This window comes from Salvelinus fontinalis, chromosome 16 (genome assembly GCF_029448725.1).
Source record: "Salvelinus fontinalis isolate EN_2023a chromosome 16, ASM2944872v1, whole genome shotgun sequence".
Classification (NCBI taxonomy): domain Eukaryota; kingdom Metazoa; phylum Chordata; class Actinopteri; order Salmoniformes; family Salmonidae; genus Salvelinus; species Salvelinus fontinalis.
The window spans coordinates 53,071,509-53,139,008 of NC_074680.1; the positions used below are offsets into that span (position 1 = coordinate 53,071,509).

A 67,500-nucleotide genomic window follows, 5' to 3' on the forward strand; every position below is an offset into this window, starting at 1 on the left:
TAGAACCATATGACTAGAATAGAATGACATAACAGAGACAGCTGGTATTCCTTTCAGTGGTAGATCCAAGCAGAGACATGTCAACGTACAACTATCTGTTTAGACCACGATAGTAACTGTGCTAGTAAAACACAGGACGGCTACATAGAAGAGCTGTTAGTTTCCACTACATGTCCCACTATAGAACAAACACCATGTCTGATACAGCTGAGAGAAGAGAAGAGCTGCTAGTTTCCACTACATGTCCCACTATAGAACAAACACCATGTCTGATACAGCAGAGAGAAGAGAAGAGCTGTTAGTTTCCACTACATGTCCCACTATAGAACAAACACCATGTCTGATACAGCTGAGAGAAGAGAAGAGCTGTTAGTTTCCACTACATGTCCCACTATAGAACAAACACCATGTCTGATACAGCAGAGAGGATGGTGTGTTCAGTCTGTGGTGATGGTAACCTTCTCTCTCTACTCCTCCTTTTCTGACTGGTTTGGACTGCCTGGGATAATTGAAAGTGTATATTTTCTCTCTCTCTCTGCAACTGAGATATATATATATATATATACACACACACACACACACACACACACACACACACACACACACACACACACACACACACACCAGAGTGGGTTCCATTTGTGATATACCCCAGAACACCCATTGTCCTCAGTAATGAAAACATTGAGGGTTAAATATAACTGCTTTTTGCAGGTAGCTACTAACTACGGCTTTAAATATGTCTACATGGGATTACTGGAACGGCTTTAAATGTGTCTACATGGGATTACTGGAACGGCTTTAATATGTCTACATGGGATTACTGGAACGGCTTTAAATATGTCTACATGGGATTACTGGAACGGCTTTAAATGTGTCTACATGGGATTACTGGAACGGCTTTAAATATGTCTACATGGGATTACTGGAACGGCTTTAAATATGTCTACATGGGATTACTGGAAAACTAGTTCTGTGTTAAACATGCAGTTACTAAAATAACTGACTTGTGCCCTATTTTCTCTCTGTATCCCTTCTCCCCCCAGATAACATGTGTACGGTGGTCTACTTTGACGGCTGCGTATCCATCCGCCAGTGTAAACTATACTGTGAGTCGATGGGAGGGTCGAAGTACCGCTGGTTTCACAACGCCTGTTGTCAGTGCATCGGCCCGGAGTGTCTGGACTACGGCAGCAAGGCTGTTAAGTGCATGAACTGTTTGTTCTGAAGACTGACGGCTCCATGGTGGTGGAGACTGGCACCAGATATACGGACCAAACCCATGGGCGGCTCGAGAGAGGGGCTAGATGATGCGGAAGCCTCCTCAACAATAGCCTAGCACACCCCATTAGTAACCCCAATAAATATTTTATTAATATATGAACGAATTTACACCATACAGTGCCTTCGGAAAGTATTCAGACCCCTTCACTTTTTCCACATTTTGTTACGTTACAGCCTTATTCTAAAATTAATTAAATCATTTTTTCCTCCCATCATTCTACACACAATACCCCATAATGACATCACAATACCCCATAATGACAAAGCGAAAAACAGGTTGTTATACATTTTTGCAAAATAATTAAATAAAAATACTTTATTGACATAAGTATTCAGAACCTTTGCTATGAGACTCAAAATTGAGCTCAGGTGATTCCTGTTTCCATTGATCAACCTTGAAATGTTTTTACAACTTGACTGGAGTCCACCTGTGGTAAATTCAATTGATTGGACATGATTTGGAAAGGCACACACCTGTCTATATAAGGTCCCACAGTTGACAGTGCATGTCAGAGCAAAAACCAAGCCATGAGGTCGAAGGAATTGTCCGTAGAGCTCCGAGACAGGATTGTGTTGAGGCACAGATCTGGGGAAGGGTACCAAAACATTTCTGTAGTATTGAAGGTCCCCAAGAACACAGTGGCCTCCACCATACTTAATGGAAGAAGTTAGGAACCACCAAGACTCTTCCTAGAGCTGGCCGACCGGTCAAACTGAGCAATTAGGGGAGAAGGGCCTTGGTCAGGGAGGCGACCAAGAACCTGATGGTCAATCTGACAGAGCTCCAGAGTTCCTCTGTGGAGAAGGGAGAACTTTCCAGAAGGACAACCATCTCTGCAGCACTCCACCAATCAGGCCTTTATGGTAGAGTGGCCAGACGGAAGCCACTCCTCAGTAAAAGGCACATGACAGCCTGCTTGGAGTTTACCAAAAGGCACCTAAAGGACTCTCAGACCATGAGAAACAAGATTCTATGGTCTGATGAAACCAAGATTAAACTCTTCTGGAGGAAACCTGGCACCATCCCTACGGTGGAGCATGGTGGTGGCAGCATCATGCTTTGGGGATGTTTTTCAGCGGCAGGGACTGGGAGACTAGTCAGGATAGAGGCAAAGATGAACAGAGCAAAGTACAGAGAGATCCTTGATGAAAACCTGCTCCAGAGCGCTCAGGACCTCAGACTGGGGCGAAGGTTCACCTTCCAACAGAACAATGACCCTAAGCACACAGCCAAGACAACGCAGGAGTGGCTTCAGGACAAGTCTCTGAAAGTCCTTGAGTGGCCCAGCCAGAGCCCGGACTTGAACCCGATCAAACATCTCTGGAGAGACCTCAAATAGCTGTGCAGCGACGCTCCCCACCCAACCTGACAGAGCTTGGGAGGATCTGCAGAGAAGAATGGAGAGAAACTCCCCAAATACTGGTGTTCCTAGTTTGTAGCGTCATACCCAAGAAAACTCAAGGCTGTAATCGCTGCCAAAGGTTCATCAACAAAGTACTGAGTAAAGGGTCTGAATACTTATGTAAATGTGATATTGAAGTTTGCAAAAATGTCGAAACAAACTGTCATTATGGGGTATTGTGATGTCATTATGGGGTATTGTGATGTCATTATGGGGTATTGTGATGTCATTATGGGGTATTGTGATGTCATTATGGGGTATTGTGATGTCATTATGGTGTATTGTGTGTAGATTGATGGGGGAAAAAACTATGTAATACATTTTAGAATAAGGCTGTAAGGTAACAAAATGTAGAAAAAGTCAAGGGGGTCTGAATACTTTCCGAATACTCTGTATATTACAAGCAGCACTACACAACAACCTACCCCTTAGCCACCTCAGTGAAAAGTTTCTGGTGTCATCACTGACCAAACCTGACTGACTAGTTGGTCCAATATGTTAATGATTGTGCCTAGCTGACTGAGAGGAATCTATCTGACTATCACTGATATGGGTCTCTTTCATGTGTCTCTGAATGTAAAATATTTTCTTCCCACGGATTATTTTGTATTATTATTATTATATTGTGTAGCTACTGTATGTTTCATATTTACATATGTACTTTATATTGATAATGTATTTTTTTTTTTTACAATAATGGTCCACTTCCCATCAAAATGTGTTGTCTTGTGGGTAAGTGAACCCTTTCTATTCTGACGACAATATGAATCATTTATGAGGTATGAGAGGTAACCAAAATGGAGTTGTTTGGAATTGTCAGAACAACGCTTTTGTACACAGTCCACTTTCAACATTTTAAGTGTCACTTCTACTTCTCACTAAATGACACGACACCTATAATTAGGGATGTAGTTCTGCCGGAGCCCGGAGGAGCGACACTCCCTCCCTTTTTAATTTTTTTAAATTTGAGAATACATAGAGCTGATAAAAAAAAAAAACGATTTCTGAAAAATTCATTCTGATAACTTCTAAGTAAATTGTATTTAATTACTACTAAACCAAATCAATATGTATAGCAGCAGCCTATAGATACATGGTGGTTTCTTCCCTGTCTTCTCTCTGGTGGGGGGACAGAACGATAAACAACTATAAGCTACGTGAGGTAAAATTCACCCTGTGTCTGCCTTGATGTTCATAAAATTCCACAGAACACCTCGTTCAAAGTGGAACCCAGAACGACATGTGACCCACTTGGTACGGCGACAGTTCTGCCGAGGACACCCAAATCAGAGTGGCCACCACAAAGCCCAGGAAGCCTGACACTCTCTGGATGTTGCTGTAGCCCTGCTTGGGATATTTAGCCTACATTGGCTATTGGTTGAGGCGCAGTGCCCGTTCTAGCTTGCTATGTCGGGGTGGGAAACTGGAAATGTGAATTGGACCAAGTTGAAGGTAATAATGCATATAAGTTAAAATTAATATTGACATGCATGAATATACATCACCAAAAGCTTGATTTTTTTTTTATGGCTGTTTTAAAACGAATTACCTGCAATTTTATGTTGTCATGATTTATGTCCACGACTTGCATCAACTGATTTGATAGCATGTTTTGATCTATGCAAATAAATTATATGAATTCGATGAATAGTTCACCTCTCTTTTCTTTTCTTTTGTTATTCGGGTATATTGTAACCACGTGTTTAAGCTAATCAACTCAAAAGTGTATTTATGTGTAAACTACACAATGCAATGAAATACCTTCTCACAATAAAGCTCTCCTCGCAAACAGGGCCATGGGTAAGCTACAGTATATGTATTAGTATATAAGAGTGAGTATGAGTATAGTATACATTATTACACTATAGCCTACAACATATCTATATCACATAGTCTTAGGTATATTAGATTATAGGCCGACTGCAAATTATTGTTGTTTGTTCCTGAACTGGCCGAATGGCAGAACTATCCTTCAGCCATCCTTCAGCCATCCTTCAGCGATCCTTCAGCACCACAAGTTGGTTCAACTTCTGTAACATCATTGCGCCATCCTGGCGCTGTCCTATCAGCATCACGAAGGGATGTAGCTCCAATCACTTAAAATCTCATCAAGACCTCCTGCCTACGTCTAATAGTCCTCCTCTGTTTCCCACGTCTAATAATCCTCCTCTGTTTCCTACGTCTAATAATCCTCCTCTGTTTCCTACGTCTAATAGTCATCCCCTGTTTCCTACGTCTAATAGTCCTCCTCTGTTTCCTACGTCTAATAGTCCTCCTCTGTTGCCTACGTCTACTAGTCCTCCTCTGTTTCCTACGTCTAATAGTCCTTCTCTGTTTCCTACGTCTAATAGTCCTCCTCTGTTTCCCACGTCTACTAGTCCTCCTCTGTTTCCTACTTCTAATAGTCCTCCTCTGTTTCCCACGTCTAATAGTCCTCCTCTGTTTCCTACGTCTAATAGTCCTCCTCTGTTTCCTACGTCTAATAGTCCTCCTCTGTTTCCTACGTCTAATAATCCTCCTCTGTTTCCTACGTCTAATAGTCCTCCTCTGTTTCCTATTTCCTACGTCTAATAGTCCTCCTCTGTTTCCTACATCTAGTAGTCCTCCTCTGTTTCCTACGTCTAATAGTCCTCCTCTGTTTCCTACGTCTAATAGTCCTCCTCTGTTTCCTACGTCTAATAGTCCTCATCTGTTTCCTACGTCTACTAGTCCTCCTCTGTTTCCTACGTCTAATAGTCCTCCTCTGTTTCCTGTGTCAAATAGTCCCCCTCTGTTTCCTACGTCTAATAGTCCTCCTCTGTTTCCTACGTCTAATAGTTCTCTGTTTCCCACGTCTACTAGTCCTCCTCTGTTTCCTACTTCTAATAGTCCTCCTCTGTTTCCCACGTCTAATAGTCCTCCTCTGTTTCCTACGTCTAATAGTCCTCCTCTGTTTCCTACGTCTAATAGTCCTCCTCTGTTTCCTACGTCTAATAGTCCTCCTCTGTTTCCTACGTCTAATAGTCCTCCTCTGTTTCCTACGTCTAATAATCCTCCTCTGTTTCCTACGTCTAATAGTCCTCCTCTGTTTCCTATTTCCTACGTCTAATAGTCCTCCTCTGTTTCCTACATCTAGTAGTCCTCCTCTGTTTCCTACGTCTAATAGTCCTCCTCTGTTTCCTACGTCTAATAGTCCTCCTCTGTTTCCTACGTCTAATAGTCCTCATCTGTTTCCTACGTCTACTAGTCCTCCTCTGTTTCCTACGTCTAATAGTCCTCCTCTGTTTCCTGTGTCAAATAGTCCCCCTCTGTTTCCTACGTCTAATAGTCCTCCTCTGTTTCCTGTGTCAAATAGTCCTCCTCTGTTTCCTACGTCTAATAGTCCTCCTCTGTTTCCTACGTCTAATAGTCCTCCTCTGTTTCCTACGTCTAATAATCCTCCTCTGTTTCCTACGTCTAATAATCCTCCTCTGTTTCCCACGTCTAATAATCCTCCTCTGTTTCCTACGTATAATAGTCCTTCTCTGTTTCCTACGTCTAATAATCCTCCTCTGTTTCCTACGTCTAATAGTCCTCCTCTGTTTCCTACGTATAATAGTCCTCCTCTGTTTCCTACGTCTAATAATCCTCCTCTGTTTCCTGCGTCTAGTTGTCCTCCTCTGTTTCCTACGTCTAATAGTCCTACTCTGTTTCCTACATCTAATAGTCCTCCTCTGTTTCCTACGTCTAATAGTCCTCCTCTGTGTCCTACGTCTAATAGTCCTCCTCTGTGTCCTACGTCTAATAATCCTCCTCTGTTTCCTACATCTACTAGTCCTCCCCTGTTTCCTACGTCTAATAGTCCTCCTCTGTTTCCCAAGTCTAATAGTCCTCCTCTGTTTCCTACGTCTAATAGTCCTCCTCTGTTTCCTACGTCTAATAGTCCTCCTCTGTTTCCTACGTCTAATAGTCCTCCTCTGTTTCCTACGTCTAATAGTCCTCCTCTGTGTCCTACGTCTAATAGTCCTCCTCTGTGTCCTACGTCTAATAATCCTCCTCTGTTTCCTACATCTACTAGTCCTCCTCTGTTTCCTACGTCTAATAGTCCTCCTCTGTTTCCTACGTCTAATAGTCCTCCTCTGTTTCCTACGTATAATAGTCCTCCTCTGTTTCCCACGTCTAATAATCCTCCTCTGTTTCCTACGTCTAATAGTCCTCCTCTGTTTCCTACGTCTAATAATCCTCCTCTGTTTCCTACGTCTAATAGTCCTCCTCTGTTTCCTACGTCTAATAATCCTCCTCTGTTTCCTACGTCTAATAGTCCTCCTCTGTTTCCTACGTCTAATAGTCCTTCTGTTTCCTACGTTTAATAGTCCTCCTCTGTTTCCTACATCTACTAGTCCTCCTCTGTTTCCTACGTCTAATAGTCCTCCTCTGTTTCCTACGTCTAATAGTCCTCCTCTGTTTCCTACGTCTAATAGTCCTCCTCTGTTTCCTACGTCTAGTAGTCCTCCTCTGTTTCCTACATCTAATAATCCTCCTCTGTTTCCTACGTCTAATAGTCCTCCTCTGTTTCCTACATCTAATAATCCTCCTCTGTTTCCTACGTCTAATAGTCCTCCTCTGTTTCCTACGTCTAATAGTCCTCCTCTGTTTCCTACGTCTAGTAGTCCTCCTCTGTTTCCTACATCTAATAATCCTCCTCTGTTTCCTACGTCTAATAGTCCTCCTCTGTTTCCTACGTCTAATAATCCTCCTCTGTTTCCTACGTCTAATAGTCCTCCTCTGTTTCCTACGTCTAATAGCTGTTTCCTACGTCTAATAGTCCTCCTCTGTTTCCTACGTCTACTAGTCCTCCTCTGTTTCCTACGTCTAATAGTCCTCCTCTGTTTCCTACGTCTAATAGTCCTCCTCTGTTTCCTGCGTCTACTAGTCCTCCTCTGTTTCCTGCGTCTACTAGTCCTCCTCTGTTTCCTACGTCTAGTAGTCCTCCTCTGTTTCCTACGTCTAATAATCCTCCTCTGTTTCCTACGTCTAACTGTCCTCCTCTGTTTCCCACGTCTAATAGTCCTCATCTGTTTCCTACGTCTAATAGTCCTCCTCTGTTTCCTACGTCTAATAGTCCTCCTCTGTTTCCTACGTATAATAATCCTCCTCTGTTTCCTACGTCTAATAATCCTCCTCTGTTTCCTACGTCTAATAATCCTCCTCTGTTTCCTGCGTCTAATAATCCTCCTCTGTTTCCTGCGTCTAATAATCCTCCTCTGTTTCCTACGTCTAGTAGTCCTCCTCTGTTTCCTACGTCTAATAATCCTCCTCTGTTTCCTGCGTCTAATAATCCTCCTCTGTTTCCTACGTCTAATAGTCCTCCTCTGTTTCCTACGTCTACTAGTCCTCCTCTGTTTCCCACGTCTAATAATCCTCTGTTTCCCACGTCTAATAGTCCTCCTCTGTTTCCTACGTCTAATAATCCTCCTCTGTTTCCTACGTCTAATAGTCCTCCTCTGTTTCCTGCGTCTAATAATCCTCCTCTGTTTCCTACGTCTAATAGTCCTCCTCTGTTTCCTACGTCTAATAGTCCTCCTCTGTTTCCTACGTCTACTAGTCCTCCTCTGTTTCCCACGTCTAATAATCCTCTGTTTCCCACGTCTAATAGTCCTCCTCTGTTTCCTACGTCTAATAATCCTCCTCTGTTTCCTACGTCTAATAGTCCTCCTCTGTTTCCCGCGTCTACTAGTCCTCCTCTGTTTCCTACGTATAATAGTCCTCCTCTGTTTCCTACGTCTAATAGTCCTCCTCTGTTTCCTACGTCTAATAGTCCTCCTCTGTTTCCTACGTCTACTAGTCCTCCTCTGTTTCCCACGTCTAATAATCCTCTGTTTCCTACGTCTACTAGTCCTCCTCTGTTTCCCACGTCTAATAATCCTCTGTTTCCCACGTCTAATAGTCCTCCTCTGTTTCCTACTTCTAATAGTCCTCCTCTGTTTCCTACGTCTAATAGTCCTCCTCTGTTTCCTACGTCTAATAATCCTTCTCTGTTTCCTACGTCTAATAGTCCTCCTCTGTTTCCTACGTCTAATAGTCCTCCTCTGTTTCCTACGTCTAATAATCCTCCTCTGTTTCCTACGTCTAATAGTCCTCCTCTGTTTCCTACGTCTAATAGTCCTCCTCTGTTTCCTACGTCTAATAGTCCTCCTCTGTTTCCTACATCTAATAGTCCTCCTCTGTTTCCTACGTCTAATAGTCCTCCTCTGTTTCCTACGTCTAATAATCCTCCTCTGTTTCCTACATCTAGTTGTCCTAAAATATGTGTAGCATGACTGGGAAAGGCTGGGGACTGACTGGCTATCGTAGTAGACTATAGTGTCCCTGCTTGGACATCCAGTCTCCCACTCTAATATAATATAATCTTAGTTTTACTGTGACAGGAATCCATTCTGTTAATCTAATCTGAGTTTTACTGTGACAGGAATCCATTCTGCTAATCTAATCTGAGTTTTACTGTAACAGGAAGCACATCAGTTCCTAGAGAAACACAGTTGTTGTTACAGCATTCTGATACACAGGTGTTCAGTAAGTGGACCAGGGTGTACAGAGAGTCCTTCTCAGGAAGAGGGGTAAAGGGGGGGGGGGGGGGGGGGGGGGGGTTTAACTGACTGATGCTAATGTTTTTACTGCTGCACTAGCGTTTGTTTGACTATTGTTGTAGGGACCAAACAATGGATTCACCTTTAATATCCTATTTTCCCTAAACCCTCAACCTAACCTTAAACCTTAATCCTAACCTTGAACCTTAATCTTAACCCTAAACCTAACCCTTAATCCTAACCCTTAAACCTAACCCTAAACCTTAAACCTAAACCTTAACCCTAACCCTTAAACCTAACCCTAACCCTTAAACCTAACCCTAAACCTTAACCCTAACCCCTACATTTAAAATAGCCCCTTTCCTTGTGGGGACTGGCGAAATGTTCCCACTTTTTAGAATTGCCTTTGTTTTTACTATCCTTGTGAGGACTTCTTGTCCCTAAGGATAGTAAAACCAAACACACACACACACACACCCTCTCTCTGTCTTTCTCTCTTTCTCCTCCTCTCTCCCCCTTTTCCATCTTCTATTTTTAGCGGCAGTGATGTTTGCAGATGGCTGGGTGTCCTGCCTGCCTGCCACTGATGCTGTGCCCAATTGGCGAGGAACAAACAGTAGTCTGTGAATCTGCAAACCACACAATGACGATTTGTTAATCTTTATTGTTATTGAGTCACTCGCGACCCTGTTACAGCTGGTAGAGGCTGTTAGATCTGTGGAAGTAGTTGCCAAATAGACAACAGAAAACACAATGAAGACAACCTTTGTGTAAAAGTTGTCAGTCATTTCATAATGTATCTGATCAAATATAAATGTTTTAGCTATTCATACGTATATAGTTGAATACTCTTTTAAAAGTTGATAAAGTTGGTCATACTGGACTTGTAGTTTCCCCAGGATTGCACTCTAAACTACAACTCCCATAACGCACCTATAGCATCACTGCGCACACTCAGCTCTGTTAATTTGGTACTCAAACAGCTAGCAGGAAGCTCCGTTAAGGAATTGACCAGAACAGGTTAGTTGGCAAAGTAATATGTCTGATCCTATCTCAAAGTCGAATTTTAATAAAAATGCGGTTATATAAGTTGGAGTACTTATAGTTGCCTCGTGTCGATTTATTCTCATGAATCTCTGAGTATTATTACCCGCGGGTGGCTTATAGCTAACGTAAGCTAGCTAGGTAGCTATCTGGCTAGCTAGCTAACAAATCAGCTGTACTGTAACAACAGGAGTTAGCATCTGGGCCTCCATTCAAAGCCTAGTGGCTAGCTACAACTTTGGTAGTTTGCACATCCGTTTGAGTCGGTTGTTTTACGTTCGCTTGCTCCTGGCTGTGCCTTAGGTTAACTACTTGTGGTTGTTGTATTGAACGGGAGTCATAATGCTTTATCATCGACACGGATTATCGCCATAGGTCAGCCATGATAATAAGGATCACAGACTGACCCCAGTGATAGTTGGAGAAGGAACCACATTCGATTTTTATCTACATATTATTTTGCTAAGGCCTGAATCTTGATGCACAACTAGTGTTTAAAGGCTGTATGGGTTAATGTGAGTTGTTTTTTTTAAAAACAATACATTGGACTAGGTATCTAACAATGTAGATATTGGGAACCCCTTAGAAATGTGTGGAGCTGGAGGTGTGTCAGTCAAAGGGAGTACGCACCATTACCACCACTAGATCCAGTTCATCTCCTTAATAGTTAAGTTTAATTTTAAAAAGTTACCAAAAAGTGATCTTTTAAATGGTTAGGTGATTTGAGATTCATTTAGTGGTGTCTGTGTGACAGTTTTTCTGTATCTGCGGGCGGGCGGGTATGGGTTTTGTGTGGTTGAGTTGACGAGGTCCAAAATATATTTGAGCCCCATCTGGTGGCTTGGATTAATCCAGTTGTTGTATTGTAGTCGTGTACTGGGTTTGGATTTGACCCCTGTGGGCATCCTTAACGTACGACGTTACTATTTTAATGAGTTATATTCTGGGACTACAGAAAAGATGTACATTGTGTGCAATGCAGTGAAGTGGACATGCAGTCATACTGTCTGTCTGTATCTTATTTAATTCATTAATGATTTAATTCAGTCCGTCTAGTTACGCATTAAGACGGAGACAGAACAGTACTGTTTAACTAAATGTGTGTCTACTGCCACCACGATTCATATGGGTTTGTGTGGATGCAGTAGTATAGTTGGGTTGAGGTGGACTCTAAGAGATATCTACTATAAAAGAGCCCCATCTGCTGGTTACAAATTGATGCAGCAGCTGTATACTAAAACTATCAGATAATGTGAATGTAATGTTTGACTAAGTATGAACTATGTGTGTGCGTGTGTCCTCTGTAGGTGTAATGGCCCGGTGATGTGTCCCTGACCCGAGGAGTGACGTGACACCCAGGACTCTGTGTCAAGAGCAGTGCCCAGGGCAGAGAGACCCAGCCCAGCCATGACAGAGTGCTTCCTGCCCCCCAGTAGCAGCCCAGCGGAGGTTCGTCGGGCGGAGCACCCGGGAGGGGTGGCTCGTACCCCCAGCTCGGAGGAGATCAGCCCCACCAAGTTCCCCGGACTGTACAGGACGGGCGAGCCCTCGCCCCCCCACGACGGACACCACCACCATGAGGTCATCGACGCCGTGTCGGATGATGATAAAGAACACGGGAAGAAGAAGAACAAGTTCAAGAAGAAGGAGAAGAGGAGTAAGAGACAATAAATACCTTATTACTGTTTATTTATCTGTGATTTATACAAGTCCTTCTTATTAAAAGTTGACTTTAGGCAAAAAAAACTCTAAAATAGCATCTTTAAACTGTATAATTGATCAATACCCCATCATACCAGGTCATTTAATGTTTAAAAAACAAAACAAAATGGCTGAATAAGATATTTAGCTACAGAAGTGCCATTTCTTACCGATCTCTGCTTCTGTCCAAAACCAAATCCAGTGAAATTACATCAACACATACTGGAGGAGTTACTGGCTAGCTACAGTTAGCTAACGAACTAGCTACAGTTAGCTAACGAACTAGCTACAGTTAGCTAACGAACTAGCTACAGTTAGCTAACGAACTAGCTACAGTTAGCTAACGAACTAGCTACAGTTAGCTAACGAACTAGCTACAGTTAGCTAACGAACTAGCTACGTCATTCACAGCGCGCATGACTAGAATGACACATTGATGAACCACCAAAGGCACATCCCATTTCTGTTTGAATGAAAAAATGAGTTTTTTGTACCTAAAGTTGACTTTTAAGATTCGAGAGGTAGAGCTATCCTAGGAGGGATTAGATCAAACATCTCTTTGGAGAGGGAGAGCTGTCCTAGGAGGGATTAGATCAAACATCTCTTTGGAGAGGGAGAGCTATCCTAGGAAGGATTAGATCAAACATCTCTTTTAGAGAGAGAGCGCTGTCCTAGGAGGGATTAGATCAAACATCTCTTTGGAGAGGGAGAGCTATCCTAGGAAGGATTAGATCAAACATCTCTTTTAGAGAGAGAGAGCTGTCCTAGGAGGGATTAGATCAAACATCTCTTTGGGAGAGGGAGAGCTATCCTAGGAAGGCAACAAAGAAATTGCTTTGGACCAGCAGTTTTCCTGACCTTGTGACCTAAACCGGAAAACAGCCTTTTCTGACTGATTTGTTGCATAGCACATGCTTTAAAGTAACTGTCCAGTGAAAATCTCACTTTTAATCGTTCATTATTCAGTTAACTTACACCCAAATAATGTTGTTGACTCCATCCTATACTCGTATTTGTGGCCAAAGCATACATTGAAGAGAGAAAAACACTGAAACTTGCATTTCAGACCGTTTCAAACACACTGGCTACAGTATTTCCTCATAGAGGATGATGTTATCGAGGAAGATGATTTGGCCAATCAGCGGTCTACTCGCATGAATATTTTTTACTCCCGGGATACGCCCACACCATTCTGTTGGTGGGGGAATACGCCCACACCATTCTGTTGGTGGGGGTATAAGCCCACACCATTCTGTTGGTGGGGGTATACGCCCACACCATTCTTTTGGTGGGGGTATAAGCCCACACCATTCTGTTGGTGGGGGTATACGCCCACACCATTCTGTTGGTGGGGGTATACGCCCACACCATTCTGTTGGTGGGGGTATACGCCCACACCATTCTGTTGGTGGGGGTATACGCCCACACCATTCTGTTGGTGGGGGTATACGCCCACACCATTCTGTTGGTGGGGGTATACGCCCACACCATTCTGTTGGTGGGGGTATACGCCCACACCATTCTGTTGGTGGGGGAATACGCCCACACCATTCTGTTGGTGGGGGAATACGCCCACACCATTCTGTTGGTGGGGGAATACGCCCACACCATTCTGTTGGTGGGGGAATACGCCCACACCATTCTGTTGGTGGGGGAATATGCCCACACCATTCTGTTGGTGGGGGAATACGCCCACACCATTCTGTTGGTGGGGGAATACGCCCACACCATTCTGTTGGTGGGGGAATACGCCCACACCATTCTGTTGGTGGGGGTATACGCCCACACCATTCTGTTGGTGGGGGTATACGCCCACACCATTCTGTTGGTGGGGGTATACGCCCACACCATTCTGTTGGTGGGGGTATACGCCCACACCATTCTGTTGGTGGGGGTATACGCCCACACCATTCTGTTGGTGGGGGTATAAGCCCACACCATTCTGTTGGTGGGGGTATAAGCCCACACCATTCTGTTGGTGGGGGTATAAGCCCACACCATTCTGTTGGTGGGGGTATACGCCCACACCATTCTGTTGGTGGGGGAATACGCCCACACCTTTCTGTTGGTGGGGTTATACGCCCACACCATTCTGTTGGTGGGGGTATACGCCCACACCATTCTGTTGGTGGGGGTATACGCCCACACCATTCTGTTGGTGGGGGTATACGCCCACACCATTCTGTTGGTGGGGTTATAAGCCCACACCATTCTGTTGGTGGGGGTATACGCCCACACCATTCTGTTGGTGGGGGTATACGCCCACACCATTCTGTTGGTGGGGGTATACGCCCACACCATTCTGTTGGTGGGGGTATACGCCCACACCATTCTGTTGGTGGGGGTATACGCCCACACCATTCTTTTGGTGGGGGTATACGCCCACACCTTTCTGTTGGTGGGGGTATACGCCCACACCTTTCTGTTGGTGGGGGTATACGCCCACACCATTCTGTTGGTGGGGGTATACGCCCACATCATTCTGTTGGTGGGGTATAAGCCCACACCATTCTGTTGGTGGGGGTATACGCCCACACCATTCTGTTGGTGGGGGTATACGCCCGCACCATTCTGTTGGTGGGGGTATAAGCCCGCACCATTCTGTTGGTGGGGGTATAAGCCCGCACCATTCTGTTGGTGGGGGTATACGCCCGCACCATTCTGTTGGTGGGGGTATACGCCCGCACCATTCTGTTGGTGGGGGTATACGCCCACACCTTTCCAACATAGAAAATCAGTTTTTTTAAACATACTTAATTGCACATTTTTTGGAAAGAAAACGAATTCACTCGTATTGTAATTAATTTTAGGTCATATTTCACAGAAATCTGGAAACAGTGGAAAGTTACTTTAATCCTTTGTTAACTCTTTATGCTCACTTTTGGTTCAAAGCCCTCTCAAGCACATGGCCTCTCTGATTCCTAATGGTTGTTGTTATGTGAGAGGGGGAAGGGCTTATTGTTCCTCCTGTCTGTTTTTATCAGGGTGTTTTCCATGGATACATGTAGCTTTCCCTCCCAGGGCGTAGTGACCAGAGGGAGAGGGGGGAGGAGATGGACAGTTTGAGGGCACACCCTGTACCCAGCGAAGGTGTGTCATAGGCAGCGGTCCGATACACGGGGTCTCTAGCTGGCTAGAGGCAACAGGTTAGGTGTTGAGGTCACCGTTGATCTGATCTTGGACACCAGTTTGTTTGCGATTGGATGTGAGGAAGTATCTTTTGAGGTTGGTTCAGGAGAACGAGCCGCCTGCCAGGTGCTGTGGGAACTGTCCTATATTGGAACCTGACCTCTTTTCCTTGTCCTCTCTCTCTCTCTGGCTCCCTCTCTCTTTTCTTCTCTCTCTCCTCTGCTATAGTTCCTGACTCTCTCTCCCTCTCCTCTGCTATATTTCCTGACTCTCTCTCCTCTCTCTCTCCTCTGCTATATTTCCTGACTCTCTCTCCCTCTCCTCTCCTCTGCTATATTTCCTGACTCTCTCTCTCTCTCCTCTCCTCTGCTATATTTCCTGACTATCTCTCTCTCTCCTCTCCTCTGCTATATTTCCTGACTCTCTCTCTCTCTCCTCTCCTCTGCTATATTTCCTGACTCTCTCTCCTCTCCCTCTCCTCTCCTCTGCTATATTTCCTGACTCTCTCTCTCTCTCCCTCTCCTCTGCTATATTTCCTGACTCTCTCTCCTCTCCTCTGCTATATTTCCTGACTCTCTCTCCCTCTCCTCTGCTATAGTTCCTGACTCTCTCTCTCTCTCCCTCTCCTCTGCTATAGTTCCTGACTCTCTCTCTCTCTCTCCCTCTCCTCTGCTATAGTTCCTGACTCTCTCTCTCCTCTCCTCTGCTATAGTTCCTGACTCTCTCTCCTCTCCTCTGCTATATTTCCTGACTCTCTCTCCCTCTCCTCTCCTCTGCTATATTTCCTGACTCTCTCTCTCTCTCCTCTCCTCTGCTATATTTCCTGACTATCTCTCTCTCTCCTCTCCTCTGCTATATTTCCTGACTCTCTCTCTCTCTCCTCTCCTCTGCTATATTTCCTGACTCTCTCTCCTCTCCCTCTCCTCTCCTCTGCTATATTTCCTGACTCTCTCTCTCTCTCCCTCTCCTCTGCTATATTTCCTGACTCTCTCTCCTCTCCTCTGCTATATTTCCTGACTCTCTCTCCCTCTCCTCTGCTATAGTTCCTGACTCTCTCTCTCTCTCCCTCTCCTCTGCTATAGTTCCTGACTCTCTCTCTCTCTCTCCCTCTCCTCTGCTATAGTTCCTGACTCTCTCTCTCCTCTCCTCTGCTATAGTTCCTGACTCTCTCTCCTCTCCTCTGCTATATTTCCTGACTCTCTCTCTCTCCTCTCCTCTGCTATATTTCCTGACTCTCTTTCTCTCCCTCTCCTCTGCTATAGTTCCTGACTCTCTCTCCTCTCCCTCTCCTCTGCTATAGTTCCTGACTCTCTCTCCTCTCTTCCGTGCTTCTTGTTGACTACATCTGTGGTATTAGTGAGATTCAGAGAGAAGTGTGCTTTCTAACCTCCTCCTCTATCCTCTCCGTCCGTCCCGTAGCGGAGGGATACGCAGCCTTCCAGGAGGACAGCTCGGCGGACGAGGCTGAGAGCCCCTCCAAGATGAAGCGTTCAAAGGGGATTCACGTGTTTAAGAAACCCAGCTTCTCCAAGAAGAAAGACTTCAAGGTAAAGAATCAAGTAAATGAACATCACTGTTTTCCATTTATTTACCTTGCTGGAATACTCTGTTTTACCACTCTGCTGTAATGCCCTGCTATTAACTGTTAGTTACGATAACCAGTGGAGCTTATTCTTTTGAATTATTTCAATGTTTTTATTTGCTATTACTTACGAGGATGCAGCACTAAACCATTTTTTGGGGATCAGAACAATTTCTGATTTCTCACTTTATATATGCCATTTTGTCATCCATGCATATATTTTACATATTGATGGTCCCGGGAATTGAACCCGCTACCCTGGCGTCGCAAGCACTATGCTCTACCAACTGAGCCGCAGGGGACCAACACGTTGTCTTGTCCTCCCAGGTGAAGGAGAAGTGTCCCAAGGAGGACAAGAAGGACAAGAAGTCCAAAGACCTGACGGCTGCTGACGTGGTGAAACAGTGGAAGGAGAAGAAGAAGAAGAAGAAGCCAATGGCCGAGCCGGAGCCCGTCCCCGTGGAGATACCTGCGTTCAGGTAGACCGGACGGGTCAACGTCCCCATCCCGGGCCTGGTGACAATTTGACTGGGAGTGAAAGGCTGGCTGGACTCTGTTGCTGTCAACCTGTGTGTGGCTGGACTCTGTTGCTGTCAACCTGTGTGTGGCTGGACTCTGTGCTTTCAACATGTGTGTAGCTGGACTCTGTTGCTGTCAACCTGTGTGTGGCTGGACTCTGTTGCTGTCAACCTGTGTGTGGCTGGACTCTGTGCTTTCAACCTGTGTGTGGCTGGACTCTGTTGCTTTCAACCTGAGCGTGTTTCTCAGGGATTTGTGTTAAAAGCCGTTCTGTGACATTTTAAAATGGTCATTTAAACTATTATTGTTTGTTCACCAGACCCATCTTTGGGGCTCCCCTGGCTGAGGCAGTGAAGAGAACAGCCCTGTACGACGGGATCCAGCTCCCTGCGGTCTTCAGAGAGTGTATCGACTACATCGAGAGCTACGGAATGAGATGTGAAGGAATCTACCGTGTGTCAGGTGTGTCTTGGTGTGTGAGGGGAGTCTACCGTGTGTCGGGTGTGTCTTGGTGTGTGAGTCTACCGTGTGTCTGGTGTGTCTTGGTGTGTGAGGGGAGTCTACCGTGTATCAGGTATGTCTCGGTGTGTGAGTCTACCGTGTGTCAGGTGTGTCTTGGTGTGTGAGGGGAGTCTACCGTGTGTCTGGTATGTCTTGGTGTGTGAGTCTACCGTGTGTCAGGTGTGTCTTGGTGTGTGAGGGGAGTCTACCGTGTGTCTGGTGTGTCTTGGTGTGTGAGTCTACCGTGTGTCTGGTATGTCTTGGTGTGTGAGTCTACCGTGTGTCAGGTGTGTCTTGGTGTGTGAGTCTACCGTGTGTCTGGTGTGTCTTGGTGTGTGAGTCTACCGTGTGTCTGGTGTGTCTTGGTGTGTGAGTCTACCGTGTGTCTGGTATGTCTTGGTGTGTGAGGGGAGTCTACCGTGTGTCTGGTGTGTCTTGGTGTGTGAGGGGAGTCTACCGTGTGTCTGGTATGTCTTGGTGTGTGAGTCTACCGTGTGTCAGGTACGTCTTGGTGTGTGAGTCTACCGTGTGTCAGGTATGTCTTGGTGTGTGAGTCTACCGTGTGTCAGGTACGTCTTGGTGTGTGAGTCTACCGTGTGTCAGGTATGTCTTGGTGTGTGAGGGGAATCTACCGTGTCAGTGATGAATGGCGGTGTATACTGTGTATTAACCCTCCCTCCTCCCTCTCTCTTTCCCTCCCCAGGTATGAAGTCTAAAGTGGATGAGCTGAAGGCAGCGTATGACCGCGAGGAGTGTCCGTGCTTGGAGGAGCATGACCCTCACACTGTAGCCAGCCTGTTGAAACAGTACCTCCGAGAGCTACCTGAGAACATGCTGGGGCGAGAGCTGGCTCAGCGCTTTGAGGACGCCTGCAGTAGACCGGCTGAGGCTGAGAAGGTGAGGAGGTGATTTGATGACCAGCTTTTAGATATTATGGATGAATTTATTTTCCCCCCTCGTCAATACCCCATAACGACAATCCGAAAACAGGTCTTTAGAAATTTTTGTAAATGTATTACAAATAAAAAACTGAAATACCTTATTTACATAAGTATTCAGACCCTTTGCTATGAGACTGTAAATTGAGCTCAGGTGCTTCCTGTTTACATTGATCAAACTTGAGATGTTTCTACAACTTGATTGGAGTCCACCTGTGGTAAATTAAATTGATTGGACGATGATTTGGAAAAGCCTTTTGAGTGTTGTATAACGTCAGTAGGCTGGTCAAGGCAGCATCATGTTAAAATATCGTGACCATGGGTAACATATTAAAACCAATCAGTTGGATGGTTTAACAATCTGCCTATGGTGGACAAATTGACCTGTTTAACAAATGCGATTGGATGGAGGCTGTACCGTTTTAAGGTCTCTGATAGGTTGACTCGTTATTTTGTTACCGGATATAATTTTCTGATCAGCTGGCCGTGACCAAGTTGGCCTATGAGAAAAGCTAGCAGCTAGCCATTAGACCAATGGTTTAAGCAAAAGTTCACAAGTATGGCCCCTGTGTGTGTTTTAAAAGAGTTCTAGAACGGTGTTTTATTTGCCAGGTGACAGAGTTCTAGAACGGTGTTTTATTTGCCAGGTGACAGAGTTCTAGAACGGTGTTGTATTTGTCAGGTGACAGAGTTCTAGAACTGTGTTTTATTTGTCAGGTGACAGAGTTCTAGAACAGAGTTTTATTTGCCAGGTGACAGAGTTCTAGAACGGTGTTGTATTTGTCAGGTGACAGAGTTCTAGAACTGTGTTTTATTTGTCAGGTGACAGAGTTCTAGAACAGAGTTTTATTTGCCAGGTGACAGAGTTCTAGAACGGTGTTTTATTTGTCAGGTGACAGAGTTCTAGAACGGTGTTTTATTTGTCCGGTGGCAGAGTTCTAGAACTGTGTTTTATTTGTCCGGTGGCAGAGTTCAAGAACGGTCTTTTATTTGCCAGGTGACAGAGTTCTAGAACGGTCTTTTATTTGCCAGGTGACAGAGTTCCAGCGTCTCTTAACGGAGGTGCCCCACGGCAGCCGCCTGCTCCTGTCCTGGCTGGTCACTCACATGGACCATGTTATCACGAGAGAGACCGACACCAAGATGAATATCCAGAATATATCCATCGTACTCAACCCCACTGTACAGGTAATAAGAATGAATTGTATTTGTAGAGCGCTTTTCATTACATACAGGAATCCCATAGGTCTGTGCAGGAGAGGAGAGGAAGGAGGGAGGGAGGGAGGGGTCTTCAGTGATATCCTGGCCCAGTTTTGTAGAGCTAATGCATTCCCAACAGGGTACGATGTTGGTTGCTCCACTTACACTGAACTAGCAGACTTCATTATCACCCCTACAAACTACTAGACTTTAGCTCAGAGGGTTAACACTGCGTCAGTGCAATTCATATGCCAGTGACCTATATCCTCCTCTTGTCTTCTGTCTGTCCCGTCTATCTGTGGTCCTGTCTTTTTGACCCCCTGTCCTCTTTCCTCCAGATTGGTAACAGGGTCCTGTACATGTTCTTCACCCACGTGAGAGAGCTGTTTGGGGAAGTGTTCCTGAGGCCCGTATCCCGTCCCCTCCGCTGGTCCAACGCTGCCACCATGCCGGCCCTGCCGGAGACACAGGACAGCATTAAGGAGGAGATACGACGACAGGTTGGGAGCGTTTGAACATGTATTTGCAGTACAACTTTAGTCACTGAAGCAGGCTGACTGCCACTCGAGCAGTCTTTAAGGGGCAGTAGATGGTATCCAGGACACTGACGCTGCTCTGGTAAAAGGCTATTGCTGGGTTTTGTTATTTGTGCATCTTAATAAATCTTAGTGGGAGCATACAGTGTCAGAGTTGTGGACACTGATCATTGTCTGGATCTGTACGAGCTCCAGTGTCTCAATAGGACTTCCTGTGACTTCCTGTTCATCTCTGTATTAAAATGTAGCCTAGTTCCCCCCTCCCCCTCTTCACGATGTACAGCACATTGGACTGTGGGAGGACTGAACCTCCGACTACATCCAGGCTGTAAATTCTTAAACCCGTGTACCTATGTTGGTCTTCTGTAACTCCGTGCCGTTCTTTGTTTACTGAAATCCATACTTTTTTTAAACTAAAAACTTTTTGTTCAAATACAGTTCTCTTTCTGTGGGTCTAAACCCCCAAAAAGGTTCCGGAACACGGTGAAAGATCTGTAGAATAAACCCTTCTCCTCACAGCTGCCCATGTCTCTATACCAGGCGGTGTCACAGAAAGGCCCGGAAAATTGTCAAAAGACCACATCCACCCAAGCCATAGACTGTTCACTCCACTACCGTACGGCAAGCGGTACCAGAGCACCAAGTCTGGGACCAAAAGGCACCTGAACAGCTTCTAGCCCCAAGCCATAAGACTGCTAAACAGTTCATCAAAATGGCTACCCAGACTACCGCATTTACCTTTTTTTTATTACACGGACTCTTACGTCGACTCTGTTCACTCACTGGAGTCTTCTCACTACTATTATTTATTATTATTGTTAATTATTATGCATTATTATTATTCATTATTATTCATTATTATTAGTATTTATTATTCATTATTATTTAGTATTATTCATTATTATTATTCATTATTATTATTTATTCATTATTATTATTATTATAAGCACAAACTAAAGCAGGAAGTACCAATACGCAAGTGGTCAGATTTGTATTTATTATGGATCCCCAAGCTACTCATTATAAAAACATTACAATACATTCATAACAGATTTCACAACACACTAAGTGTGTTCCCTCAGGTCCTACTCCACTACCACATATATACAACACTAAATCCATGTGTAGATGTGTGTATAGTGCGTATGTTATCGTCTGTTTGTATGCATGTGACTGTGCCTATGTTTGTGTTGCTTCAAGAGTAGCTGCTGCCTTGGCAGGAACTAATGGGGATCCATAATAAACCCCAGGAATAGTAGCTGCTGCCTTGGCAGGAACTAATGGGGATCCATAATAAACCCCAGGAAGAGTAGCTGCTGCCTTGGCAGGAACTAATGAGGATCCATAAGAAACCCCAGGAAGAGTAGCTGCTGTCTTGGCAGGAACTAATGGGGATCCATAATAAACCCCAGGAAGAGTAGCTGCTGCCTTGGCAGGAACTAATGGGGATCCATAATAAACCCCAGGAAGAGTAGCTGCTGTCTTGGCAGGAACTAATGGGGATCCATAATAAACCCCAGGAAGAGTAGCTGCTGCCTTGGCAGGAACTAATGGGGATCCATAATAAACCCCAGGAAGAGTAGCTGCTGCCTTGGCAGGAACTAATGGGGATCCATAATAAACCCCAGGAAGAGTAGCTGCTGCCTTGGCAGGAACTAATGGGGATCCATAATAAACCCCAGGAAGAGTAGCTGCTGTCTTGGCAGGAACTAATGGGGATCCATAATAAACCCCAGGAAGAGTAGCTGCTGCCTTGGCAGGAACTAATGGGGATCCATAATAAACCCCAGGAAGAGTAGCTGCTGCCTTGACAGGAACTAATGGGGATCCATAATAAACCCCAGGAAGAGTAGCTGCTGTCTTGGCAGGAACTAATGGGGATCCATAATAAATACAAAAACAAATGCCACAGATGTCTCAAGTTTTGAGGGAGTGTGCAAGTGGCCTGCTGACTACAGGAATCCACCTGTAGGATCTGCTAATTGATTTATTTAAATTGACTTGATTTCCTTCTAAAAAAAACTGTAACTCTTTGAAATTATTGCATGGTGTTTTTATATTTTTTGTTCAGTGTAACATATTGTGTCGTTAATATTAAAGGTGACTATAATCCTGTATGATAACGTCGTCCCCCCCCCCCCCCCCCCCCCTAGGAGTTCCTGCTGAACTGCCTTCACAGAGACCTCCAGGCTGGGGTGAAGGATCTGTCTAAAGAGGAGAGGCTCTGGGAGGTCCAACGCATCCTCACCGCTTTAAAACGCAAACTACGGGAGGCCAAGAGACAGGCAAGGACACACAACATACAGGGCATTCAGGGAAATGGGGAGGCCAAGAGACAGGCAAGGACACACACACAACAACATACAGGGCATTCAGAAAATGGGGAGGCCAAGAGACAGGCAAGGACACACACACAACATACAGGGCATTCAGAAAATGGGGAGGCCAAGAGACAGGCAAGGACACACACACAACATACAGGGCATTCGGAAAATGTATTCAGATTTCTTCATTTTTCTACATTTTGTTACGTTAAAGCCTTGTTCTAAAATGGATTACATTTTTATTTTGTTTATCCTCTTCAATCTACGCACAACACACCATAATGACAAAGCAAAAACAGGTTTTTAGAAATGTTGGCAACAACAACAAAAAAATATGAAAAAAATAATAATTATTGATGTTTTTTCAACTTGATTGGAGTCCACCTGTGGTAAATTCAATTGATTGGAGATGATTTGGAAAGGCACAGACCTGTCTATATAAAGGTCCCACAGTTGACAGAGCATGTCAGAGCAAAAACAAAGCCATGAGGTCGAAGTAATTCTCCGTAGAGCTCCGAGACAGGATTGTGTCGAGGCACAGATCTGGGGAAGGGTACCAAAATATTTCTGTAGCATTGAAGGTCCCCAAGAACACAGTGGCCTCCATCATACTTAATGGAAGAAGTTAGGAACCACCAAGACTCTTCCTAGAGCCGGCCGTCCGGACAAGCTGAGCAAACGGGGGAGAAGGGCCTTGGTCAGGGAGGCGACCAAGAACCTGATGGTCACTGACAGATTTCCAGAGATCCTCTGCGGAGATGGGAGAACCTTCCAGAAGGACAACCATCTGCAGCACTCCACCAATCAGGCCTTTGTGGTAGAGTGGCCAGACGGAAGCCACTCCTCAGTTAAAGGCACATGACAGCCCGCTTGGAGTTTGCCAAAAGGCACCTAAAGGACTCTCAGACCATGAGAGACAAACTTCTCTGGTCTGATGAAACCAAAATGGATCGTATTTATTTATTTTTACCCCTTTTTCTCCCCAATTTCGTGATATACAATTGGTAGTAACAGTCTTGTCCCAATTGCTGCAACTCCCGTACGAACTCGGGAGAGGCGACGGTGAAGAGCCGTGCGTTCTCCGAAACACGACCCTGCCAAGCCGCACTGCTTCTTGACACACTGCTCGCTTAACCCGGAAGCCAGCCGACACCAATGTGTCGGAGGAAACACCGTACAGCGCCCGGGCCGTCACAAGGAGTCGCTAGAGCAAACCCGTAGTGACGCCTCAAGCACTGGGATGCAGTGCCTTCGACCACTGCGCCACTTGGGAGACAAAGATTGAACTCTTTGGCCTGAATACCAAGCGTCACGTCTGGAGGAGACCAGGCACTGCTCATCACCTGGCCAATACCATCCCTACGGTGAAGCATGGTGGTGGCAGCATCATGCTGTGGGGATGTTTTTCAGCGGCAGGGACTGGGAGACTGGTCAGGATTGAGGAAATGATGAACGGAGCAAAATACAGAGAGATCCTTGATGAAAACCTGCTCCAGAGCGCTCAGGACCTCAGACTGAGGCAAAGGTTCACCTTCCAACAGGACAACGACCCTAAGCACATAGCCAAGACATTGCTGGAGTGGCTTCGGGACAAGTCTCTGAATGTCCTTGAGTGGCCCAGCCAGAGCCCGGACTTGAACCCGATCTAACATCTCTGGAGAGACCTGAAAATAGCTGTGCAGCAACGCTCCCCATCCAACCTGACAGAGCTTGAGAGGATCTGCAGAGAAGAATGGGAGAAACTCTCCAAATACAGGTGTGCCAAGCTTGTAGCGTCATACCCAAGAAGACTCGAGGCTGTAATCGCTGTCAAAGGTGCTTCAACAAAGTACTGAGTAAAGGGTCTGAATACTTACGTAAATGTCATATTTCTGTTTTTTTATTTTTAATACATTTGAATACAAATCTAAACCTGTTTTTGCTTTGTCATTATGGGGTTGTGTATAGATTGACGAGGAACCATTTTAAACAGGTGCATCCTGGGTATTGCCCCTGGGGGGGCGATTTAATCCATTTTAGAATAAGGCTGTAAAGTAACAAAATGTGGAAAAAGTCAAGGGATCTGAAAACTTTCCTGAATGCACTGTAGATGTATATATGGCTCAAAACACATGATTGATGTTTTAGCTGTTGAAGTAGCAGCAGGTACTCTTCCTGGGGTCCACACCAAAAATAGAACTTGACAAAATACAGCCTGTGAAGTTCCAAGCCTGTTCTATTTACCAGTCATATTACCAGGGTTAGAGGTTCCAAGCCTGTTCTATTTACCAGTCATATTACCAGGGTTACAGGTTCCAAGCCTGTTCTATTCATTCTATTTACCAGTCATATTACCAGGGTTACAGGTTCCAAGCCTGTTCTATTCATTCTATTTACCAGTCATATTACCAGGGTTACAGGTTCCAAGCCTGTTCTATTCATTCTATTTACCAGTCATATTACCAGGGTTACAGGTTCCAAGCCTGTTCTATTTACCAGTCATATTACCAGGGTTACAGGTTCCAAGCCTGTTCTATTTACCAGTTATATTACCAGGGTTAGAGGTTCCAAGCCTGTTCTATTCATTCTATTTACCAGTTATATTACCAGGGTTAGAGGTTCCAAGCCTGTTCTATTCATTCTATTTACCAGTCATATTACCAGGGTTAGAGGTTCCAAGCCTGTTCTATTTACCAGTCATATTACCAGGGTTACAGGTTCCAAGCCTGTTCTATTTACCAGTCATATTACCAGGGTTACAGGTTCCAAGCCTGTTCTATTTACCAGTCATATTACCAGGGTTACAGGTTCCAAGCCTGTTCTATTTACCAGTCATATTACCAGGGTTACAGGTTCCAAGCCTGTTCTATTTACCAGTCATATTACCAGGGTTACAGGTTCCAAGCCTGTTCTATTCATTCTATTTACCAGTCTTAGAGGTTCCAAGCCTGTTCTATTTACCAGTCATATTACCAGGGTTACAGGTTCCAAGCCTGTTCTATTCATTCTATTTACCAGTCTTAGAGGTTCCAAGCCTGTTCTATTCATTCTATTTCTGTGTGCTGCTGCTGCACGGTGAAGGCTGTTGCCTAGGCAACCAAAGACTGTTTGTTTCAGCAAGAAGCAACAAAGTTTCATCATGTTAAGAGTCTGTGCTACAGCAGAAACTCAACCGCAGGAATCCCCTGCCTTCCTGTCTGCCTTCCTGTCTTCCGTTTGCTATTCGTTTCCAAAATGGCGGTTATTTCATCTTCATGACGGTCTTTATCCATACCCGTCAGTTACACGGTTATATGGTAATTGTGCCAGCCCTAGTGTGTACCTCCTAGGAGCTTTAGAGATCCTGTCTCTCTAACGTGTGTGTGTGTGTGTGTGTGTGTGTGTCTAGGAGTGTGAGACTAAGATAGCCCAGGAGATAGCCAGTCTCTCTAAAGAAGACGTGTCTAAAGAAGAGATGACTGAGAACGAAGAAGAGGTGGTCAACATACTGCTGGCACAGGTAACACACGGTAACACACGAACATGGACATTATGGAGGGGAAATGATCTCCTGACCTATGCTGAACAGTGCTTTTTTTCTCTCCCTCCCCTCCTCTCTCTCTCCCTCTCTCCCTCCCCTCCTCTCTCTCTCCCTTTCCTCCCTCTCTCCCTCCCCTCCTCTCTCTCTCCCTCTCTCCCTCCCCTCCTCTCTCTCTCCCTCTCTCACTTTCCTCCCTCTCTCCCTCCCCTCCTCTCTCTCTCCCTCTCTCACTTTCCTCCCTCTCTCCCTCCCCTCCTCTCTCTCTCCCTCTCTCCCTTTCCTCCCTCTCTCCCTCCCCTCCTCTCTCTCTCCCTCTCTCCCTCCCCTCCTCTCTCTCTCCCTCCCCTCCTCTCTCTCTCCCTCCCCTCCTCTCTCTCTCCCTCTCACTTTCCTCCCTCTCTCCCTCCCCTCCTCTCTCTCCCTTTCTCCCTCCCCTCCTCTCTCCCTTTCTCCCTCCCCTCCTCTCTCCCTTTCTCCCTCCCCTCCTCTCTCTCTCCCTCTCTCCCTTTCCTCCCTCTCTCCCTCCCCTCCTCTCTCCCTCCCTCCCTCCCTCCCTCCCTCCAGGAGAATGAGATCCTGACGGAGCAGGAGGAGCTGATATCTCTGGAGCAGGTGTTGAGGAGACAAATCGCTACAGAGAAGGAGGAGATCGAGAGACTGAGGGCCGAGATCGCTGACATACAGAGGTCAGATCTCTGACTGACGTGACCGGCTAGAGGTCAGGACTCTGACTGACGTGACCGGCTAGAGGTCAGGACTCTGACTGACGTGACCGGCTAGAGGTCAGGACTCTGACTGACGTGACCGGCTAGAGGTCAGGACTCTGACTGACGTGACCGGCTAGAGGTCAGGACTCTGACTGACGTGACCGGCTAGAGGTCAGGACTCTGACTGACGTGACCGGCTAGAGGTCAGGACTCTGACTGACGTGACCGGCTAGAGGTCAGATCTCTGACTGACGTGACCGGCTAGAGGTCAGATCTCTGACTGACGTGACCGGCTAGAGGTCAGATCTCTGACTGACGTGACCGGCTAGAGGTCAGGACTCTGACTGACGTGACCGGCTAGAGGTCAGATCTCTGACTGACGTGACCGGATAGAGGTCAGATCTCTGACTGACGTGACCGGCTAGAGGTCAGGACTCTGACTGACGTGGCCGGCTAGAGGTCAGATCTCTGACTGACGTGGCCGGATAGAGGTCAGATCTCTGACTGACGTGACCGGCTAGAGGTCAGACCTCTGACTGACGTGACCGGCTAGAGGTCAGGACTCTGACTGACGTGACCGGCTAGAGGTCAGGACTCTGACTGACGTGACCGGCTAGAGGTCAGATCTCTGACTGACGTGACCGGCTAGAGATCAGACCTCTGACTGACGTGACCGGCTAGAGGTCAGATCTCTGACTGACGTGACCGGCTAGAGGTCAGATCTCTGACTGACGTGACCGGCTAGAGGTCAGATCTCTGACTGACGTGGCCGGCTAGAGGTCAGGACTCTGACTGACGTGACCGGCTAGAGGTCAGGACTCTGACTGACGTGACCGGCTAGAGATCAGACCTCTGACTGACGTGACCGGCTAGAGGTCAGACCTCTGACTGACGTGACCGGCTAGAGGTCAGATCTCTGACTGACGTGACCGGCTAGAGGTCAGGACTCTGACTGACGTGACCGGCTAGAGGTCAGGACTCTGACTGACGTGACCGGCTAGAGGTCAGGACTCTGACTGACGTGACCGGCTAGAGGTCAGATCTCTGACTGACGTGACCGGCTAGAGGTCAGGACTCTGACTGACGTGACCGGCTAGAGGTCAGGACTCTGACTGACGTGACCGGCTAGAGGTCATATCTCTGACTGACGTGACCGGCTAGAGGTCAGATCTCTGACTGACGTGACCGGCTAGAGGTCATATCTCTGACTGACGTGACCGGCTAGAGGTCAGATCTCTGACTGACGTGACCGGCTAGAGGTCAGATCTCTGACTGACGTGACCGGCTAGAGGTCAGATCTCTGACTGACGTGACCGGCTAGAGGTCAGATCTCTGACTGACGTGACCGGCTAGAGGTCAGATCTCTGACTGACGTGACCGGCTAGAGGTCAGATCTCTGACTGACGTGACCGGCTAGAGGTCAGATCTCTGACTGACGTGACCGGCTAGAGGTCAGATCTCTGACTGACGTGACCGGCTAGAGGTCAGATCTCTGACTGACGTGACCGGCTAGAGGTCAGATCTCTGACTGACGTGACCGGCTAGAGGTCAGGACTCTGACTGACGTGACCGGCTAGAGGTCAGAACTCTGTTTTATTTCAGCTCATGAAACACCAACACTTTACATGTGTTGATATTTTTGTAAAGTGTAGATTTTACAGTCTTGAGTCAGCTCAGCTATCCTACAGCACTATTTTATCTCTGGCTAGTTTTGTCTCGTCTCTCCTTATGGGCGGCCGGTAGTGGCAGGTAGCCTCGTGGTTTAGAGCGTTGAACTAGTCACCGAAAGGTTGCGAGATCGAATCCCCGAGCTGACAAGGTAAAAAATCTGTCGTTCTGCCCCCTGCACAAGGCAGTTAACCCACTGTTCCCCGGTAGGCCGCCATTGAAAATAAGAATTTGTTCTTAACTGACTTGTCTAGTTAAATAAAGGTAAAATAAATCAAAATGTCTACTGTTAGATCGTTCCCGGAGGACAAATCCCAGAACTAATATCCAGGTGCTAAATGTAGACGGTGAACGAACATCGCCCGGCTTGAGTCTTAGATACATTTACCAACTAAACATCCATGGGTGTGTTTGTGTTACAAAAACATTCATTTACACTGTAAATATCATATTGATATCAAATTTTGTTTGTCACGTGCGGCGAATACAACTGGTGTAGACTTTACCATGAAGTGTGTGTATCCAGAATGTTCCACCACCTAAAGGACATCCAGCCAACTTGACACAATTGTGGGAAGCATTGGAGTCAACATGGGCCAGCATCCCTGTGGAAATGCTTTCGATCACCTTGTAGAGTCCTGACTCATCAACAGGGCTTCCCTAACAGCCTTTAACATGGTGGTGGTGACTCATCAACAGGGCTTCCATAACAAACAGCCTTTAACGTGGTGGTGGTGACTCATCAACAGGGCTTCCATAACAAACAGCCTTTAACATGGTGGTGGTGACTCATCAACAGGGCTTCCCTAACAAACAGCCTTTAACATGGTGGTGGTGACTCATCAACAGGGCTTCCCTAACAAACAGCCTTTAACATGGTGGTGGTGACTCATCAACAGGGCTTCCATAACAGACAGCCTTTAACATGGTGGTGGTGAGGTTACACCCTTGTGAGAATATCAGTATTTTAGTTGTTAAGTAAACAAAATTAAACCCTTGTTGTCAACTTACTACACTTCTTTAGCTTGAGACTGGTACCTAGGCTAATACTCCCCGACGAAGGGCAAAAGGGGGGGGGGGGAATTCATCTCAATTTTAGGAAGGTGTTCCTAATGATTTGATCACCCAGTGTATATGGTGAATATAAGTTCTCCTCTCCCTGTGTCTATAGTCGTCAACAGGGTCGCAGTGAGACAGAGGAGTACTCTTCAGACAGCGAGAGTGAGAGTGAAGACGAGGAGGAACTACAGATGATCCTGGAAGAGCTGCAGAAACAGAACGAAGAACTGGAGGTGAGAGACGGGGAGAGAAGAGAGAGAGGGGGATGTCTGAGCTCTGCTATACTTAGTTTTTTATTCTGTCATCTAGTTTTGCTTCTTGTTGCTGTCTCTCTCTCTGTCTCTCCCTCTCTCTCTCTCTCTCTGTCTCTCTCTCTGTCTCTCCCTCTCTCTCTCTGTCCGTCTGAACTGTCTTTCCTTGTGTCTCCATCTCGCCATCCTCCAGAACAAGAACACCCACTTCAACCAGGCCATCCACGAGGAGCAGGAAGCCATCTTGGAACTGCGCGTTCAGCTCCGCCTCCTCCAGACCCACAAGCTCCAGCAGCAGGAGCTGACAGCCCCACCTCCAGCAGAACAGGCTCCGCCCATACAGCCCAGCCCCGAGGCGAGGAGCGAGGAGCAGACCAAACGTTCCGTAGCTGCCGTGGTATCCGCTGCAGCAGCAGAGCCAGTGGTGGCGGTCGAAGCTAAGAACGGGAAAGCTACCACTGCCAAGGATCCCCCTAAACCTTCCCCTGGTAGAGATAGGAGGGAGACCAACCTGCCCTAGTAGAGATAGAAGGGAGACCAACCTGTGAGCACCTCTCCCTGGCCTCTATCCATCCCTCTCTCCCTGGCCTCTATCCACCACTCTCTCCCTGGCCTCTATCCATCCCTCTCTCCCTGGCCTCTATCCACCCCTCTCTCCCTGGCCTCTATCCACCCCTCTCTCCCTGGCCTCTATCCACCCCTCTCTCCCTGGCCTCTATCCACCCCTCTCTCCCTGGCCTCTATCCACCCCTCTCTCCCTGGCCTCTATCCACCCCTCTCTCCCTGGCCTCTATCCACCCCTCTCTCCCTGGCCTCTATCCACCCCTCTCTCCCTGGCCCCTATCCACCCCTCTCTCCCTGGCCTCTATCCATCCCTCTCCCTCTCTCCCTGGCATCTATCCATCTCTCCCTGTCCTCTATCCACCCCTCTCTCCCTGGCCTCTATCCATCCCTGGCCTCTATCCACCCCTCTCTCCCTGGCCTCCCCCCTCCTACCCTCATCAGAGAGGGGAGGGGCTACTAATGAAGGAAGAGGTAGGCTCCAGGTCCCATATTCACAAAGCGTCAGTAGGAGTGCTGATCTAGGATCAGATCCTCTCTGTCCATGTAATCTTATTCACTACAATCTAAAAGGCTAAACTGATCCTAGATCAGTACTCCTACTCAGTTACTTTATGAATACAGACCCCGACCTATAAGTTATAGAAAAGCGTCTTAGATGACAGCTTTGTAATATGGCCCATGTTAAACCAACAATATTAAAAACAACTCCACTTAATGCTTGTCTTTACCAATCCTGTACCAATCTTTTACCAGTCCTGTTCCAATCCTGTACCAATCATGAATGGAATGGATCCTCTGTGCCATAATAACTGAGAGAGACTGGTCTGTTCGGTCTATAGAACCACTAAAGACAACATTAAAGAGAAATGTCAACATTTTTTTTACAACTTCATATTCATCATCTTCATCACCAACCTCAACATTAACGTGTTTAGAAAATGGAGCATTTCTATTTTGTTGTTGTTGTTGTTGTAGTAAACAATATAATCACGAGCATTTTCCAATGACATGCAATGGCTCCTCATAATTGTTTAGAATCACATGATGCACACCGATGATGTCATTGGAAACTCTTGTCTGTTATTGTGGTGCTGCATGATGAATACGAAATATAAATATTTGGAAAACATTAATACATTTATTTATTTTTTATTTAATTTTTTATTTAACTGACTTGCCTAGTTAAATAAAGGTTAAAGAACAAATTCTTATTTTCAATGACGGCCTAGGAAACAGTGGATTAACTGCCTTGTTCTGGGGCAGAACGACAGATTTTGTACCTTGTCAGATCGGGGATTCGATCTAGCAACCTTTCCGGTTACTGGCCCAACGCTCCAAACCACTAGGCTACCTGCCGATTTAGTCTATCTTATATATTATATATTTACATAATACGCTGGTAGATATTGGGAGAAGACTAAATCCTTGCGAAATTTATAAAAATGTTTAAAATGTACCTACCTGATGCCATTTATTCAGTAATATAATATATAGTAGATGATGCTAACCTGAAGCAGTGGAAACATGTCAACTGCACTTATTACAGCTGTGCCTGTTAATACCAACCTGTTGAATGATCTATAAAACACATTCAGAACCCAAAGAGATTGCATTATGAAATGCTTGTCGACTTAGAAAATGCTTTATGTAGTGCTTATGAATGTTTTATGGATGAGTTATGAATGTGTTATGAAGTCCTTTTTTATGTAGGTGCCCTTCCAAGTAAAATGTTGCCTGCCTTTTCCATATTCATTCATTTACATCTCTTAATGCCAGAGGGTCAGAAGGGTTGTGTTCATTAGGCACTAAACGGAAGAAAACTAATTGAAAACGGGGAGGAATTACCTGGACTTGTTCAGTAAGAAATGCACATTTTTTCGCTTTCCGTTGCAAAACGGTTTTTTTTTTTTTTTAAACGTTTTTTCATTCTGTGCCCTAATAAACAAGAGCCTGTTATAAGTGGGCGCAAGTCAACATTATAAATCAGTCATTTCAGAATGCATAGTCTATGACCATTTTATACAATGGAAACATTCTACCTTATCGATCGTTGTGAATCTGTGATGGGTGAAAGCGAAGGACATTAAAGATGGCACAGCAGGATATGCATGTACATTACTGTAAAATGTAAAACATACTGTATTTTTCAACTCTTATGTTGTTTTTTTTGGCATTTCTGTTTGTTTGTTTGTTTGTTGACATAAGTAATGATCTGAATTAACTGAAGGAGGACTCTAGTGTGACAGCGTTCTGTTCTACAGCGTTGGCACTTGTTGGTCTGAGCAAGTCCTGTTGGTAGGTAAATGTGATTTAAGAAATGTTATTGTTTATTAACGAATCTGTTATGATTGAAATGGATATGACTCGTAACTGTGGTTTAATCTTCGGCATAAGGTTATTTTCATATTGTTAAAAGGCTTTTCGTAGCTTCCCATGCCAGTTGAAAAATAAAGTGTAGAGCTGAACATCATGCTTCCTTATTGTTCATCCTTTATTTTATTTTTTATAAACACCAGTAAAACTACCCCCAAGGTTGTCTTTTCAATCAATGAATGAATCAAATTTTGATTTATATAGCTGTTTTAACAACATTTGTTAAGAAGGGTTATATATAGAGCCTGACCTTGACCCCAAAATTGCAATCTGTAGCACAGTGGGTATAAGAAACTTGGAGAAGAACCGGACTTGAGGAAAGCCATTATGTTCTGGCTGCAGCCGTGTGCATCATAGCTCTGTCTATTCAAAACGTATTCGTAGGTCATATTGGGAACTTCTGAACAAACTAAATATTGCTACGCCAAATGTCTCCTCACCGATTTCCAATCCCATTCTCACAGGCTACAGGAATAATTGCCATACCTGGAAGTAACCGTAACATGTTTCAGTTTATATTTACTCACCATCTTCACTCCTGTTGGGGGACCGCTAATCTTGAGTTTAATATAAATCGTTTATTTATTCTCTGGTACTATTCTTTCTTTATCGTCTTGTCTTTTTCAGTTCTCATCTCTTTTGAACGTAAAAGTAACGGAAGAGGTTACGCCGTGACGTGCCGTTGAGCGTTTCGGGAGGTTTGCTCCAGCTGGTCCCGTTACATTTGGAAAGATGGCCAGTAGTCCTGCTTAGGGGCTGAACTTTGTTTTCTCTTAGCTAAAGAAAAAATACGTTGTAAGCAAACGTGGCGAGACAAAGGCGTTGAAAAGAAACGGAAGAAGTATGCCTAGATTGCCATAACCTTTTTTTAAATGGCCATACGGGAATTAAAAGTGTGTCTTCTAGGAGTAAGTGAAATACGTTATTGGGTGGTTGATTCTCTTTGGAAATTCCTCGTCTGTCTGTCTGCGGTCCGGCTGTATCTCTTTACACGGGGAACACGGCGGTTTGAATGCCTGTCTGTCTTGCTAGAATTTGACATCGTATAGAACCTGCACCGTTATTATCTTGTCGAAGAATCGTTGTACATTGGAGACACGATTTCTTTAGTAAAATAATGTGGAGTCGCCGCCACATAACCTAATCATAACCTTTCCCCTGACCTTGATAGGCCTTTACAAATCCCTTTTTTTGTATTATGTTGTTTATTGTACTGCAGTTTTGTTAGTTTTGTTGTCCTTGTCCATTGAGAGATTTCCCTTACGATGCAGTTTTTTTTGTTGGAATGGCTCTTCTGACTAATAGCAAGCGTTACGCCACCATCCCGTTAGAGTTTTTTTTAATAAAGTAACCATTCGGTCCTACAGATACAGTATGTATCCTTGGTTAGCATAAGCTACACAAACAACAGGCTACTAGGATGCTTTAGCCATTTAGCCGTTGTGTATCTTCTCAAGTCTTTTGTACAGACATCGTAACCCCTATATAGCGTTGCACCAATGTGTTATTTCTTTCTGCTGTAGGATACAGGAGTGGGCAAGTCTAGCATTGTATGTCGTTTTGTACAAGACCATTTCGACCACAACGTCAGTCCAACGATAGGGTAAGTTGTACGAGCGTTAATACCTTTATTTTATGCAACAAGTGTGTGATCAGCTTCCTGCCTGTCCTCTTCTGGAGATATTTTCAGGAAAATCAAGTTAATTGCACGGAAATCTCAAATAAAACCAGAGGCTCAAACTCTGTCTTATGTCCAGGGAAGAAAATGAAATGAGCAATTATGTGTCGGGAAGGATTTTCCTGGAAATAAGGGCTTTATATTCAAATCCAGCTTTCTCTATCTGATTTTCTATCTGATTTTCTATCTGATTCTCTGTCTGATTCTCTATCTGATTCTCTGTCTGATTCTCTGTCTGATCCTCTATCTGATCCTCTATCTGATCCTCTGTCTGATTCTCTGTCTGATTCTCTGTCTGATTCTCTGTCTGATCCTCTATCTGATCCTCTGTCTGATTCTCTGTCTGATCCTCTATCTGATTCTCTATCTGATTCTCTGTCTGATTCTCTGTCTGATTTTCTATCTGATTCTCTGTCTGATTCTCTATCTGATTCTCTGTCTGATTCTCTGTCTGATCCTCTATCTGATTCTCTGTCTGATCCTCTGTCTGATTCTCTGTCCGATTCTCTGTCTGATTTGGTATCTCATGATAGGCCTTGGTGAAGTAACTGCTCTGAGTGTAAAACTTTCATCATCCCTCGTGGGAAAAATAAAGTTATTCTTCTATTCTGTTTTGTCTTGTTCTGTACTGCTCTGTCCGGTCCTGTTCACCTCTGACCTGCTCTGTCCTGTTCTGTTCTACTCTGACCTGCTCTGTCCTGACCTGTTCTGCTCTGTCCTGGCCTGTTCTACTCTGTCCTGTCTTGTTCTGTACTGCTCTGTCCTGACCTGTTCACCTCTGACCTGCTCTGTCCTGTTCTGCTCTGTCCTGTTCTGTTCTACTCTGTCTTGTCCTGTACTGCTCTGTCCTGTCCTGCCTTGCTCTGACCTGTCCTTCTCTGCTCTGTCCTGCACTGACCTGTCCTGTCTTGCTCGGTCCTGCACTGACCTGTCCTGTCTTGCTCGGTCCTGCTCTGACCAGTCCTTCTCTGGCCTGCACTGACCGGTCCTGTCTTGCTCTGACTTGTCCTGTCTTGCTCTGACCTGTCCTGTCTTGCTCTGACCTGTCCTGTCTTGCTCGGTCCTGCTCTGACTTGTCCTGTCTTGTTCCTGACCTATTCTGTCATCAACAGTTAACACTATTCTATCATTCCGACAGTTGTCATAATGATTAAGACTGTGCTAGGCCTAATGTTCTGTGTTACTTGCAGGGCATCGTTTTTAACCAAGACGGTGCCGTGTGGACATGAACTACACAAGTTCCTCATCTGGGACACAGCGGGACAGGAAAGGGTGGGTTCTTCCTCTTTCTCCTTTTCCTCATCCTTTATCTGTTCAACATTCTCACTCAGTGGAGGCTGCTGATTGGAGGATGGCTTGTAATAATGGCTGGAATGGAGTAAATGGAATTATATTTTAAACACATGGTTTCCATTCCATTCCATTGATTCCATTCCATTGATTCCATTCCATTGACTCCATTCCATTGATTCCATTCCATTAACTCCATTCCATTGACTCCATTCCATTGATTCCATTCCATTGATTCCATTCCATTGACTCCATTCCATTGATTCCATTCCATTAACTCCATTCCATTGACTCCATTCCATTGATTCCATTCCATTGATTCCATTCCATTGATTCCATTCCATTGATTCCATTCCATTGATTCCATTCCATTAATTCCATTCCATTGATTTTATTCCATTGACTCCATTCCATTGACTCCATTCCATTGATTCCATTCCATTGACTCCATTCCATTGACTCCATTCCATTGATTCCATTCTATTGACTCCATTCCATTGATTCCATTGATTTTATTCCATTGATTTTATTCCATTGACTCCATTCCATTGATTCCATTCCATTGACTCCATTCCATTGAGTCCATTCCATTGATTCCATTCCATTGAGTCCATTCTATTGATTCCATTCCATTGAGTCCATTCCATTGATTCCATTCCATTGACTCCATTCCATTGATTCCATTCCATTGACTCCATTCCATTGATTCCATTCCATTGACTCCATTCCATTCCATTGATTCCATTCCATTGATTCCATTCCATTGACTCCATTCCATTCCATTAACTCCATTCCATTGATTCCATTCCATTGATTCCATTCCATTGATTCCATTCCATTGACTCCATTCCATTGACTCCATTCCATTGACTCCATTCCATTGATTCCATTCCATTGATTTTATTCCATTGACTCCATTCCATTGATTCCATTCCATTGACTCCATTCCATTGATTCCATTCTATTGACTCCATTCCATTGATTCCATTGATTTTATTCCATTGATTCCATTCCATTGATTTTATTCCATTGATTCCATTCCATTGACTCCATTCCATTGAGTCCATTCCATTGATTCCATTCCATTGATTCCATTCCATTGATTCCATTCCATTGACTCCATTCCATTAACTCCATTCCATTGACTCCATTCCATTGATTCCATTCCATTGATTCCATTCCATTGAGTCTATTCCATTGATTCCATTGATTTTATTCCATTGATTTCATTCCATTGATTTTATTCCATTGACTCCATTCCATTGATTCCATTCCATTGAGTCCATTCCATTGATTCCATTCCATTGACTCCATTCCATTGATTCCATTCCATTGACTCCATTCCATTGATTCCATTCCATTGACTCCATTCCATTCCATTGATTCCATTCCATTGATTCCATTCCATTGACTCCATTCCATTCCATTAACTCCATTCCATTGATTCCATTCCATTGATTCCATTCCATTGATTCCATTCCATTGATTCCATTCCATTGACTCCATTCCATTGATTCCATTCCATTGACTCCATTCCATTGACTCCATTCCATTGATTCCATTCCATTGATTCTATTCCATTGACTCCAGTCCATTGATTCCATTCTATTGATTCCATTCCATTGATTCCATTCCATTGATTTTATTCCATTGACTCCATTCCATTGATTCCATTCCATTGACTCCATTCCATTGATTCCATTCCATTGACTCCATTCCATTGACTCCATTCCATTGATTTCATTCCATTGACTCCATTCCATTGACTCCATTCCATTGACTCCATTCCATTGATTCCATTCCATTGACTCCATTCCATTGATTCCATTCCATTGACTCCATTCCATTGATTCCATTCCATTGATTCCATTCCATTGATTCCATTCCATTGACTCCATTCCATTGATTCCATTCCATTGATTCCATTCCATTGACTCCATTCCATTGACTCCATTCCATTGATCCCATTCCATTGACTCCATTCCATTAACTCCATTCCATTGATTCCATTCCATTGACTCCATTCCATTGACTCCATTCCATTGATTCCGTTCCAGCCATTATTATAAGCCGTCCTCCCCTCGGCAGCCTCCACTGCTCTCACTGGTAGTGTTGCCATCTCAAAATAGGACCCAACTGATTCTGGGAGATTAGAAAAACCTGTTCACCTTGTTTTCATTTTATCCAGTCAACAAGAAAATAATATCCAAAATAAGTTTCACTGCTCGCCGGGAGGTAAAGGCTGATTCATGGAGACTGGAAGGGTCAGAGATGGCCAACTACTCACTATTTGATTTGTCCATTGGACCGAGATTTAGTTTGACGTTGTTGTCTTGTCTCGCGTTGCCATAGCCACACTTCCTGGGTTCGATGGTGTCTGTCCAATCACTGCTCAAGTGGCTTACACAATCTTTTCTTGACTGTGTAACATATGTCTCGTCATCATGAGAAGGATTCCTATTCTCAGAGGAGATGTGGTTTGTTATTCTGGGACACAGCATGGGTCAGAGTTCAAGGTTCATAGTATTGTGGCGTGATGACTCACAGGGGTGGGGTGTAAATGGAAAGTGTGTGTGGAAATATGTGTAGGATGGGCAATATGCTGACCAGGCCTGCTGTTAGAATGCCTCATCATTAAGTCCTTAACACATGAGGGAAAAATAGCTCACAGTTATATTGTTTTGCTATACTGTAGCTGGTAACTCATCATCTCTTTGTCCAACTGTATATTATTTCCTATTTTGTATTTAAACTTGAATATTTATTTTTTAACCCTAAAGCTGAACTAGTTAGTTTAACATGGTTAAAACCCAGTAATGCAGTCATATGACCTCCCTTTGTTCATAGCTAACTTCCTGTATCGTTTGATTTCAGTTCCACTCGCTGGCTCCCATGTACTACCGAGGCTCTGCCGCAGCTGTCATAGTCTATGACATCACCAAACTGGTAAGGAACCAATCAATATTCTGTGTGGATTCCAGACTGGAGACATTTACAGTCTGGCCAACTCCTGTGGTCATTGTCATGCTAAACAGATCTGAGACCAGGGCCTGTATTCATAAAGCGTCTCACAGTAGGACTGGTGATCTGGGATCAGTTTTGCCTTTCAGATCATTATAATTAAGATTTTATTTTGGACAAGTGGGGGACCTGATCCTAGATCAGCACTTCTACTTTATGAATACGGGCCCAGGCTAGAGAAAGGAGGCTTTGGGGGTAAAAAGCAAAGTTTGACAAATCAGTCCTGTAGTAAAGTGTAACCTGGCCATTGTTCGCCTGTCTGCTCTGTTATGTCTGTTCTGTCTGTCTGCCTGTCTGTCTGCCCCGTTCTGTCTGTCCGTCAGGACTCTTTCCAGACTCTGAAGAAATGGGTGAAGGAGCTGAAGGATCACGGTCCCGAGGACATCATTGTAGCCTTGGCAGGCAACAAGAAGGATTTGGGGGACATCAGGTATCAGTCCTTCACCACTCCTGTAGAACCGTGTTAAAGGCTAACGTTGTCATGGAAACCCTGTTGATTGGTCACCTTGCCATGGTGTTGTGTGGGACTCTGCAATACAACTCTGCTCTGTAGGCCGTAAGAACCATTTGATTGACAGGACTTCGATGTCCACCTTCGTTACATTTAAGACGAGGAAGTATTAGCCTAGGTACCCGTATCAAGCTAACGAAGTGTAGTAAGTTGACAACAAGGGTTTAATTTAGTTTACTTAACAACTAAAATACTATTCTGAGCTGACATTCTCACAAGTGTGTAACCTCACCACCACCATGTTAAAGGCTGTTTGTTAGGGAAGCCCTGTTGATGAGTCACCACCACCATGTTAAAGGCTGTTTGTCAGGGAAGCCCTTTTGATGAGTCACCACCACCATGTTAAAGGCTGTTTGTCAGGGAAGCCCTGTTGATGAGTCACCACCACGTTAAAGGCTGTTATGGAAGCCCTGTTGATGAGTCACCACCACGTTAACGGCTGTTTGTCAGGGAAGCCCTGTTGATGAGTCACCACCACGTTAAAGGCTGTTATGGAAGCCCTGTTGATGAGTCACCACCACGTTAAAGGCTGTTTGTTATGGAAGCCCTGTTGATGAGTCAACCCAAGCTTTAGTTTATAGTATCTCTTTTAACAGGGAAGTTCCTATGAAGGAAGCTAAGGACTTTGCTGAGTCCATCGCAGCCATCTTCATAGAGACCAGCGCCAGAAACGCTGTCAATGTGGAGGAGCTCTTTCAGAAGATCAGTAAGTGTGTTTTAGTTTAGAGTTTACGTCGGCGTGGTGGTTCGTTCCATCCGACCACATCAAACACCGTTTAGTTTGTTTTATCATGAATTGTTATGCGAGATGTTCCGTGGGTCGGCAGCGTGGCCTAGTGGTTTAGAGCGTTGGACTAGTTAACCGTAAAGGTTGCTGGATCGAATCCATGAGCTGACGAGGTAAAAATCTGTCGTTCTGCACCTGAACAAAACAGTTAACCCACTGTTCCCAAGTAGGCCGTCATTGTAAATAAGAATTTGTTCTTAACTGACTTGCCTAGTTAAATTAAGGTTAAATTTGAAATGAAATAAAAAGTCACTTAACTAAAGCATCCCTCGTGAATGTCTTTTGATGTGTGTTCGTTGTAGACACCACAACATTCCATTCAACCTTGTAAGACAGAGTAGCACCATTCAGTACAGAGCCTGTTAGCCTGTTAGCCTGTTAGCAGCTCTCTTAGGGACAAATCTGAACTTCTACTTCATTCAGATTTTCACTTAAGTGACAGTTAGGATTCACCACTTAAAGGGATAGTGTGAGATCTTGGCAATTAAGCCCTTTTTTTACATACCCAGAGTCAGATGAACTCATGGATACCATTTGTATGTCTCTGCGTGCAGTTTGAAGGAAGGTAGCTTCTGGAGCCATTGCTAACGCTAGTTACTCCAGAAACTACCTCAACTTCCTTCAAACTGCACCTGGTTGTTTAAACTGCACCTTCAAACTGGACCTGTGTTGTGTTTCAGGTAAACAGATTCCGCCTCTGGAGAATCCAGACGTTGACAGCAACGACTCCTTCAAGATAACCCGGCAGTCCCCTCCATCTAACAAACTCTGCTGCTAGTAAGACTACTGCTGAGTCACAAATAGACGCAGAGCACCCTACCCCCCCTAGACCATAGTACCCTAGACCATAGTACCCTACCCCCCCTAGACCATAGTACCCTAGACCATAGTACCCTACCCCCCCTAGACCATAGCACCCTAGACCATAGTACCCTAACCCCCTAGACCATAGTACCCTACCCCCCCTAGACCATAGCACCCTAGACCATAGTACCCTAACCCCCTAGACCATAGTACCCTACCCCCCCTAGACCATAGTACCCTAGACCATAGTACCCTACCCCCCCTAGACCATAGTACCCTACCCCCCCTAGACCATAGTACCCTAGACCATAGTACCCTACCCCCCCTAGACCATAGTACCCTACCCCCCCTAGACCATAGTACCCTACCCCCCCTAGACCATAGTACCCTACCCCCCCTAGACCATAGTACCCTAGACCATAGTACCCTACCCCCCCTAGACCATAGAACCCTAGACCATAGTACCCTAGACCATAGTACCCTACCCCCCTAGACCATAGTACCCTAGACCAGAGCACCCTACCCCCCCTAGACCATAGTACCCTACCCCCCCTAGACCATAGTACCCTACCCCCCCTAGACCATAGTACCCTACCCCCCTAGACCATAGCACCCTACCCCCCCTAGACCATAGTACCCTACCCCCCCTAGACCATAGCACCCTACCCCCCTAGACCATAGTACCCTACCCCCCCTAGACCATAGTACCCTACCCCCCCTAGACCATAGCACCCTACCCCCCCTAGACCATAGTACCCTACCCCCCCTAGACCATAGTACCCTACCCCCCCTAGACCATAGTACCCTACCCCCCCTAGACCATAGTACCCTACCCCCCCTAGACCATAGTACCCTACCCCCCCTAGACCATAGTACCCTACCCCCCCTAGACCATAGTACCCTAGACCATAGTACCCTACCCCCCCTAGACCATAGTACCCTACCCCCCCTAGACCATAGTACCCTACCCCCCCTAGACCATAGTACCCTACCCCCCTAGACCATAGTACCCTACCCCCCCTAGACCATAGTACCCTACCCCCCCTAGACCATAGTACCCTACCCCCCCTAGACCATAGTACCCTAGACCATAGTACCCTACCCCCCCTAGACCATAGTACCCTACCCCCCCTAGACCATAGTACCCTACCCCCCCTAGACCATAGTACCCTAGACCATAGTACCCTAGACCATAGCACCCTACCCCCCCTAGACCATAGTACCCTACCCCCCCTAGACCATAGTACCCTACCCCCCCTAGACCATAGTACCCTACCCCCCCTAGACCATAGTACCCTACCCCCCTAGACCATAGCACCCTACCCCCCTAGACCATAGTACCCTACCCCCCCTAGACCATAGTACCCTACCCCCCCTAGACCATAGTACCCTACCCCCCCTAGACCATAGTACCCTACCCCCCTAGACCATAGTACCCTACCCCCCCTAGACCATAGTACCCTACCCCCCCTAGACCATAGTACCCTACCCACCCTAGACCATAGTACCCTACCCCCCCTAGACCATAGTACCCTACCCCCCCTAGACCATAGTACCCTACCCCCCCTAGACCATAGTACCCTACCCCCCTAGACCATAGCACCCTACCCCCCTAGACCATAGTACCCTACCCCCCCTAGACCATAGTACCCTACCCCCCCTAGACCATAGTACCCTACCCCCCCTAGACCATAGTACCCTACCCCCCTAGACCATAGTACCCTACCCCCCCTAGACCATAGTACCCTACCCCCCCTAGACCATAGTACCCTACCCCCCCTAGACCATAGTACCCTACCCCCCCTAGACCATAGTACCCTACCCCCCCTAGACCATAGTACCCTAGACCATAGTACCCTACCCCCCCTAGACCATAGCACCCTACCCCCCTAGACCATAGTACCCTACCCCCCCTAGACCATAGTACCCTACCCCCCCTAGACCATAGTACCCTACCCCCCCTAGACCATAGTACCCTAGACCATAGTACCCTACCCCCCCTAGACCTTAGTACCCTAGACCATAGTACCCTAGACCATAGCACCCTACCCCCCCTAGACCATAGTACCCTAGACCATAGTACCCTACCCCCCCTAGACCATAGTACCCTACCCCCCCTAGACCATAGTACCCTACCCCCCCTAGACCATAGTACCCTAGACCATAGAACCCTACCCCCCCTAGACCATAGTACCCTAGACCATAGTACCCTACCCCCCCTAGACCATAGCACCCTACCCCCCTAGACCATAGTACCCTACCCCCCCTAGACCATAGTACCCTACCCCCCCTAGACCATAGTACCCTACCCCCCTAGACCATAGTACCCTACCCCCCCTAGACCATAGTACCCTACCCCCCCTAGACCATAGTACCCTACCCCCCCTAGACCATAGCACCCTACCCCCCCTAGACCATAGCACCCTACCCCCCCTAGACCATAGCACCCTAGACCATAGTACCCTACCCCCCCTAGACCATAGCACCCTACCCCCCCTAGACCATAGCACCCTACCCCCCCTAGACCATAGCACCCTAGACCATAGTACCCTACCCCCCTAGACCATAGTACCCTAGACCATAGTACCCTACCCCCCCTAGACCATAGTACCCTACCCCCCCTAGACCATAGTACCCTAGACCATAGAACCCTACCCCCCCTAGACCATAGTACCCTAGACCATAGTACCCTACCCCCCCTAGACCATAGTACCCTACCCCCCCTAGACCATAGTACCCTACCCCCCCTAGACCATAGCACCCTACCCCCCCTAGACCATAGCACCCTACCCCCCTAGACCATAGCACCCTACCCCCCTAGACCATAGTACCCTACCCCCCTAGACCATAGCACCCTACCCCCCCTAGACCATAGTACCCTACCCCCCCTAGACCATAGCACCCTACCCCCCCTAGACCATAGTACCCTACCCCCCCTAGACCATAGTACCCTACCCCCCTAGACCATAGCACCCTACCCCCCCTAGACCATAGTACCCTACCCCCCCTAGACCATAGTACCCTACCCCCCTAGACCATAGTACCCTACCCCCCTAGACCATAGTACCCTACCCCCCTAGACCATAGCACCCTACCCCCCCTAGACCATAGTACCCTACCCCCCCTAGACCATAGCACCCTACCCCCCTAGACCATAGTACCCTACCCCCCCTAGACCAGAGTCACTGCTCTCGATTTGAAGGGATTGGACAGGTGTATGATCCACCTACCTAGCTTATCCGACGTCAAGTTGGAGAGTTCCCCACATTTCCTCTTGGATATACATGAAGGTTTTTAGGGAGCAAAAGGAGGCTCAGAATTCAGCATCAGATTCGCCAGTGAGATTGTCACTGTCCTTGGGTTCCACACATACACACAGCTGCATGGATCACAGGGTCCACAATGCAAACATTGTAATACACTGCTGTTGCGTGGTTCAACTAGTCATTGTCCACCGCCACACAGTCCACCATGCATATACAGTACATTGATCTCAGGGGAGGAGGAGGAGGACAACAGGGCTTTGGCTTGTGATAGATCAGACCCTCTCACCTGTAGCATAGTAACCAGCGTGTCCAGGGCCAGAAACCACCCCTATAACCCATAGAAAGATACAGTAACCCATAGAAAGATACAGTAACCCATACAGTAACCCATAGAAAGATACAGTAAGCCATACAGTAACCCATAGAAAGATACAGTAAGCCATAGAAAGATACAGGTCCCGTGTGGCTCAGTTGGTAGAGCATGGCGCTTGCAACGCCAGGGTTGTGGGTTCAATTCCCACGGGGGGACCAGGGTTCAATTCCCACGGGGGGGACCAGGATGAATATGTATGAACTTTCCAATTTGTAAGTCGCTCTGGATAAGAGCGTCTGCTAAATGACTTAAATGTAATACAGTAACCCATAGAAAGATACAGTAAGCCATACAGTAACCCATAGAAAGATACAGTAAGCCATACATTAACCCATAGAAAGATACAGTAACCCATACAGTAACCCATAGAAAGATACAGTAAGCCATACAGTAACCCATAGAAAGATACAGTAACCCATACAGTAACCCATAGAAGGATACAGTAAGCCATACAGTAACCCATAGAAAGATACAGTAAGCCATACAGTAACCCATAGAAAGATACAGTAAGCCATACAGTAACCCATAGAAAGATACAGTAACCCATACAGTAACCCATAGAAAGATACAGTAACCCATAGAAGGATACAGTAAGCCATAGAAAGATACAGTAACCCATAGAAGGATACAGTAAGCCATAGAAAGATACAGTAGGTGGACATTTTGCCATATTGCTTATACCTATCCAATCCTCCTCTCAGATTGACTCCAGTGCCTTGGTAAGTGTCGTTTCTGGACTGGGCCTGTGTGTGCTGACTCAGGAGGGGAACCAGTGTGTCGCCCTCTAGTGTTTTTGGTTAGAGATTAACATCAGAAAATGGATCCTGAAGTTACACACAATTTAAAGGAGAAATGCACTTCCTGGTTTGGCCACGTTTTTCATCGATTCTCATTAAGATATGCTAGCGGCCATGACTGAAGGTAAACAAACTGTTGTCACAAAGTTAGAAGCACAGAATCGTCTAGAATGTCATTGTATGCTGTAGCGTTAGGATTTCCCTTCACTGGAACTAAGGGGTCCGAACCATGAAAAACAGCCCAAGACATTATTCCTCCTCCGCCAAACTTTACAGTTGACGCTATGCATTCGGGCAGGTAGCGTTCTCCTGGCATCCGCCAAACCCAGATTCGTTCATCGGACTGGCAAATGGTGAAGCTTGGTTCATCACTCCAGAAAATGCGTTTCCACTGCTCCAGAGTCCAATGGCTTCGAGCTTTACACCACTCCAGCCGACGCGTGGCATTGCGCATGGTGATGTTAGGCTTGTATGCAGCTGCTCGGGCCATGGAAACCCATTTCATGAAGCTCTAGACTAACCGTTCTTGTGCTGACGTTGCTTCCAGAGGCAGTTTGGAACTCGGTAGTGAGTGTTGCAACCGAAGACAAACGATTTTAACACGCTACGTGCTTCAGCACTCTGCGGTCCTGTTCTGTGAGATTGTGTGGCCTACCACTTCGCGACTGAGCCATTGTTACTCCTAGACGTTTCCACTTCACAATAACAGCACGTACAGTTGCCCGGGGCAGAAATTTGATGAACTGACTTGTTGGTAAGGTGTTGTCTAATGATGCACCAGGTGGGCAGGGTTTGCACATTTTAGACTATTCCATTGGTCCTCCTTAACGAGAGGTCTCCGTCATAGCGAATTCGCCCAGTCTTTCCCCAGAAAACATGGTGCCACCATGTATTAAAAGGCAAAAGGGGGCATGAATTGTTGACGTGATTGTAATCCAAACCCTCAAGTAAGTCATGACTCAGTCATTTACCGAACTCTTGTTTTGGAACGAGACTGAGTTTATGACCCAAAATTATCCTATTTTAAACTTTGTAGTCAATTTTGCCATTTAGAAATGAAAGATTGTGACTCATAGTGATGTCACATAGGCTGTTTTAAAAATGGAGGAGTTCTAAGGGGCAGTTGACCTTTAAAAAACAATAGACGCGGAGACTTTTATACATGGGAGTTGTACGCATACTGGGATATGTTTTTATTTCATATTCAGCAGCACAATAAAAATAAAATAAACATTTAATCCTGAAAATGTAAACATGTTAGATCTCATTGCGCTGAATTGGTGTGGTGTTTGGATAAATTGCACAAATATTGAATAATCTAGTTGAGTTTAATGACTAAAATATGATGCAAACTAGAGATTACATTCTGAATTCTTATACGATTTATTTTTTTATTTTACTAGGCAAGTTAGTTAAGATCAAATTCTTATTGTCAATGACGGCCTAGGAACAGTGGGTTTAACTGCCTTGTTCAGGGGCAGAACGACAGATTTTTCAACCTTGTCATCTCGGGGGATTCGATCTTGCAACCTACCGGTTACTAGTCCAACGCTCTAAACCACTAGGCTACGCTGCCGCCCCAATATAGAGATTACAATCCAAATTCTCATTCCTGAATATGCAGTCAACAGTTGAGCAGATCCAGTGATTCCACTGTTGCCTTGTGGCTCCAGTATCGCGTAGATCGACAGATAGAATCCCTTTGTTGCTGCCGATATTGATATTGATTGCATGAATTTGGTCTCGCCAACCGTTGTCTTTATCCCCCATTGAATGCCGGTATAGAATATGTATTTAGAGAATGTATAAAATGTATTTGAAGGACGAAGTAGCATGCATTCGAATACCTGAGTTGCCATGTCTTGTTTTTGCTATGTCGTAACTAACGTTCATATGTTGTTATTATTGACCAACTACTGAGAAAGGGGCCACTATCACAATAAATACAACTATTGACGATTATAAGACCAGATGCGCAGATTGATTGATCGGTAGACTAACTACTGTATCTGTGAGGTAATATAGCTCTTCGATTCAACCACTCGCTAAGGGATTTTAAATCGGGATTTTAAAGTGTCACTTTTATGTAGCTAGTTCCTGCACTTTCTCATAAAAAACAACAATGTTAATGACTACATTTGATGACTACATTCCTTTACCAACACCACACCAATGTGGTGTTGGTAATAGCCGCATTGCCTTAAAGTAGACCTAGTTAAAAGGGTGTGTCGAACTGTACAACAGGTGTACCTTTTGAAAGTACGAAGCTGAGTTTACAGCAACAGACCTTGCGGATCTAGCAGTGCCATATGTTAAATAAATCTACTTTGTGGGAAGATACTGTAGATGAGACAACAAAAAAATTATATATATATTTTTTTTTCTATTTTGGGTTTTGTACCATGTTTGACATTTATCTTTGTACAGTTATACACACACACAGAGGTGTTAGCTCACAATACTGAGATGTAGTATTCTGTACGAACTTGACAAATACCAAATGTCCACGTGGGGAATCAATAAAACTAGACTTGGACACTTCCCGGCCTGAGTTAGCCTGTAACCATTTATACATACAGTCCATTCTGCAATGCAAACAAGTGCCTTTGTTTTCCCTCTGTAGACAAAATCTAATATGACATTTATTATTATTATTATTATTAATAGTTTTAAATTGTTACTTTTTTTGTGTACTTGACTCAAGTTATTCCCTTTTCTATAACACAATAACATTTTATATATTCATCTGTCTGATAATAAAGTGGTATTAATTGTATTTTCTCTTGGTTCTTTATCTCTTGTGTTGTGTTGTTGCCTCCATAGAATGACAATTGTATTATATACATTACCAGTCAAAAGTTTGGGACACACCTTCTCATTCCAGGGTTTTTATTTATTTGTACTATTTTCTACATTGTAGAATAATAGTGAAGACATCAAAACTATGAAATAACACATTTGGATTCATGTAGTGACCAGAAAAGTGTTAAATAAATCAAAATATATTTATTATATTTGAGATTCTTGAAAGTTTTGCACACTCTTGGCATTCTCTCAACCTGGAAACCATTTCAATGAACATCTGTGCCTTGTTAAAAGTGAATCCAGGCTGGATCACATCCGGCCGTGATTGGGAGTCCCATAGGGTGGTGCACAATTGGCCCAGCATCGTCCGGGTTTGGCCGGGATAGGCCGTCATTGTAAATAAGAATGTGTTCTTAACTGACTTGCCTAGTTAGATACATGATAAATAAAATAAAAATGAGATGTGTGGAATTTCTTTCCTTAATGCGTTTGAGCCAATCAGTTGTGTTGTGACAAGGTAGGGGTGGTATACTGAAGATAGTCCATATTATGGTAAGAACAGCTCAAATAAACAAAGAGAAACGACAGTCCATCATTACTTCAAGACATGAAGGTCAGTCAATCTGGGGGAACTTTGAACGTTTCTTTATGTGCAGTCGTAAAAACCATCAAGCGCTATGATGAAACTGGCTCTCATGAGGACCGCCATCAACTGTTCAGAGACTGCGTGAAGCAGGCCTTCATGGTCAAGTTGCTGCAAAGAAAACACTACTAAAGGACACCAATAAGAAGAAGAGACTTGCTTGGGCCATAAAACACGAGCATTGGACATTAAATTTGAGATTTATGGTTCCAACCTCCGTGTCTTTGTGAGACACAGAGTAGGTGAAAGGATGATCTCCGCATGTGTGGTTCCCACCGTGAAGCATGGAGGAGGAGGTGTGATGGTGTGGCAGTGCTTTGTGTGTGACACTGATTTATTTAGAATTCAAGGCACACTTAACCAGCATGGCTACCACAGCATTCTGCAGCGATACGTCATCCCATCTGGTTTGTGCTTAGTGGGAATATATTTTGTTTTTCAATAGGACAATGACCCAACACACCTCCAGGCTGTGTAAGGGCAATTTGACCAAGGAGGAGAGTGATGGAGTGCTGATGACCTGGTCTGCACAATCACCCGACCTCAACCCAATTGAGATGGTTTGGGATGAGTTGGATGGCAGAGTGAAGGAAAAGCAGCCAACAAGTGCTCAGCATATGTGGGAACTCCTTCAAGACTGTTGGACAAGTATTCCACGTGAAGCTGGTTGAGAGAATGCCAAGAGTGTGCAAAGCTGTCATCAAGGCAAAGGGTGGCTACTTTGAAGAATCTAATATCTATTTTGATTTGTTTAACACTTTTGGTTACAACATGATTCCATATGTGTTATTTTATAGTTTGATGTCTTCACTATTATTCTCAAATGTAGAAAATAAAGAAAAACCCTTAAATGACTAGGTGTGTCCAAACTTTTGACTGGGACTGTAGATGGGGTGCCCCCTCGTACCTCCTGCCTGGTGTCTTCTGTGTTGGTTTCAGCCCCCTCGTACCTCCTGCCTGGTGTCTTCTGTATTGGTTTCAGCCCCCTCGTACCTCCTGCCTGGTGTCTTCTGTGTTGGTTTCAGCCCCCTCGTACCTCCTGCCTGGTGTCTACTGTGTTGGTTTCAGCCCCCTCGTACCTCCTGCCTGGTGTCTTCTGTATTGGTTTCATTTGACATTTTGATGTCAGAGTGCCTGGATGTTGCTTGGGTTGGTTGCGACCTTTGCAACCCACCTATAAATTAAACTAGGGGAAAGACTGTTTTGTAGTTATATGCGATTACACAGGGAATACACATCTAACATCTAATAGGAAACGGTGGTGACATTTATTTTGGCACGTTTCGGATGCTATTTGAGAAACCAGAACAAGTGTAAAAACGATTTGTGAGTGAAATCAGTGTCAAGTATCAAGGCTCCAAGTACAGTAAACTGTAAAATGATACTTTGTAACTACCCACTGTCCGCTCTGCTCTGATTGGCTGTTTACATTAATAAGCGCAATTCAATTGGAATATATTTCCTGTTTTTTTTTTTCTCTCTCTCCTGATTTGACAGTTGACATTTATCCCAAACTTGCTGTAGGGAAACAGTGAAATTATTTCAATTTTATTTGACATTTTTACCGTTTTCAGCTATCTTTCTGAAATAGTCTGACATACAGTATAACTACTGTTTTAGTAAACATTTGCTGCACGGTTATCACTTCCCCTCGTCTTTAACCTCTCATTTCAAGGAAACATAAAGGTTCGTCTAAAGAGTTTATCCTATTTAGTGAAGGTATTGGTCTCTGACCTTTGGGAATGCTGTAAATAGACGGAAAGAGAAGGAGAGTGGAGCGGGCTCGGGTGTTCAGCCGTGCTCTACTCCAGACTACCCTCCCTCTCAACAGTTTACACGTGTTCTTGACAGGGAAGTCGCTCTGTCACGAAGATGGACTTAACCCTAGACGAGGCTCTCAAAAGGTCCGAAGAGAGCAAGGCAGAGTAGAGAGCGTTCTGGGTTTAAAGTTGTAAAACAAACAAGGTTAGGAGTTTATTTTGTGCTCCCGAGAAGGCGCAGTGGTCTAAGGCACTTCGTCACAGTGCTAGAGGCGTCACTACAGACACCCTGGTTCGATTCCAAGCTGTGTCACAACCGGCCGTGTTTGGGAGTACCATAGGGCAGCGCACAATTGGCCCAGCGTCGTCCGGGTTAGGGTTTGGCAATCATTGTAAATAAGAATTTGTTCTAAACTGACTTGCCTAGTTAAATAAAGGTTACACACAGTAATACAGAGCGAGACAGAACAGGCACGCACACACACACCCTTCTTACACATACACAGGTTATTTTTCAACCCCTTCCTATATATATATGTCATTGCTCTCAACACACACATATATCCAGAGAAGTACCACTTAAACAATATCAATACAGTACTTGGAACCATGCCTATCAAAATACCCCATAAATCAAGTTTGTTGAAATAGCTCTATCATCACATTTGAACCAATATGACATTTAGACCTATCTGTAAACTACATATTTTTCCAGGAAGGATCTGTGGCAAAAAAAAAAAAGTAGCCTACATGACTATTGCGTATTTGATTAACTAACTAACTTAATCAAATCAGCTCCAAACAAAATTAGTTTCTTATTAAAATTAGTGAAGACCCACCACGTGAACGCGCACTAGAATCGCGCGTTCAAATATTTGCTCCCGTGTGCTCGTTCAGGTTGTTAGACCAGAGACCAGTCAGCGACTCTTCAGCTCCAGCTAGCAGGATTACCTCTTGTCAGTGTGTCTCTGACAACGCTATAGATAAATATGTCAAAGTTGGAGCAGATCCTTGTTCTCGACCCCCCCTGTGACCTCAGATTTAAAGGTAAGTGCATTTTACCTTTACATTTTTTAATGTATTTTTTGTGTTTGAAATCTCCGAGACAAGCCTGTAATTGTCGGATGATTTCACATTCCCCTTCGGTTCGTTTCGTAGCTAACGCGTTGGGCTGGCCACCAGCGCCATTTTGTTCGGGAAAGGAGACAGGCCGCTGTGTGAATCACCGTACTGTAAGTGACGTGGTCAACCAGCGTGGGGTTTTGGCTTCTTGACATAAACTGGCGAATCGTTTTGCCTCTGACTGCATGCCATCTTTCCCGTTTCTTATGACAAGACTGTCCAGATAAGGAATACCTGGGGCGGATAGGTTAACGTTTACTAGCGCAGAAGTTTAAAACTTGCTAACCAATATACTAACATACAAGGAGGACATGCAGTTAACCAACTAGCTAAAGGTGTCCTGCTTGTGAAGTAGTCATTGGTGGTTATACTAGCTAGTTAGGTATGTAACTAACGTATTTTAAATCAGTCATTTGGTTGGTGAATGGTTGCAACGTTTGAACGTAGTTAGGTAGCAAATGTTAACGTTAGCCGTTCTAACTATCTTGTCGTTTATTGCACTTATTAAAAAAACAAGTCGGAATAAACATTTACAAACAAACCGAAAATAAATGTATTTTATGCACTCAGCTGCTCAATCGGTGCTTTCTGTGCTATCGCACCGGTTCGTTCAGAGGGCGAGGTTCTCCACCTAACGTTACATGGTTCTTCTGAGGTTTAACGGGCGGTTGGCATCCAATTTGTTGCATTACCGCCACCTACTAGACTGAGGTACAAACTAACTCCCTTATACTTTGCTTGAAAAACAAAAATTTACAAAATATATACCCTACCATCTAACACTACTCTCACCAATTTAAAAAGTGATATAAAATTAACACCACACTACTCCACTAATTAAATGTATTTTCTTCCTACCTCATGCCATCATCCTGTAACCCTTCTGACACCGAACCCAAACCAGCTGCGCGCCTGCGCTATCGTGCATAAATGTATTTTGCCCCCCCCCCCACCACCAAACGCGATCACGACACGCAGGTTAAAATATCAAAACAAACGCTGAACCAATGACATTAATTTGGGGACAGGTCGAAAAGCATTAAACATGTATGGCAATTTAGCTAGCTAGCTTGCACTTGCTAGCTAACGTTAATTTGTCCTATTTAGCTAGCTTGCTGTTGCTAGCTAATTTGTCCTGGGATATAAACATTGAGTTGTTATTTTACCTGAAATGCACAAGGACCTCTTCTCCGACAATTACTCCACACAAAAAACGGCCAACCGAATCGTTTCTAGTCATCTCTCCTCCTTCCAGGCTTTTTCATTGTTGAACTTATATGGTGATCCATCTAAACTTTCATTGTATTACCACGACAACCGGCAACAAAGTTCGTCTTTCAATCACCCACGTGGGTATAACCAATGAGGAGATGGCACGGGGGTACCTGCTTCTATAAACCAATGAGGAGATGACTTTCAGCGCGATCTGCGTCAGAAATAGGAACGACTTCTATTTTAGCCCTTGGCGTCGTTGGCGCAATAATTGAATAACATGGATTTCTACATTTATTTTGCGACGCTCGCGCACGCGACGTTTCCGGTCTGGTCAGCATGTGACGTCAAGTCTAGCACACCTAAATACCTCTCTGCAGATGCCACCACCACCACCTCTATTTTCTGTGACTTCCGTTCCATCTCTGCAGTACAGTGGAAAACCATTGCTATAAATGCTAACAATCCAATCTTACCAAAACGTATAACTTTTGGTACTATCCCTCTGTACTGGTATATCTCTACTACTCTCACCACTCCTCCCCTTTGACCCATCTTCCTGTACTTTCTTCACTGCCTCAGCATATGACAACTTCTGCATTACTCTAACCCTGGAAACCTCAACCTGCCTCTCTCTCACAGGGGACATTTCTGATCCCCAGCCCCATAGGCACCCCTACAATTAACACATTCTACTACTTGCCCCAATACTACACATTCCTTTGTCTCATGCCCTTCTGCACACTTCTGACACCTTGAACCCTCCTTCCTACACACTGCTGCCACATAGGAACACCTTGGACCCTCCTTACTACACACTGCTGCCACATAGGAACACCTTGAACCCTCCCTCCTACACACTGCTGCTACATAGGAACACCTTGGACCCTCCCTCCTACACACTGCTGCTACATAGGAACACCTTGGACCCTCCCTCCTACACACTGCTGCCACATAGGAACACCTTGGACCCTCCTTACTACACACTGCTGCCACATAGGAACACCTTGGACCCTCCTTACTACACACTGCTGCCACATAGGAACACCTTGGACCCTCCCTCCTACACACTGCTGCTACATAGGAACACCTTGGACCCTCCCTCCTACACACTGCTGCCACATAGGAACACCTTGGACCCTCCCTCCTACACACTGCTGCTACATAGGAACACCTTAGACCCTCCCTCCTACACACTGCTGCTACATAGGAACACCTTGGACCCTCCCTCCTACACACTGCTGCCACATAGGAACACCTTGGACCCTCCTTACTACACACTGCTGCCACATAGGAACACCTTGGACCCTCCTTACTACACACTGCTGCCACATAGGAACACCTTGGACCCTCCCTCCTACACACTGCTGCTACATAGGAACACCTTGGACCCTCCCTCCTACACACTGCTGCCACATAGGAACACCTTGGACCCTCCCTCCTACACACTGCTGCCACATAGGAACACCTTGGACCCTCCCTCCTACACACTGCTGCTACATAGGAACACCTTGGACCCTCCCTCCTACACACTGCTGCTACATAGGAACACCTTGGACCCTCCCTCCTACACACTGCTGCCACATAGGAACACCTTGGACCCTCCTTACTACACACTGCTGCCACATAGGAACACCTTGGACCCTCCTTACTACACACTGCTGCCACATAGGAACACCTTGGACCCTCCCTCCTACACACTGCTGCTACATAGGAACACCTTGGACCCTCCCTCCTACACACTGCTGCCACATAGGAACACCTTGGACCCTCCCTCCTACACACTGCTGCTACATAGGAACACCTTGGACCCTCCCTCCTACACACTGCTGCTACATAGGAACACCTTGGACCCTCCCTCCTACACACTGCTGCCACATAGGAACACCTTGCACCCTCCTTACTACACACTGCTGCCACATAGGAACACCTTGAACCCTCCTTACTACACACTGCTGCCACATAGGAACACCTTGGACCCTCCCTCCTACACACTGCTGCTACATAGGAACACCTTGGACCCTCCCTCCTACACACTGCTGCCACATAGGAACACCTTGGACCCTCCCTCCTACACACTGCTGCTACATAGGAACACCTTGGACCCTCCCTCCTACACACTGCTGCTACATAGGAACACCTTGGACCCTCCTTACTACACACTGCTGCCACATAGGAACACCTTGGACCCTCCTTACTACACACTGCTGCCACATAGGAACACCTTGGACCCTCCCTCCTACACACTGCTGCTACATAGGAACACCTTGGACCCTCCTTCCTACACACTGCTGCTACATAGGAACACCTTGTACCCTCCCTTCTACACACTGCTGCCACATAGGAACACCTTGGACCCTCCCTTCTACACACTGCTGCCACATAGGAACACCTTGGACCCTCCCTTATACACACTGCTGCCACATAGGAACACCTTGGACCCTCCCTTCTACACACTGCTGCCACATAGGAACACCTTGGACCCTCCCTTCTACACACTGCTGCCACATAGGAACACCTTGGACCATCCCTTCTACACACTGCTGCCACATAGGAACACCTTGGACCCTCCCTCCTACACACTGCTGCTACATAGGAACACCTTGGACCCTCCCTCCTACACACTGCTGCCACATAGGAACACCTTGGACCCTCCCTCCTACACACTGCTGCTACATAGGAACACCTTGGACCCTCCCTCCTACACACTGCTGCTACATAGGAACACCTTGGACCCTCCCTCCTACACACTGCTGCCACATAGGAACACCTTGGACCCTCCTTACTACACACTGCTGCCACATAGGAACACCTTGGACCCTCCTTACTACACACTGCTGCCACATAGGAACACCTTGGACCCTCCCTCCTACACACTGCTGCTACATAGGAACACCTTGGACCCTCCCTCCTACACACTGCTGCCACATAGGAACACCTTGGACCCTCCCTCCTACACACTGCTGCTACATAGGAACACCTTGGACCCTCCCTCCTACACACTGCTGCTACATAGGAACACCTTGGACCCTCCCTCCTACACACTGCTGCCACATAGGAACACCTTGGACCCTCCTTACTACACACTGCTGCCACATAGGAACACCTTGGACCCTCCTTACTACACACTGCTGCCACATAGGAACACCTTGGACCCTCCCTCCTACACACTGCTGCTACATAGGAACACCTTGGACCCTCCTTCCTACACACTGCTGCTACATAGGAACACCTTGTACCCTCCCTTCTACACACTGCTGCCACATAGGAACACCTTGGACCCTCCCTTCTACACACTGCTGCCACATAGGAACACCTTGGACCCTCCCTTATACACACTGCTGCCACATAGGAACACCTTGGACCCTCCCTTCTACACACTGCTGCCACATAGGAACACCTTGGACCCTCCCTTCTACACACTGCTGCCACATAGGAACACCTTGGACCATCCCTTCTACACACTGCTGCCACATAGGAACACCTTGGACCCTCCCTCCTACACACTGCTGCTACATAGGAACACCTTGAACCCTCCCTCCTACACACTGCTGCCACATAGGAACACCTTGGACCCTCCCTCCTACACACTGCTGCTACATAGGAACACCTTGGACCCTCCCTCCTACACACTGCTGCTACATAGGAACACCTTGGACCCTCCCTCCTACACACTGCTGCCACATAGGAACACCTTGGACCCTCCTTACTACACACTGCTGCCACATAGGAACACCTTGGACCCTCCTTACTACACACTGCTGCCACATAGGAACACCTTGGACCCTCCCTCCTACACACTGCTGCTACATAGGAACACCTTGGACCCTCCCTCCTACACACTGCTGCCACATAGGAACACCTTGGACCCTCCCTCCTACACACTGCTGCTACATAGGAACACCTTGGACCCTCCCTCCTACACACTGCTGCTACATAGGAACACCTTGGACCCTCCCTCCTACACACTGCTGCCACATAGGAACACCTTGGACCCTCCTTACTACACACTGCTGCCACATAGGAACACCTTGGACCCTCCTTACTACACACTGCTGCCACATAGGAACACCTTGGACCCTCCCTCCTACACACTGCTGCTACATAGGAACACCTTGGACCCTCCTTCCTACACACTGCTGCTACATAGGAACACCTTGTACCCTCCCTTCTACACACTGCTGCCACATAGGAACACCTTGGACCCTCCCTTCTACACACTGCTGCCACATAGGAACACCTTGGACCCTCCCTTATACACACTGCTGCCACATAGGAACACCTTGGACCCTCCCTTCTACACACTGCTGCCACATAGGAACACCTTGGACCCTCCCTTCTACACACTGCTGCCACATAGGAACACCTTGGACCATCCCTTCTACACACTGCTGCCACATAGGAACACCTTGGACCCTCCCTTCTACACACTGCTGCCACATAGGAACACCTTGGACCCTCCCTTATACACACACACACATGCCCATAAGCTCGACACCTGTAACATCTTAATGTATTCGGCACATACGCTCGTACAGGATAACTTATATATCCTAACTTCATATTGTCGGGCAAGGACTCGACGTCAAAGCTCAAAAGTGCAGACAATGACTCTTCTGTTTCCCCACTCTCGTCACCCTGTCTGCGTCGCATCAAACGACAAGCATCACATACACCGGGAATCTTTCCCCCCTCAGCTGGTCAACTTTTATATCACTCCTTTCATTGGTGCTCTTTTCTTGAGAGCGAAACAACTCACTTTTCTTGCCCCCTGTTTGTTTTACTCCGAGCGCCCTTCTCCCTCTGACCAACAGAAACAAACAATTATCACTAGACCACTTATGGTTACCCTCGCCGATTCCACATTACCCAACTCTTTTTTTAAATTTTCTTCCACCCAGCATGAATCCACAAATGGATCAGCTTAAAGGCAAGAGTCCACTTTTTCCATAAACTTCACTTAACGCTGGGCCTGGGTGTTACTAATGACCTGGACCAGAGCTAGCCGTGCCCCCTGGTAGCTCTGGTCCTGGGTGTTACTGATGACCTGGACCAGAGCTAGCCGTGCCCCCTGGTAGCTCTGGTCCTGGGTGTTACTGATGACCTGGATCAGAGCTAGCCGTGCCCCCTGGTAGCTCTGGTCCTGGGTGTTACTGATGACCTGGACTAGGGGGCAGGTCATCAGTAGGGGCACGGCTAGCTCTGGTCCAGGTCATCAGTAACACCCAGGACCAGAGCTACCGGGGGACACGGCTAGCTCTGGTCCATGCCCTCTGATACGTCTTCTGATCAGTCAGCCCAACTTCTGACCATCAGTCACAAGATGTTTTATTTACCCCCTTCAACAAATTAAACCCGAGGCTCACTAACTGCTTTCTGGAAGACTCAAGGACAACGGTAGGAGAGCATGCAACAATTTTAGGAAAATAAATTGCATGTCAGGTAATTGGCCAGCTCTCTCCCTTCCCAGGCTCAATGAGAAGGTAAATGGGCCATGTCAGGAGAAAACATGCATCTTCTCTTTAACCTCAACACCAAATGACAAACATAATGTAAATGTAATTGTGTTTAGGTAGTTAGGGTGTAAGTAGCAAGACTGCTGGCTCCAATACCATACCACTTGTGTGTTGACGCAAACTAGGATTATAATGACTTCATTTTTTAAACTCTCGTGACGAGTATGTGACCCTGAAAAGGTTAGTAGCTCAGTACATTCTCTCTAGGAGGATGGACCTGTACAGCCTAGATCCTGTCTAGGAGGACGGACCTGTACAGCCTAGATCCTGTCTAGGAGGATGGACCTGTACAGCCTAGATCCTGTCTAGGAGGATGGCCCTGTACAGCCTAGATCCTGTCTAGGAGGATGGCCCTGTACAGCCTAGATCCTGTCTAGGAGGATGGCCCTGTGCAGCCTAGATCCTGTCTAGGAGGATGGCCCTGTGCAACCTAGATCCTGTCTAGCGATCTAGCCTAGATCCTGTCTAGCCTAGATCCTGTCTAGCCTAGATCCCGTGCAGCCTAGATCCTGTCTAGGAGGATGGCCCTGTGCAGCCTAGATCCTGTCTAGGAGGATGGCCCTGTGCAGCCTAGATCCTGTCTAGGAGGATGGCCCTGTGCAGCCTAGATCCTGTCTAGCGATCTAGCCTAGATCCTGTCTAGCCTAGATCCTGTCTAGCCTAGATCCCGTGCAGCCTAGATCCTGTCTAGGAGGATGGCCCTGTGCAGCCTGTATCCTGTCTAGGAGGATGGCCCTGTGCAGCCTGGATCCTGTCTAGGAGGATGGCCCTGTGCAGCCTAGATCCTGTCTAGGAGGATGGCCCTGTGCAGCCTGGATCCTGTCTAGGAGGATAGCCCCGTGCAGCCTAGATCCTGTCTAGGAGGATGGCCCTGTGCCGCCTGGATCCTGTCTAGGAGGATGGCCCTGTGCAGCCTAGATCCTGTCTAGGAGGATGGCCCTGTGCAGCCTAGATCCTGTCTAGGAGGATGGCCCTGTGCAGCCTAGATCCTGTCTAGGAGGATGGCCCTGTGCAGCCTAGATCCTGTCTAGCGATCTAGCCTAGATCCTGTCTAGCCTAGATCCTGTCTAGCCTAGATCCCGTGCAGCCTAGATCCTGTCTAGGAGGATGGCCCTGTGCAGCCTGGATCCTGTCTAGGAGGATGGCCCTGTGCAGCCTGGATCCTGTCTAGGAGGATGGCCCTGTGCAGCCTGGATCCTGTCTAGGAGGATGGCCCTGTGCAGCCTAGATCCTGTCTAGGAGGATGGCCCTGTGCAGCCTGGATCCTGTCTAGGAGGATAGCCCCGTGCAGCCTAGATCCTGTCTAGGAGGATGGCCCTGTGCCGCCTGGATCCTGTCTAGGAGGATGGCCCTGTGCAGCCTAGATCCTGTCTAGGAGGATGGCCCTGTGCAACCTAGATCCTGTCTAGCGATCTAGCCTAGATCCTGTCTAGCCTAGATCCTGTCTAGCCTAGATCCCGTGCAGCCTAGATCCTGTCTAGGAGGATGGCCCTGTGCAGCCTAGATCCTGTCTAGGAGGATGGCCCTGTGCAGCCTAGATCCTGTCTAGGAGGATGGCCCTGTGCAGCCTAGATCCTGTCTAGCGATCTAGCCTAGATCCTGTCTAGCCTAGATCCTGTCTAGCCTAGATCCCGTGCAGCCTAGATCCTGTCTAGGAGGATGGCCCTGTGCAGCCTGTATCCTGTCTAGGAGGATGGCCCTGTGCAGCCTGGATCCTGTCTAGGAGGATGGCCCTGTGCAGCCTAGATCCTGTCTAGGAGGATGGCCCTGTGCAGCCTGGATCCTGTCTAGGAGGATAGCCCCGTGCAGCCTAGATCCTGTCTAGGAGGATGGCCCTGTGCCGCCTGGATCCTGTCTAGGAGGATGGCCCTGTGCAGCCTAGATCCTGTCTAGGAGGATGGCCCTGTGCAGCCTAGATCCTGTCTAGGAGGATGGCCCTGTGCAGCCTAGATCCTGTCTAGGAGGATGGCCCTGTGCAGCCTAGATCCTGTCTAGCGATCTAGCCTAGATCCTGTCTAGCCTAGATCCTGTCTAGCCTAGATCCCGTGCAGCCTAGATCCTGTCTAGGAGGATGGCCCTGTGCAGCCTGGATCCTGTCTAGGAGGATGGCCCTGTGCAGCCTGGATCCTGTCTAGGAGGATGGCCCTGTGCAGCCTGGATCCTGTCTAGGAGGATGGCCCTGTGCAGCCTAGATCCTGTCTAGGAGGATGGCCCTGTGCAGCCTGGATCCTGTCTAGGAGGATAGCCCCGTGCAGCCTAGATCCTGTCTAGGAGGATGGCCCTGTGCCGCCTGGATCCTGGCTAGGAGGATGGCCCTGTGCAGCCTAGATCCTGTCACAAAATAACTATATAGGAGTTGACAACTGTCTCAACCGTTCTTTCTGAATTGAATTTGAACACAGGCTCAAGGCTGTGCAATAACACACTGTGTTCTCTAGGAGATTAGGATGTTAATTGGTTAGCCACCGAAATACATTTTGACCGGTCATGCTTATCGGTTTATAGGTTAATTTGAATAATTGTGTGGAATTTAAATTGCCGCGTTGTGTATTTTCGTTAGTCCTCATGCATTTTGTTTATCACCTGTCAGACAGCATACAGAGCCTAGTTTGAGGAGAGGAATACCACCTGTCTCCGACAGCATACAGAGTAGCTCCTCAGTCTCTCGTCTACTGGAGTGAAGCCTGCTTTTAGAAGCCCCAGTCATTGTTCAACAAATATCACTTCTAAATGCAATCGCTTGTTAACTTATGGCCACGATTTTAAAATTATTTTCTTCTCAATCTCAACTTGAAAAGCGTGCCTTCCATTTGCATGCGTAGGCGATAGCCTGGCTGCCGTCGACTATTTACCAGTGGTTCACCCACCACTTTGCAATGGGAGCTTGAGGCAGTATATTTGTTTGCAACGAGGCGTGTCTTACCTTGCTTCAACGTAGCCTTGTGAAAATCCATCCGTAGAAATGAGGAGGCAGTTATTATAGACTTCCTCGTGCCATTAACCAGCATTTCTCTCCTGTTCTATTGCTTTTCATATCAGCTTTATTTTGTAGTACAGAAGACAAAGGCACAATCCCGGTCCTAGTATCAACCCGTCCCGGTCCTGGTATCAACCCATCCTGGTATCAACCCGTCCCGTCCTGGTATCAACCCGTCCCGGTCCTGGTATCAACCCGTCCCGGTCCTGGTATCAACCCGTCCCGGTCCTGGTATCAACCCGTCCCGGTCCTGGTATCAACCCGTCCCGGTCCTGGTATCAACCCGTCCTGGTATCAACCCGTCCCGGTATCAACCCGTCCTGGTATCAACCCGTCCTGGTCATGGTATCTACCCGTCCTGGTATCTACCCGTCCTGGTATCTACCCGTCCTGGTATCAACCCGTCCTGGTATCAACCCGTCCTGGTCCTGGTATCTACCCGTCCTGGTATCTACCCGTCCTGGTCATGGTATCAACCCGTCCTGGTATCAACCCGTCATGGTATCAACCCGTCCTGGTCATGGTATCAACCCGTCCTGGTATCAACCCGTCCTGGTCCTGGTATCAACCTGTCCTGGTATCTACCCATCCTGGTATCAACCCATTGTAGTTGCTATTTGATTCCCCCTCTTTCTAAATTTCTAATGGAGATTTCCATCTGTCAGATATGGATTGAGTTTAATTAGCTGCTTCACCGGCTCCGATGCTCGTCGGATGTGGCAGGGCTTGCAGACTACTACGGACTAAAAAGGGAATCTCAGCCGCGAGCTAAATGACTTTTACTCGCACTTCGAGGCAAGCAACACTAAAGCATGCATGAGAGCACCGGGGGCCCCCTCAGGGGTGTGTACTTAGTCCCCTCCTGTACTCCCTGTTCACCCACGATTGCTCCATCACCATCAAGTTTGCCGACAACACAACGGTGGTAGGCCTGATCACCGACAACGATGAGAGATTCTCCATTAGTCCTGAGCTAGGCTTAATCTGTGTCTGGGAAACTGCCCCTCGCTGACTGGAACAGATTGCTGGGCAAGAAGTTCAAACGCAAAATAAAATAACATTTTTAGGATGTTTAGTCCCCTCTACCCATGCTGCTGTTAAAAACGAATGGTTCTGTGACGTTCCTGTCCTTAACCCATTGGTCCCGTGGTGGGCTAACCCAGTGCCCGTGGTCCCGTGGTGGGCTAACCCAGTACCCGTGGTCCCGTGGTGGGCTAACCCAGCACGTCCAGGCCTAATCTCACTTCGCTGTGGTGATCAGTGTATTGAGTAGGTCATAGTAATCTAGAAAAACGTTGGTTATTGATTAATGTTAGAGGGTTGATGAATGGTCATTGATCCTGAAGCAAAAAAAAAAACAGAATCCTATTTGCAATTCCTCAGCTTGTCTCTAAGCAAGAGGATGTGATCATAGGTTGAATTGGGTCTACCTGTGTTGTCATATAGGCCCCATCAGTATCAAACTAAACCCAAGCTTTCCGTGGGAGTATAACCAAACGCATGACTGAAATGCTGTTCCATGTTCCTCAGATCTTGTTGTTGATGTTGTTGTTTCTGATTTTGATGGAATAATTTCCTCCCTAGGTGTGGATGGAACAGCAGTGACGACTGTGAGGAGCGTAGTGGCACTAGAGGTGGAAAACGAGCGTAGAACCATAGTAGGTTACTTGAGTGAGTCAGAATGCTGTTTGGTGCAATGACAGACATAGACCCTGTCTTTCAGTATATCATCTGATCTGAAACAGTGTTATGGTCAAGCCAGGTCATGGCAAAACATGCCCTAATGAACCTATCAGCTGGGAAAATGGATACACAACAACCTCCATTCAGCTCTGCAGGGCTAACTAATCACAAATTCATCTGAGATTGGTGTAATTTGACTTGGCATCCAGCTGTGTTGACAACATGATGGAACATCACCCCATCAAGGACTGTGTTGGCACGATACTGGCTGGTTAAAGCTGGACCGTGTTGGCACCATGCTGGCTGGTTAAAGCTGGACCGTGTTGGCACCATGCTGGCTGGTTAAAGCTGGACCGTGTTGGCACCGTGCTGGCTGGTTAAAGCTGGACCGTGTTGGCACCGTGCTGGCTGGTTAAAGCTGGACCGTGTTGGCACCGTGCTGGCTGGTTAAAGCTGGACCGTGTTGGCACCGTGCTGGCTGGTTAAAGCTGGACCGTGTTGGCACCTTGCTGGCTGGTTAAAGCTGGACCGTGTTGGCACCTTGCTGGCTGGTTAAAGCTGGACCGTGTTGGCACCGTGCTGGCTGGTTAAAGCTGGACCGTGTTGGCACCGTGCTGGCTGGTTAAAGCTGGACCGTGTTGGCACCGTGCTGGCTGGTTAAAGCTGGACCGTGTTGGCACCGTGCTGGCTGGTTAAAGCTGGACCGTGTTGGCACCATGCTGGCTGGTTAAAGCTGGACCGTGTTGGCACCATGCTGGCTGGTTAAAGCTGGACCGTGTTGGTACCGTGCTGGCTGGTTAAAGCTGGACCGTGTTGGCACCGTGCTGGCTGGTTAAAGCTGGACCGTGTTGGCACCATGCTGGCTGGTTAAAGCTGGACCGTGTTGGCACCGTGCTGGCTGGTTAAAGCTGGACCGTGTTGGCACCGTGCTGGCTGGTTAAAGCTGGACCGTGTTGGCACCATGCTGGCTGGTTAAAGCTGGACCGTGTTGGCACCGTGCTGGCTGGTTAAAGCTGGACCGTGTTGGCACCGTGCTGGCTGGTTAAAGCTGGACCGTGTTGGCACCGTGCTGGCTGGTTAAAGCTGGACCGTGTTGGCACCGTGCTGGCTGGTTAAAGCTGGACCGTGTTGGCACCGTGCTGGCTGGTTAAAGCTGGACCGTGTTGGCACCGTGCTGGCTGGTTAAAGCTGGACCGTGTTGGCACCTTGCTGGCTGGTTAAAGCTGGACCGTGTTGGCACCGTGCTGGCTGGTTAAAGCTGGACCGTGTTGGCACCGTGCTGGCTGGTTAAAGCTGGACCGTGTTGGCACCGTGCTGGCTGGTTAAAGCTGGACCGTGTTGGCACCGTGCTGGCTGGTTAAAGCTGGACCGTGTTGGCACCGTGCTGGCTGGTTAAAGCTGGACCGTGTTGGCACCGTGCTGGCTGGTTAAAGCTGGACCGTGTTGGCACCGTGCTGGCTGGTTAAAGCTGGACCGTGTTGGCACCGTGCTGGCTGGTTAAAGCTGGACCGTGTTGGCACCGTGCTGGCTGGTTAAAGCTGGACCGTGTTGGCACCATGCTGGCTGGTTAAAGCTGGACCGTGTTGGCACCATGCTGGCTGGTTAAAGCTGGACCGTGTTGGTACCGTGCTGGCTGGTTAAAGCTGGACCGTGTTGGCACCGTGCTGGCTGGTTAAAGCTGGACCGTGTTGGCACCATGCTGGCTGGTTAAAGCTGGACCGTGTTGGCACCGTGCTGGCTGGTTAAAGCTGGACCGTGTTGGCACCATGCTGGCTGGTTAAAGCTGGACCGTGTTGGCACCATGCTGGCTGGTTAAAGCTGGACCGTGTTGGCACCGTGCTGGTTGGTTAAAGCTGGATCATGCTGGCTGTTAATGTCCTTATAGGAAACAGCAGACCAGCTGTCACAAGATGGACAGAGAGCAGCAGTGGCCTAATGATGGTAGCTAATGTCTCCCCGTGGATTTTACTCTAGTCAGTCAACCTGATTCAACAAATCAGGTCACAAAGGCTGCATTTACACAGGAAACCCAATTATTCGGCAAAAGATCTGATCCGATTGATCAAAAGACAAATTAGTGTCAAAAGTTCATAATTCAGTTGACTGTGTCCAACGCAATCATAGTTCATCCATCTCCAATATGGAGAGCATGGGATCTCCTCTCCATATGATATTACCTGAGCTAAGGGAACCTTAAATTGGTTTAATCAATTAGGATTTGGCTTATAGCCTCGGAAAGCGTTACGTAGTGCAATGGCCTGTTTATGTACTGTTGGTGTATCGAATGACTCTGACAAGTCTTGATCCTAGGTGTTGCATCCATTTACACCTTTTTAAAGGGGCAATCCGCAGTTGAAACAATAACAAAGTGTTATTTTCCCCCTCCCAACACCAACAAATGGGCTATAAATACTAGAGGTCGACCTCTAATAAATACACAGCGTTACCACTTTGTTTGCCTTGGCCAGAGGGACAGTGTGTAGTAGACTGTATACAACGGTTGTTACTATTAGTAGCCTACAGTTGATCAGACTGTGAAAAAATGGTCTTGTTTTCATCCCGTAAAAGCATGTCAAATCGCTAATGTTTTGCTGTAGGCTTCAACAACGTTTATGTAAAGACTTTTTGCTTGTCGGAGAGTGTCTTATCACCAGGGTTGGGTAGGTTACTTTAATTTCTAAATGTAATCTGTTACTAGTTACTTGTCCAAAATTGTAATCGACAACGTAACGTTTGGATTATCTAAACTCAGTAACTTAATCTGATTACTTTCCCCTTAAGAGACATTGGAAGACAGAAAATGTTCCTTCAAACACATTTGGAGTCATAGTGGTCTCTGACTGCTGGTCAGACTCGCTCGGGCTGAACAAACTTAAAATTGCGCCTTTTTTTCAATGCTGAATTAACTGTAATTTGAGAAAACAAAGGTGTCGGTGTAAACTCGGCAAAAAAAGAAATATCCCTTTTTCAGGACCCTGTCTTTCAAAGATAATTTGTAAAAATCCAAATAACTTCACAGATCGTAAAGGTTTAAACACTGTTTCCCATGCTTGTTCAATGACCCATAAACAATTAATGAACATGCACCTGTGGAACGATCGTTAAGACACTAACAGCTTACAGACGGTAGGCAATTAAGGTCACAGTTATGAAAACTTAGGACACTAAAGGGGCCTTTCTACTGACTCTGGAAAAACTCCAAAAGAAAGATGCCTAGTATCTGTAGTATTTCTTATTAAACTAAATCAAAAGTGGTGAGGTGCTGCCACACCTAATTGGAAAAGGCGGGGGGGATACCCAGTCAGTTGTACTTGAACTGAAATGTGTCTTCCGCATTTAACCCAACCCCTCTGAATCAGAGAGGTGCAGGGAGCTGCCTTAACCCCACTGTTCCCCGGGGCGCTGAAGACGTGGACGTCGGGGAACAGTGGGGTTAACTTCCTTGTTCAGGGGAAGAACAACAGATTTTTTTTACCTTGTCAGCTCGGGGATTCGATCCAGCAACCTTTCGGTTACTGGCCCAATGTTCTAACCACTAGGCTACCTGCTGCCCCAAAAGTGCTGAGGTAAATGCCAGACGTTTTCTGGGCGGCCATGCTGACGATCCAGGATCTCAATAGGATCATTTTAACCACGTTTTCAGGCTTTATAGTGTTTGTTTACATTTACTTTGTTTAGAGACGTTGGATTAAATAGCTAATATTTGGTTTGTGATTGGGTATAACAGAACTAAGCTAATGAGGCATTAAAGTGGACGTGTACCTATTAACCAAAATCTAAATTTTAGAAACGTTTTACGTATACAGTCCTATTAGGAAACTTACTATTAAGGAACTTACACAACTGTCCATAACTTAAATCTGCAATATGTGCCTTTTTTGAGCGACCTGGCAAAATTCACACAGAAATGCAAGTTATAGATCTGTCATTCTCATTGAAAGCAAGTCTAAGAAGCAGTAGATCTATTCTATGTGCACTATTTCTATGTTTTCTTTGCCCTAGCATTAAACAGCTGGTTGAGTTTGTGAAACACTGCTCTAGGCTATAGTTGCTTTGTTTTGTCACATGAACTGACATTAGGCCAATTTATTTGAATTTTAGCAACCAGGAAATGGCGGTGTGATTTCTGCATAGTGCATGTTAAATAATCAAACATCTGATTTGGTTTAGAATTAAAACGGGTATGGATACAACGACATGAACCGATTTGAAACAACAAACAAAAAAATAGCAGAAATCTTTTGTTTATTTGAATACAAAGTTTGAATTTGGCTAAATAGATACACTTACCCTATTCTTCAAGAATCAATAGGTGTGTATATATATGATTAATTTATAAGCCCAAAAATGGATGTAACAAATCCAGAAAAAAAAAGTGATAAATTACAACCTCGTATTATACAGTGAGCTGTCTTGTTAACCCAGAGT

At 46.2% G+C, this 67,500-nt stretch overlaps 4 protein-coding genes across 4 annotated transcripts in view; all 4 read left to right on the top strand.

Annotated features, from left to right (window-relative positions):
• LOC129813339 (twisted gastrulation protein homolog 1-A-like) overlaps positions 1-1,619 on the top strand; it is a gene marked incomplete in the record, with an annotated part of 49,482 nt that extends 47,863 nt beyond the window's left edge. The window contains 1 exon segment of the mRNA XM_055865705.1: positions 1,047-1,619. Within this exon segment, the coding sequence (XP_055721680.1) occupies positions 1,047-1,228 (182 nt within the window).
• An 8,566-nt stretch (positions 1,620-10,185) lies between these two features.
• Positions 10,186-30,773, top strand: ralbp1 (ralA binding protein 1). Its single transcript, XM_055865706.1, has 13 exons — positions 10,186-10,252; positions 11,584-11,933; positions 16,526-16,653; positions 17,016-17,167; positions 17,527-17,669; positions 18,412-18,605; positions 19,679-19,834; positions 20,185-20,346; positions 22,536-22,667; positions 26,074-26,184; positions 26,770-26,891; positions 29,752-29,872; positions 30,084-30,773. The coding sequence occupies exons 2-13, from the start codon at positions 11,684-11,686 to the stop codon at positions 30,408-30,410; spliced, it is 1,998 nt and encodes a 665-aa protein (XP_055721681.1). The 5' UTR covers positions 10,186-10,252; positions 11,584-11,683; the 3' UTR covers positions 30,411-30,773.
• Positions 30,774-33,510: 2,737 nt separating this feature from the next.
• On the top strand, positions 33,511-40,916 carry LOC129813447 (ras-related protein Rab-31-like). The gene is made up of 7 exons (XM_055865779.1): positions 33,511-33,735; positions 34,351-34,430; positions 35,696-35,777; positions 38,670-38,741; positions 39,140-39,246; positions 39,924-40,033; positions 40,795-40,916. Exons 1-7 carry the CDS (start codon positions 33,700-33,702, stop codon positions 40,890-40,892), a joined length of 585 nt encoding a protein of 194 aa, XP_055721754.1. The 5' UTR covers positions 33,511-33,699; the 3' UTR covers positions 40,893-40,916.
• A 10,537-nt stretch (positions 40,917-51,453) lies between these two features.
• The window catches only part of LOC129813341 (vesicle-associated membrane protein-associated protein A-like), a 27,656-nt gene continuing 11,609 nt past the window's right edge, over positions 51,454-67,500 (top strand). The window contains exon 1 of the mRNA XM_055865707.1: positions 51,454-51,609. Within this exon, the coding sequence (XP_055721682.1) occupies positions 51,552-51,609 (58 nt within the window). The 5' untranslated portion in view covers positions 51,454-51,551. The remainder of the gene's footprint in view (positions 51,610-67,500) is intronic.

What these genes read in the sequence shown, in the direction of transcription:
- ralbp1 (XM_055865706.1), top strand. Translation starts at nt 11,684, where the DNA reads ATGACAGAGTGCTTCCTGCCCCCCAGTAGCAGCCCAGCGGAGGTTCGT. An exon ending in GTGGAGATACCTGCGTTCAG is followed by an intron (nt 17,168 to 17,526) that starts GTAGACCGGACG and finishes TTTGTTCACCAG; the next exon opens with ACCCATCTTTGGGGCTCCCC. An exon ending in GAGATCGCTGACATACAGAG is followed by an intron (nt 26,892 to 29,751) that starts GTCAGATCTCTG and finishes CTGTGTCTATAG; the next exon opens with TCGTCAACAGGGTCGCAGTG.
- LOC129813447 (XM_055865779.1), top strand. Translation starts at nt 33,700, where the DNA reads ATGGCCATACGGGAATTAAAAGTGTGTCTTCTAGGA. An exon ending in TCTATGACATCACCAAACTG is followed by an intron (nt 38,742 to 39,139) that starts GTAAGGAACCAA and finishes TCTGTCCGTCAG; the next exon opens with GACTCTTTCCAGACTCTGAA. An exon ending in AAGGATTTGGGGGACATCAG is followed by an intron (nt 39,247 to 39,923) that starts GTATCAGTCCTT and finishes CTCTTTTAACAG; the next exon opens with GGAAGTTCCTATGAAGGAAG.